The 68,005-nt window shown below is 32.3% G+C and overlaps 1 protein-coding gene and 3 long non-coding RNA genes across 7 annotated transcripts; 3 read left to right on the top strand and 1 right to left on the bottom strand.

The window, feature by feature from the left end:
* Positions 1-27,808: 27,808 nt before the first annotated feature.
* On the top strand, positions 27,809-29,878 carry LOC130899854 (uncharacterized). The gene is made up of 3 exons (XR_009060110.1): positions 27,809-28,075; positions 29,614-29,791; positions 29,855-29,878. It is a non-coding gene; the product is annotated as an uncharacterized LOC130899854 (long non-coding RNA).
* On the bottom strand, positions 29,526-43,985 carry LOC130899851 (uncharacterized). 4 transcript variants are annotated; one of them, XR_009060108.1, is made up of 5 exons: positions 43,093-43,985; positions 40,254-40,445; positions 37,475-37,807; positions 35,486-35,677; positions 29,526-31,932 (listed from the first exon to the last, which is right to left on the bottom strand). It is a non-coding gene; the product is annotated as an uncharacterized LOC130899851 (long non-coding RNA). The 4 variants fall into 4 exon arrangements; XR_009060106.1 differs by lacking the exons at positions 29,526-31,932; positions 35,486-35,677 and adding exons at positions 35,817-36,366; positions 38,719-38,887 and having other exon boundaries at positions 37,530-37,807; XR_009060105.1 differs by lacking the exon at positions 29,526-31,932 and having other exon boundaries at positions 32,418-35,677; positions 37,530-37,807.
* An 8,835-nt stretch (positions 43,986-52,820) lies between these two features.
* LOC130899850 (uncharacterized) lies at positions 52,821-54,341 on the top strand. The gene is made up of 3 exons (XM_057810003.1): positions 52,821-52,972; positions 53,029-53,191; positions 53,249-54,341. The coding sequence occupies exons 1-3, from the start codon at positions 52,937-52,939 to the stop codon at positions 53,362-53,364; spliced, it is 315 nt and encodes a 104-aa protein (XP_057665986.1). The 5' UTR covers positions 52,821-52,936; the 3' UTR covers positions 53,365-54,341.
* Positions 54,342-55,789: 1,448 nt separating this feature from the next.
* On the top strand, positions 55,790-58,248 carry LOC130899855 (uncharacterized). Its single transcript, XR_009060111.1, has 2 exons — positions 55,790-56,365; positions 56,463-58,248. It is a non-coding gene; the product is annotated as an uncharacterized LOC130899855 (long non-coding RNA).
* Positions 58,249-68,005: the final 9,757 nt, after the last annotated feature.

Here is a 68,005-nt window from a genome sequence, read left to right on the forward strand (position 1 = left end):
GTAGGATATCAAATCGTAGAAAACAAAGTCCTGTAAGGCAGTAGCCTATACCTTCATTTTTCCTGAGTAAATGATACATATAATGATCTAAGGAGCACCGGTTAAAAGCTTTAGTAGCACCTTCTATCACAGGCTTATAAGGTGGTATCAAGACTGAACTTGGTCTAGGTATTTCTAATCGTAACCATTCTTTTATGCTGTATTCAATAAAATATTTATCTGTTTTTTCAGACACTACTTGGAATAAAGGAATACAATCACCATCAAGAGGGAATACCAGAGAATATAAAATAATATCTCCAGTTTCATGATTACACATTTTCACGTTTTCCATGTAACCTTTACTCACTGTTAAAACTAGAGGGTTGTCCAATTTTGTAAAAATTTCTTTCCATGTTTGTTTTTGTAAAGGTGAGCAATAAATTATGTGAAATTTACGAGCACATGTTTCAACGATAAATCCTCCAAATTCCACACTAGATAATAAAGAAAGCAAATCATCCAACATGTTCTTATCTTCAGCAGATTCTGTTTTTTTTTCAACATCTTGTCTCGATGTTGAAGGAATTTGATGATTTGTGTTTTTGAAGAAGTAATCTTTTAGTTTTCGTAATAAACCTGGTCTACTTTTTTGCACATTCAAATATAATGTTTTTATTGTTATTGTAAATTTTTCTTTACTTTTTATATCACTCCACACCTCATTTGTTTCGGGCTTCAACAATTGATTAGAATCAAAGATCTCATATTTGATTAAAGCCTTATATAAATCTAGTGTTGATACTGTCGTAGGTCGACCTACTCTCCTATTTTCTTGATTCATAATTGTGACAGAACTTTAATTCTGAAATAAAAAATAACAAATGTTTATAATTATAATCACCACATCAATTACATCCAACCTGATTAGAGATCCTTACGTGGATTTAATACTTTTGAATAAAGTTCTTTATTTACATCTTACTGTAAGTAACACGATACTCCCATAGTACAAGTGCAATGCATGTTCCTTTCATATTCTTTATATTAGAAGATGTGAATGCATACATTATAACCTATTCGTAAAAACGTTAAATAAAAAATCCGTGAATTTCCCACTGAGTTAACGTATAGGACTCGTTCAGCTTATAATATACACTTACAAAACAATAAAAACATTTTTCAAATAATCAAATCGACAGTTGAAAAACGAAATCGCTTAAATTTTGTCCTTCTCCAAGAGTGGACAAGTATATATGCACGATCCGCGTTTTTCTGTAAACGCAAATCAAAAATACTCGATCATGTTTCAACCTGCAAACGTGACCGGAATCTCGAATTGTTCGATGACTTCTGCTAGCTTCGACCGTTGCACGCAAGATCTGCACAGATAGTGGTACATACTGAAATATTGTTTGGCATTACAAAATTCTAATTCTGGATATTTTAAAATTTACTTAAGTGACTATATCTACCTGTGCATCATTCAAGAAGAACTGTTTATAACTGTATTCGAATCATGATTCTAAAATTCAGCACGACATATAAATAAGAGGTTATTTGAAAACATGGTAAAGCAGTCTGCAGGTTTTTCAATTATAAAATGTTATTTTATGTTTTTCAAAACATTTGTGTCCGTCTGTGAAATTTAATTTAGATAACGGAGAGTTAAACTATTTACAGTTGAAATATTAGTTTAAATAAAGTAAAAGACATTAAAACTAATAACACTCAATCGAGTGCAGAAAATTTGTCTGCCTTCCGAAACAAACGAATCTAAAAATTGAAAGTTGAAATGGTTCATAATTTTACAAAAACAATTTGAGTAGATAGCCAAAGATTTGAGTGTTACATGCATATCATTTTTGTATCATACTGTTCTAGAGAAAGTTCGAGATTTTATGCAGCTGTACCAGCTCTCACACCCATACACCGCATGAACACCACTGTTTGAAATAAATCTGCACTTCTGTGATTGATGTATTGTGTGAAAAAACATGTAAGATTATTTTAATTTTCGTGGTTGATTGTAAAATTATTAACGTGAATTATTTACAGGAGTAGTCAGATGCTACTGTTGGCTGCAAGGATATGTAAAAGCTCTTTGGATTCAATCATGGGAAAAATACCAACTATACCTAGGAATACTAAGCTCGAGGTTTTAAAGAATTTGAATATTTTTAATAATGATGGCTCTTTGAGAAAAGAAGCACATCCAATTTGGAAAGAAGCGGAAGCTAAGTTGAAACCACTCCAAAAAAAATCAATATATCTAGACGTATTCCATAATAGGAATAAAATCAAAGATGATCTCTTTAAACACTTCAGCAAAAAAAATACTTGTCAAATTAAAACTAGCGCATCGAAAAAATCTACATTCACGTCTACCGATAAAAGTAAAGATAATAAAGAGGTTTGCGGAGGCAGAGTATGTTTTGTAGACGATAAGAATGAAAATGAAATGACGAAGCTGAATGCCCTTATTAATCTGCATCAATCTTTGAAAGCTTCGGAATCGGACATCTCTTGTGATGCAAATCTAACTGATATAAAAGAGTTGGATGACAAATCTACAGATGAATTTATTCTGCAAACTATTGTTAAGAATCCAAATCCACAAAATTTTCAACATCTTCACTTTACTATCACACTCGACGATGGTGATTGGAGACTGATAAAACCAGTTAATGGCCAATTACCTAAATTTGAATGGACGTCAGTTATTGCTGGAAACATCTACGATAATACCAAAATAAAATGTGCTTATATTTTTAAAGTTGGTAAGGTTTACAGAACTATGCCAGACAAATATATTGATTTTCACGCTTACTGCAAGCAAGATGATTGTCAAACGTATATGTACGGTGTGTGTAAACAAAAGCCAGCTAAAGATGAAGATGGCATCCAGTTTGAAATTTCTACATACGATACTACAGCTTTGTTGCATCATAGCAAAAGACCCTTCATTAGTACACGCAGAAGAAAGGCTGGTGAAAAATTGGTCTATATGAGAGCTAAACATTTCAAGGATGAAATGGTAAATGATATGATGAGTTTTTCTGATAAAGAAGAGCGCCCGGATATACCTACAGCTGCTAATTTGAGAACTGTCAAAGCTGAAGGATTACGAAACTATTTACGTACTTCTGGGCCGACAGACCCGATCAAATGCCTCATATACATGATGGATGAATTCCAATTCATAAAGGAAGTCTACCCAAAACCATTTAGAGCTTCTTACTGGTTTGACAATCAGATTACTTTATGGAATGAGCTTGCACCACTGGATCTAGATATAAAACTTGATGCTACCGATAGTTTGGTTAAAAAAGTTACCATCAATGAAGAGTCTAGTGCTTACGTATATTTATATCAACTGATGACAACTGTGGACGGATGTTACGCCCCGTTACTTCAAATGATTAGCTCAAGGCACGATGCTAATGTTATTAATCAATGGTTGAATGAATGGAAAAGCCGCGTGGCATTTTTACCCAGAGGATGTGTATGCGATGACGGATTAGCGTTATTGTATGCATTGTGTGAAACTCTGAATGATTGCACATACAAGTACTACTTATCAGAAAGTTTACTGATTTTGCAAGGTGAAAAAGACATTCCACCTTTGAAGTGTCACATAGGTTTAGACAGAGCGCATGTTATAAAAACACCGACAACTTGGAAAGCTGTTAAGGAGAAGAACGATAAGACTTTCACCGACTTCATAACTAGATCAGTAGCACTGGCTTCTATATGTGAAACATTACAAAATGTAAGAGAAGTATTACTAGGAACTTTTATTGTTTACGAAAGCATAACGATGGAAGATAAAACAATCTGTGATGAAAAATATGAATGGTTCATGAACAAGTTTGAAACCTTTGGCACAGGGTCGAAAAAAGACGCACACGATGAAGAGACAAAAGAAAAAATTTCAAAAAAAAAGAAGATGAAAAGAAAAATGAAGATATTCCAATAGAGCTGTGCAATTCTGATGCTCAAATAAAATTACACATGGATAGCAACATCGTTAAAGATTACGTAAAATCTATATATGATGAGGCTCTTCGGTTGGTCAAGTTAGATGAAACAGAAGTTACTGATCAAAACAAGAATGATTTCTGCTGCCCAGAAGTGATAAATAATCTCTTTTTTTTGTACAGCCAGTTTCCGGCGTGGACAAACGTGATGCGAACATATTTTGGAAGTTCGGATAAGGTTGCTACATCAGCAGATGTTGAAGCATATTTTAAGGATTTGCGCAACACGTACAATCTTAAAAGTATTCTTGCAGCTCATACATTCGTCATGTATCACGGCCGCATTATTGATGCTCAAATTAAATTAGCTAGGTGTAAGCTAATGGAGATTTTAAATCAAGCAGACAAGAGGACAATTGAACAAGAAGTTTCGAAGCTGAATTCCGAGATTTCTTTGCTAGTTTACGATATTGAACAGGCTACAAGCAATAACATGTGTGAAGAAAACATGCCTAAAGAAGGCATGAAAAAAACCATCTCAATTGAAGTGGATAACGCACAAACACATAGTGAAATACAAGAAGCAAGTGCTGATAGTAAGTTTGAAGAGCTCACAGAACAAAAAATGTCAACAAAAGTACACAGCGCAGAAGCAGATAAGCAAGTAAATAAGGCTGCATTGAAAAACGATTTAAAAGATAAACGCACTATTTTCAATCTTAACCGTAGCACAAATGAAGGCAAGTTTCATGCTTATTTGAGAAATGGACATCTCGACGAGCCTGTGCTAATAAATAATCGTGAAGTGATATTTGGAAATACTTGTGGTTATGATAGAGCTATTTCAATACTTATTTTGGCTTATGAAAACAATCCTCTTTTCAAAGATTTCCTTGATGACAAAATAAAAGATAACGGATTATTTTTTAAAAGCATTGCTGGTTACTCAAATAGATCGATGAACATGCAGCAATTCTATGAAAATCGAGATCTACTTCTTTTACATTTTCAGAAGGACAAAGCGCTATCTTACTACAATTGCGAAAGCTCCGTGAATACACTTTTATCTGCATTATTGCGAAACCAATTTTCATGCGGTGAAATTGTTCGGTGTAATGTTTGCAACCACAGAAGATTGGACAAATTTCGCATTTTAGTTGTTAATGATGCGCACGCAACAAATTTCATAAGATGTGGTACAGATAACATTATACATAGATGCATAATGTATCTTTTCAATGGAGAAGCTTTGAATTGTAGGGGTTGCCGTCGTAACGAACAAACTGCTTTCGGCATACCCACTTTAGGTTTTTTTTTAGCAATCGATATTAGTAAAGTTTTTGAGGATTACAATCTGTCAACTAGGCATGTACCTGTTCAGTTACTAATACAGGAAGTTAAACTCATATTGGCTGGGTTTGTCGTGCTTAAACCTGCAGTTAGAGGCGGTATAGCGCATTATATTGCTTATTGTTACGATCGAGGCACAGGCGTTTATGAAGTCATAGACGATACAAAGCTGGAATCGTCATTTATAAAAACATTGCCAGATGACTTAAAAATATGTACAATGATTTATGTGATTTCGGAAAATTAAATTTCGTACAGAAATATCTTGCTAGAGACTCTGTAAGTTGTAAATTGCAAGTTCTTGTCGACGAATGCAATTAATCTTGAATAATTTCAATAAGTAGATAAAAACTATTTGGACAACAATTAGCGCTGCTTTTCACTTAATTCGAGAAATTAAACTTATGGGTTTCACAATATAGAATTTTTTGAAACTTTTCAAATCTCACATGTCGGTATAATTCGAAGAATGCGATTGTAAAATTTATTATAAATCTTCATGCATATATTACGTTAAGGACGTTCAACTGAAGCAGATATTTTTTTATTGCTTCTATGAACAAACGTGTATAACCATACTGGTCGCTAAAATTTTTGTACTATAAATGTTCAAGCGTGTACATTCAATATATATGATAAGATTTCGTGATTTGAGGAATAAATTGCAATTCCTTTGTGAACATATACTTTGTGATCAGATAACAAATCAAAAACTTCAGAAAAAGGTAATTCATAGAAATCCAAATTACACAAATCTACTTTTTTTCAATTACAGTTGAATTATACAAGTTTTTTGGTTTGCATCTTTAAACTCTTGTGATCCTGAAACAAAATCTCATTTCAATATAAATTCTTTTATCAACGACATTCTACATTGAAATATGTTCATTGACTTACTTGAGAATTGTCAAATCCACTTTGTATCAATAATTGAGCTATGCTGACTTTGTTGAATGAATTAAATCTCATTTTGAAAAATTTCTACTTCCCAATTCATAAAATGCTGTTGGATATTGACTTTCAAAGAATACGCTAATCTCAAAAAATAATGTGCTATGTGATCTTTTCTCCTTGCCTCTAGATTTGCATCAGTCTGATTGGCCAATAGCATTGACAGGTTTTGAGCAGATAAAAAAATTCTTTTTTTTTCGGTGTGCTTACGAATACTGTTTTGAGTTCAGCTGTTTTTGGAATGCTGAGCAACTGTAACTTCCAGCAATTGAAGGCACTACAATACGTATTCAAATAGTTGCTGTTCACGCCAGAATTAATTCAAAACTCATGAAAACTGGCAACGCTGTCCGACCAACCGACTACTGAGCGAATGGAAGAAATGAGATATATAATAAGTTCTGTTGTTAAAGCTATGTAAAAAATTTTCTTACAAATAAATGTTAATGTGAACGTGTTAATAATAACTATAATACAAAAAATGGTCCTTCGAGCCGGATTATAAACAAAACCAGTGAAAATTCGCAATAAACAATATATTATTAACAACTATAACCCAAAAACAATTTACCACGTGCTGCAAGCAACTATCAACGAGTGCAAAGTGATCGACCAAACAAGTAGTCGATACAATATCACGGCGACCAGACATCAACTCAACTGGCCGACTAGTTCAATTGCAAGAATCAGGCAGTTCGACCGAAATCAGAGTGAGTTTGTTCCAAATTATTTATTTCCGAATTTTTCTTTCCATTTGCGATTTCAAAGCTTCTCTGTTTGTGCTTGAACAATTTGACAATATAAAATGGCAGAACTTGGCAAACTAATAAAGAAAAGAGGTGTAATTAAAGCTCAGTTAACTATTTTCACAAAAGCGGTAAATGAATTTGCAACTATATCTAATTTAAGCCAAACAGAAGTTACAAAATTAAAAGATAGGTTACGTGATGCCGAAAATTATCTTGACGAATTCAAATCATATCAATTAGAAATAGAGTTACAGGATGATATAAATTTAGATGAGCAATTAATCGAACGAGAGAGATTTGAAAATTCATATTATGATGCAATCGCTGTTGCTAAAAACATTTTACAAAGCTACAATAATCACGATAATGATACAAATCTTAGCGTGATTTCAGACAAAGCTTGTTGTAAAAACGAGGGTATAAAGCTTCCGGATATATCACTTCCTAAATTCAGTGGAAACTTTGAAGATTGGTTAGAATTCAGGGACACATATAAATGCCTTATTCATGATAGTAAAAAATTAGATAATATTCAAAAATTTTATTACTTGCGAAGTGCACTAGGAGGAACAGCAGCGGCGTCCATTTCCAAAATCAAATATACGGCCGACAATTATGAAGTGGCATGGGCCACAATTTCAAAAAGATTTGACAATACTAAAAAATTAATATATGAACATATTAGAGCTATTTTTTCATTAGAAAATATACAAAAACCGACAGCTGAAAAACTACAAAATTTAGCTGACGATATTCACAAACATTTGGGATCTATTGAACAATTGGGGCAAAATATAACTAATTGGGATCCTCTACTAATTTTTTGGATTACTAATAAATTAGATACTAGCTCAAACCTTGAATGGGAAAGGGAAAATAGAGATCAGGAAGAATTGCCAAAGTTAGATAAATTCCTACAATTTTTACAAAAACGTTCCAATTTTCTTAATATGTTAGAATCAAAGAACAGTCTCAGTTTAAATAAATCAGATTCAAAATTTAGTAATGAGGAAAATAAATTCAATAAACAAAGTAGAGTAAGGTCATTGACCTCAAGTACATATACATGCTCCTATTGCAAGAAAGAGCATTCAATATATCGTTGTGCAGAGTTTCTCGGATTAACAATAACACAAAAAAAAGATTTTGTCAAAAAATCAAATCTTTGCCATAACTGTTTGCGTTCGGGTCACTCTGTCAAACAGTGTAAATTAGGGCCTTGCAAAGTGTGTAAAGCTTGGCACAATACAATTTTGCATGAAAAACTCGAGATAGCGGACAACGCGAGCTCAAGTTCCGCAGCACTAAGCAGTGGCGTAGTGGTACCAGCGGCGGGGCAGGTGCTATTATCTACCGCCTGTTTACTCATTTCAGACAATTTCAATAATTTTCACAAAGCAAGAGCGTTATTAGATTGTGGTTCTCAAACTTCCTTTATAACGGAGGATTTGCAAAAGCGTTTGAATATTGCGACACATAAAACAGATCTTTCAATTTTCGGAATTTCAAACAATATTTCAAAGGTCAGTAAAAGGTGTAAGGTTTCATTTAAATCTATACATACCAATTTTAAAGCGCATGGCAATTGTTATATTCTAAAAGAGATTACAAGTGTGATGCCGTGTTGTCGAATCAACACGCAATCTTGGGCGATTCCAGGTGATCTAAAGCTAGCTGATCCACAATTCAATATTCCCGGACCAGTAGACATGCTCATTGGCGCGGACCTATTTTGGACAATTTTAAGCAATAACAAAATTTCGTTAGGAAAAAATATGCCGCTATTAATTGATACAGTGCTAGGTTGGGTTGTATCTGGGCAAATAAGTACTAACAACGTTGAAAAGGCTTCTTGTAATTTAAGTATAAACCAGGAATTATTAAATTCAATAGCCAAATTTTGGGAAATCGAGGAAATATCTAGCACGCGACAACTTTCTCCAGATGAACAATTTTGCGAGGACAATTTCATCAAAACTACTACCAGAGACGCGAACGGACGTTTTACAGTCACTATACCTTTGAAGCAACAACCTTCTAGTTTAGGTGAGTCGAAAGCTCAAGCCGAAAAACGTTTCTATGCATTAGAACGAAAATTCAGGAGAGATCCAATGCTGCACAGCAGATATATACAATTTATGAACGAGTATAAAGAGCTAGGCCATATGACAATTTGTAACGGCAATGATTCAAGCTTCGAATATTTCATGCCGCATCACGGAGTTTTGAGAGAAGAGAGTTTGACCACAAAACTACGGGTAGTTTTCGATGCATCAGCGCCCTCTAGCAACGGTCTATCCTTCAACAATATTCAAGTCATTGGACCCGTTTTACAAGACGATTTACTATCAATAGTCTTAAGGTTTAGGAAATATAACTATGTAGTTTCGGCAGACATAGTTAAAATGTACCGGCAAATTTCAATAACGCCCGAGCAAAGGCATTTGCAAAAAATTGTATGGCGCGAAAATCCGAGTGATAACCTGGAAGTCTACCAGCTAAATACCGTTACATACGGGCAAGCCTCTGCCAGTTATCTTGCAATACGCTGTTTAGCTAAACTCGCTGAGGATATTCAAGAAATGAACCCGGAAATAGCCGAAATCATTAAGCACGATTTTTATGTAGATGACCTGTTAACAGGTGCACCTACACTTGAGCATGCGCAATACATATGTAAAGCGATAAGTGACACTCTTAAATCGGGATGTTTCGCACTCCGAAAATGGTGCTCTAACGACACCAACGCGCTCAAAAATATAAGTTCAAATGATTTAAAATCCGATATACTAGAATTTGCGCATGATGGCAAAACAAAAACATTAGGCTTGATATGGGTTTGCAATAACGATAAGCTTCAATATAAAATTCATACCAATCCTATAGGTACAAAGGTCACAAAACGCACAATTTTATCTACTATATCAAAAATATTCGACATCCTTGGTTTACTAAGCCCATGTACTATTATCGCAAAAATGATAATGCAAAAATTATGGGAAAATAAATTAGCTTGGGATGACGCTATTCCAAAAGCTATATCTGAAAATTGGGTAAGGTTGGAGAAGGAGCTTCTTATTTTGAACGATCTTGAGTTAAACAGACAAGCTATTTGCAAGAATGCTGTTGAATTACAACTGCATGGTTTCGCTGACGCTTCGGAAAAGGCTTACGGAGCCTGTGTTTATTTGAGAAGTATTGATTCCGATCAAAAGGTTCATGTATCCCTGTTATGCGCCAAAGCAAAGGTGGCACCTATAAAAACAATACCAATCCCGCGGTTGGAATTATGCGCAGCATTGCTTCTAGCCCGCCTAACAGATAAAGCTAAAACTGCTTTGAAAATTCAATTCAAATCTTTCACACTTTGGTCGGACTCAACTATAACTCTAGCTTGGGTACGCACAAGCCCGAATCTGCTAAAAACATTCACGGCCCATAGAGTGGCAGAAATTCAGTCTCTCACTAAACACGCCGATTGGAGGCACATCCCCACCCACGATAATCCAGCAGATATTGCTTCAAGGGGAATATATCCTAGTCAAATTTTAAACTCTGATTTGTGGTGGCGCGGCCCTACTTGGCTAGCTAAGGACCCAAGTTTTTGGCCCAATGACAAGCTGGAGGTGGTTCATGATTTACCTGAACTTAAATCCAGTCTTCTGACCAATGTTGCGCCCCCTACTCTGAGTTTTCCCTTTGAACGTTTCTTAAATTTCTCAAGAATGCAACGAACAATGGCATACATTTTACGATTTAAGGATAATTGTCTTCAGAGAAATCGCAGAAGAGGCGGTTCTCTTACAGTACAGGAGTTAAGTGATTCTCTAAAATGTCTCATTCGAATTTGTCAATCTCAATCGTATTCTACCGAAATTGAAACATTGAAAAATAACAAGCCTTTGAGCTCCCATAGTAATCTATTAAGTCTTAGTCCCTTTCTAGAACCCGATGGTTTGCTACGCGTAGGAGGGCGACTAAAACATTCAAATTACTCCTTTGACAAAAGGCATCCAATTTTGATCAATTCAAAGCATCATTTTTCAAAGCTACTATTTTTACAAGAACATGAACGCCTATTGCATGGCGGCCCTCAGCTGCTCTTAAGCACTATAAGAGAAAATTACTGGGTTATATCCGGTAGAAATCTTGCACGAAAGACTGTTAAGAATTGTGTGAAATGCTTCAAATTCAATGCTAAAACCATACAGCCAATTATGGCCAACTTACCGCGCGATAGAACTAATCCTTCTAGTGCATTTTCAATAGTGGGAGTTGATTACGCGGGGCCATTTATGATTAACGATAAGAAAGGTAGAGGTTGTCGTTTAAGTAAATGTTATATTGGCGTATTTATTTGTTTATCAACTAAAGCAGTCCATTTGGAATTGATTTCTAGCCTTTCTTCAGAATCATTTATTCAAGCGCTATATCGTTTTGTCTCTAGACGAGGCAAACCATCAAAAATATTGTCCGACAATGGAACAAGCTTCGTCGGGGCACAGCGAGAGCTAAAGGATTTTCTAAAACATGGCAGCAACACTATAATCGAGAAATGTAGCTCTCAGAATATAGAGTGGAGGTTTATACCACCCTACTCTCCTCATTTCGGAGGTTTGTGGGAAGCAGCTGTCAAAAGCGTAAAGCATCATTTAAGGCGCGTTTTAACCCAAGTTCATTTATCATTTGAAGAATTTGCCACAGTTCTCGCACAGATCGAGGCGATTTTGAATTCGCGTCCTTTATGCCCACTGAGCTCTGATCCCAACGATTTTGGACCTCTTACCCCAGCTCACTTCTTGATTGGAAGACCAATAATTGCAGCACCTGATCAAGATGTCACCGACATAAAAATGAATCGACTTTCCAGATTTCAGCTCGTACAACAATTAGCACAGCACTTCTGGAACAGATGGAAATCTGAGTACATTGCGGAGCTCCAAAGACGCACCAAATGGAAGTCCAACCAAGGCCATCTAGTAGAAGATTCTCTCGTTTTAGTGAAAGGCGAGAACACTATGCCCACTCAGTGGTTATTAGGTAGAATCAGCAAGCTCCATAGAGGCCCTGACGGTATCGCTAGGGTCGCTTCTATAAGAACTCCCTCTGGAGAAATCATCAAAAGAAGCTTTCAAAAAATCTGCCCCCTTCCAGTTGACCTTTGAAAGCCATCCTTATGCTTTCAACGCGGGGAGTATGTTCACGCCAGAATTAATTCAAAACTCATGAAAACTGGCAACGCTGTCCGACCAACCGACTACTGAGCGAATGGAAGAAATGAGATATATAATAAGTTCTGTTGTTAAAGCTATGTAAAAAATTTTCTTACAAATAAATGTTAATGTGAACGTGTTAATAATAACTATAATACAGTTGCATTTAAAATCAAATTCATATAAAAATATAATTCAAAACATACCTTTCTGCCTTTCAATTGCATAGTTTTGGAAGTCAACAAACAGCAAGTCACCATTTGGTGGCCCTTGATATGTATTCAAATTATGAGGATAAATCTCTCAAAGAGGATGTATGTATCTCTGCCTTACTGTAAAGCTCTCATAGCGAGTGCCACTTGTTACTTTTTTTTCACAACTTGTATAATCTTTGATGAAAATACTACAAGTTTAATTAATATTTCACAAAACACCACTACCTCGTCTCCAAGAAAATTTCATCATTATGTTTGTAACAAGCTTTTGTTTACATTCACATCAGCAGCATCAACTATATGATATGAATTCGCGCAGAGCCGCCAACCTCAAAACGAGTATATTGTACACTGGCCGGATATTTAATAAGCGCATAAAAGCACGTAAAAATTGATTATTTATTCTTAGCGCTACGATTAATGCTATTCGAAAACGAAAAATACCAATCGAAAGAGAAAATTACGAGCATTCGATTGGTCTACGAAAAGTAATAAAAACTCCACTCCTTGTTTAAAAAAAAATTGATTCCACACTGCTGCCAGCAACTACTATGTTATTTAATTTTTCATGAACAAAAGGGAGAGAAAATTTTTTACAATGATATTCGTGAAGAGCATTGAAAACCCTTGAGGCTAGTATTTTTTGTTGCTATATTTTTAACTTATGGTTGCTAAATCCACGGAGCCAGAAAATTGTGAGAATTTGAAAGACACGCGAGCTGCATATCAAATATCATTAAGAAAGAGTTTTTAACTAAACGAAACGGAAATATCAGAAATAAAAGGAGAGAACATCTGATTTTGAAATTGATACCTCTGAGAAAGTTTCAATCAGAAATATGGTCTCGAAACGTTTCCATATTTAGAACACACTCCAGAAAGACTTTCTGATGATTTAGAAATTGATTAATCTTTGCTTGTTGAATTAGCTTATGTAATTCCAGGTAAGTCAAATCATTAAAAAAGCTTCTCGGACACTATTATTATTTGAGAGCAGATAGATCATTTATCGGCTGATTGTGGATCCTAACCTAGAACCAGATTTTGATGACAGTATTTGAAAGGCGGGCGCGTCCAATATTTGGTGGAAATTTCAAATTTAAAACATTTTTTACAAGAACTTTAAATTTTCATTTAGTAGGATACTATCATATGATTACGACCGACATCATGATCGTATTAATAGTTTCCAAAAAATCCTAAAGGGATACATCTAACAAATTATGGAATTAGAGTTCGACAGTTTCAAAATAAAAACATTTTGATTCTTTTTTTGGCATAGAAAATTGTGCTATTACCCACAAAGACAAAACCATTTTGTTGAAACATTCGTTTGAAAGAATAAGATATTCGTTTTCTGGTCAAATATGAGAAAAACTAAGACCACACAAATAGATTTATTTCAAAAATTATTAGCATTCGAATATGAAAAAAGTCCTTACGATCCGACACTACGATACTACACTAATTTCTAGAAGCTTGAAATATTAGAAGGATTTATTATACATGGCAAGATACTTTAACTACATGTTTTATTGAAGTTAACGGAAAATCATCTATTAATTTTGAAATTTCAAATTAATGCGTAGAGCAGCGATGATTTTTCCATGGTAGATCATGTTAAAATTGAATCAGAAAAATAGATATTGTTCAGTAGATTGACAGAGGAATATTTTGATTTCCTTCTGACTTTGTTTTGTATTTCGTTACTATTCTAATACAATTTCTCACTGATGATTGTGATACTTGAATTCCGTAGACTCTTTTGCTACTTCTATTTTTTGTGATTTACTGACGAGCTAGAATTGTGAGAAAAATAATAGGTGTAATCAAGTATGGCGAATCATCTATTAACTTATAAATTTCAAGTTAATGCATAGAGCAACGATAATTCTTCTAAAAGGATTACTTACGCAGTATAGATAAAGTGTGTCGAACGAGAAAGAAAATGAATATTGTCGGCACCGTAACGTAGGGACGTTTTTTCCTATACCAACGGTCTATACAGGAGTATTACATATACAGTCGAACTCCGATAATTCGAACACCGATAATTCGAACACCGATAATTCGAATTCCTCGTTAATTCGAACTTTTGCGTCGGTCCCTTGACATTCCTATACTAACACATGTAAAAAAACCTCGATAATTCGAACTTTTGAAGTTCGAATTATCAAAAAAATTCGTATTTTCTGTGTTAAAATTACCGAAAAATTCGAATTTTTGGCGTTTAAATAATTGAAAAGTTCGAATTTTTGATGTTCGATTAATTGAAAAATTCGAATTTTTCTTGTATAAATTATGTATGTACATATGTATTAAAAAATTCGAACTGTTAGTGTTGAAAAAAATTGAAAAATTCGAATCTTCAGATTCTAGGTAAGACGACGATATTTTGTAAGTGTGAAATATGGGTGAACTGCAGACGGCGGCTGGTTTTTCCCAAAAACCGGCGCGACGATTTTATTACTGGTAGAGCTAAGAAAGCATTCCTAAATAGTTTTCTAGTTCGAACTGCAATTAGAGGACGAATGTATGAAACGACTGAAAAGAGAATAAGAGCTGCTGGGTTTTCCCCAAAAACCGGTGCGACGATTTTATTATTGATGGTACAGTTTGAAGGTGCAATTAAAAACGACGAGTTCACGGGACGGATTTAATTGCACCTTCAAACTGTAGAGAAAGAGAGAGGGAGCGAATTGGAGAGAGACAAAGTAGAGTAAAGAGCAAACGTGGTGACTGATTTTTTCTGAAACAAGGGCGCCAGAGTTTTATTGATACCTGACGACTTTTAAGAAGGTGCGTATTTAGATGGTGAGAAGAGATGCTCTCGCGCCGCTGATGGCTACCACCACCCTCTTATAAAGCAAAGTTAAAACTGTCAGAGCCGACATTCTCAATTGGTTTTCCATTGAGTGCGTTTCGGAGCCAGTTTCTAAAAGTTTTGCTTCGTGTTGCCGTTTACGTTTATTTCATGATGTGTGATTCTGCTAAAAGAATGTACAAAACTCTGACTTTAGCAGAAAAAGTTGCTGTCATAAGAGAAGTTGAAAAGGGCGTGAAGAAGAAGTCGAAGATAGCCGAAGAGTTCCAGATTCCTCGCAATACTCTTTCGACTTTTCTGAAGAATAAAGAGAAGATTATCAGTGACTTTTCTCAATCATCTCAAAGTAGAAAGAGGTGCAGAGGACCAGAAAATGAAGGCGTGGAAGGATATGTCAAGAAATGGTTCAAGCAAGCTCGTGATAAGAAAGTTCCAGTGAGTGGTCCAATTATTCAAGCAAAAGCTCAACAATTTGCTAGCAGTTTGAATTGTCACAACTTCAAAGCTAGCAATGGTTGGCTGCGCAATTTTAAGGATCGCAATGACATCGTGATGAAGGCTGTCTGCGGCGAGAAGGCGGACGTCGATATGTCAAAAGCGGAAGAGTGGATGCAAACGACGCTGCAAGAAAAAATCAAAGAAGTGGAGCCTAGGAACATTTTCAACGTTGACGAGACTGCTCTTTTCTACGAGTGCACGCCAAACAAGACTTTCGCCTTCAAGGGAGAAGATTGCAGCAGTGGGAAGTTGAGTAAACTGCGCATAACTGTTCTTGTAGGAGCCAACGTGGACGGCAGTGAAAAGCTTCCGCTGCTTGTTATTGGAAAATCTGCTAATCCACGTTGTTTCAAAAACGTCAAAACGAAGCCATGCGAGTATCAAGCTAACAAGAAAGCTTGGATGACTCAAGATATTTTTGAAAATTGGCTCCTTAAGTTGGACAAGAAATTCTACAGAGAGAAGAGAAAAGTGCTGATGTTCGTGGATAACTGCAGTGCCCACAATTCCATTCCGGATTTAGAAAACATCGAAGTGATGTTTTTCCCGCCAAACATGACGTCCGTTCTTCAACCGATGGATCAAGGAATCATCAACTCTTTCAAGATTCACTACAGGTCAATTCTAGTGCGCGAGGTGTTGGACGAGCAAGTTACACTCAGCAAAAACCAAGTGAAGGTCAACATTCTGCAAGCCTTGAGGATGTGTGCAGATGCCTGGCGACAAGTAAGCGCAACGACGATCAAAAATGGATTTAGGAAGGCAGGATTCATCCGTGGCGAAGAAACTTCAATCAAGTTCGAGGAAAGCATCCTGGAAGAGGCAAAGCTGGACCAAGATTTCATCAACATCGACCAAAATGTAGCCATTTGCGGCGAACTATCTGATTTTGAAATTTTGAACGAGGTCCAAGGATCTACGGCTGTGGAGTTATCAGACGACGAAGAAGAAAATCAAGAGCAGCTTTCATCCTCAGTAGCTCCAACTCCCAATGAAGCGCTGGAATTTTTAGCAAAATTGAGGGAATTTGCAGAGTCGCGACAAGACGTTGATGAAGATATTTTCGCAGCGATCAGCAAAATCACTCGATTTGCTTCAAAGGAAAAAATCGTCAGCATGAAGCAATCTAGCATAGCTGATTTCTTTACAAAAAAATAAACGTATACAAATTATTATTTTAAATAAATAAATAAATAAATAAACATGTTATATACCCATAACATATTTATTTATTTATTTATTTATAAAATGGAAAGATGCATCGAAATGCATACATATATGTATGTAAATGTGCACAACTCCGATAATTCGAACACCTCGATAATTCGAACTTTTGCTACGGTCCCTTGCAGTTCGAATTATTGGAGTTCGACTGTATAACTGATTCATCAATAACACATTTCAATTGTGGTTAGGTTCAATCGTTTCTCGCCTTTTCGGCTGCTATTTTATAGTCTATCAACAAAATGGAAGTACTAGATCTATGACAAAGGCATTATGTAATGTTTACACAATGCTATAATTCAAAATTTTTGGTTTTGGCACATTAATTTACAATTTATCACAAATGTGCTTGCTACTGCTGCTGCTTCTGTTAGTCTATTATTTATACTTCTGTTCCTTCATGTAGTCTTAACCTTAATAATTGACGAAAGACACGCGAACGATTGGAACAAATAACAAAATCAACAATAGTTTTTCTATATTATGGAAGCTGACAACGTTTAGAAAACAAGAAATTTAGGTCAGCTGATTTTATATGTGTCGTCCTTCTTGCTCTTTCAGTTGGTGTTTGGGCTACCTGGCTGGCGATAGCGTTTATTAATACTCATCCTACCTGTTTAGATAATAATACTGAATTTTTAAATAATTATTGAACGCGTAATTTTAAAATTTTTGTCTTTAGATAGGTCTCACAGACACACATTTTTTGCGTCATTAACGTTTCAAAAATTATATTTTTGTCCGCACGTTTTATTATCGAGTATTCCAGTAGATATTAGTAGAACTATTGCGAAAGACGTGACTCAAACAATGAGATCGCATGTAAGGTTGTTTCTTCGGGATTAAATAGTCAAACATCAGGAGATTCTGAACTGAGTTTAAATAGTGAAATAATACCAGAACATGTTGCTTAAAATTCAAATAGCCAGTGCATGTCAGGACATCCTAATTATTGTTTCAACAGTGCGGTACTTTCAGAAGATGTTGCTCCAAGTTTAGATAGTCAGTCAACATTAGATGTTGCTATCAGCTCGACTTGTGATTCAAGTATCAACGAAACTAATGTTTTTCATGATATTTCTGACATAACATTGAAGTTCCACAACTTAATAATGTTTGTTTTTACTGCAATAAAGATCGTAAACAGAATAAAGGTGAACAACAAATTCTTCATTCGTCTAATGATAAAAAACTTTTCCAAAAAATCATTGAGTGAATGGAGAAACTCAATCATGAAGAGTTGTTATAGAAAATTACTCATTTTGAACCCGCAAATAAAAAAATATTCATCATTTGTGTGAATTAAATTATTCAAATTAGTATAATAAATTAGTTTCAGACATTCCACACACTTCTTAACAAAAAAATCGTAATATCAATAAAAAAAATTTGAAATAGGAAGTTTTTGAAAAAATTGTGTATTGTTGTCATCTCTATGTGATATATAGAACTATGAGCAGAAACTTCAGCCTCAGACTGAAATTAGTTTAATAACTAATAATTTTCTCGAGAAAAAAATTCAAAAATATTTTAAGAAAATAATATTAGGGTAATATCAAGGCAAAAGAAAAAAATATTATTCCCAAAGATCAGGGCCGAGCCGTGCAGTTTTTCATGGCACCAGGACGGCACTGACACGGGGCGGCAAAAGGCAAAATATGTCTAAAAAAAATAACAGAACCCTATCATGAAATATTTAGTCGCAAAGCGCAAAGTGTCTTTCTTTGATAGGGGCATTTCTCCGAAATATTGTTTTCTTATTATTACAACAATACCAAAATAGTGAGTTGAGCGTTCGGGCGGCGTAAGAAAGATAATAAATAGTTGATAATAGGTAAGAATAAGCCGCTTGCCTCAAAAATGACAGAATATATTAATAGATTACTTGAATAAAGGAATCGCGACTTTTCTTTTGGCTTTTGATTCTTAGACTCTTTGCCGACATTGAGAATGTGGGATTTTTTTATTTTTCTAATGCCGTGTTTTCGTGTTTATCTAAGTTTGCGTAGCATTTTTTTCATTTTTTTAATTTAAGTTGATTAGTTGAAATCCAAAGAGCAAAGAGTAAAGATTGCGATATTACGAATTAGGGAAAGAGATCAGTGTCTATTTGATTTATTTTTATTCAGTGATTGTGAATGGACTGAGCGGTAGGTTTTAATTATTTTATATTAGACAATTTGCCAAAATTTTTAATCATATTTCAATTATTTAGATGTCTGATGATCGAAAGAATCATTCTTGCCCAGGCTTGGCCCAAGACTGGGCAACCCAGCCTTGGCCAGTCAAGGGAGACCCAGGCTTGGCCCAAGACTGGGCAGCCTGGCCATGGCCAGTCAATGGGAACCCATGGGCTATTAATTCTATTCTGTGTACCATTTTTGAGTAAGGTAAATGACCCAAATAGTAGCAAGAACCTCATTTCATTAGTGATACTTTAATTGATTTTGGTATTTATTTCATGAATTAAATTATTAATCTCTATTATAATTATCTAATTTCTAACTTTATAGATTTGTAGATATATAGATCATAAAAATTTATAATTTTGATTCCGAAAGAATATGTATTCAAAGAAGGAAAAAGTGCCACTAAAGGATTCTTTTAACTTATTTAAGTTTTGAAATTAATTTTTTTACTAATAAAATTATGGAGAGCTGATATAGATGGTATGAAATCTACTTGATCAATCGAGCAGTGTATAAAAGATTTCACGGCGACATGGCGTGATTATAGAGTATTTTTGTTTAACCGTCAGTCGCCAGCCATATTTGTTTACATCACATTTCAGGTTAATCTGAACTTCAGTTATTAAGCATTCAACAAGTTATTAAGAAATTCAGTGAATATTTTCGTTTCCAAGTAACATTTTTTTATTATTTATAATTAGTGATCATGTCTGATAATTACCTTAGAGTTCAAAGGTGGCGTGCATTAAATAAAACAGAAAAAGTTTTAAATAAAAAAACTAATTTAGTCGTTGATGAACAAGGTATAAATCCAAGTGTAAATACTAGCTGTGAAAGTGATGTTAACAATGTTACTGGAACAGATTCGAATAATCTGCAAGAAATTAACTATTTAGAGAATAATAATAACAGTGATTCTATTCAGAGCAGTGATAGTATTCAGAGCAGTGATAGTATTCAGAGCAGTGATAGTATTCAGAGCAGTGATAGTGACTCCATAAATAGTAGTAGTGATAGTTTAGAAAATGATAATGATGACCAACCTCCAGGTGATGCTACACATGATTCTTCCCAGTATAATAGTGAAAAAGGGATAACAAAACAGACATTAAGTCAAAAACTTCGTTGTTGGACATTAAATAATCTGAATATATTGACATTAAATGTAGTGACTGAATTATTGAATATACTGCGAGAAGAAGGGCATGAGGAGTTGCCTAAAACTTCTCAGCAGTTGCTGAAAACGAAACATTGTCGTCCAATGAACTCATTTTTAAGCAAACGTGAAACCAATGGGAGTTATATTTATATTGGGATAAAAAATGTACTGCAAAAAATAATATTTCCTGATACATATACGGAAAATACTATAGCAGTTCAGCTTCACATTGATGGGATTTCCATTTATCACAATTCTTTGATTCAAGTGTGGCCAATTCTTTTAAAAGTTTACCATTGCAATTATGAAACTAAGCCTTTAACGGTCGCACTGTATTGTGGTGATTCCAAACCTTACTCTGCTAAAAATTACCTCAAGGATCTGGTGAAAGAAGCAAATCAATACATTTCAAACGGAATCGTTTTAAATGAAAAAAAAATACTCTTTCAAAATATTTTGTGTTATTGCTGACTCTCCGGCAAGATCTCTCATTAAAGCAATTAAAAATCCAGGTGGCTTTTTTGCATGTGAAAGGTGTACTGTCGAAGGAATAACCAAATGTCATAAGCGTGTTTATCCTAATACTAATTGTGACTTACGAACTAAAGAGTCATTTATAAATAAGCAGCCAGAACATCATCTAACGAAATTTAAGACAAAGTTGTCAAAATTGAAAGAGTTTAATCCTGTCAATGACATTGTCCTTGATTCAATGCATCTACTTTACCTCGGAGTAATGAAAAGTTTACTTGAAAAATTCTTAGTTGTGAAAAAACATAAAGCTCGGCTAAAAAAACCTGAAGTCGAAATTTTGAAGAAGATACTACAATCTATTGCATCAGATATTCCGGCTGAGTTCGAGAGAAAACTGTATGACCTTCACCAAGTATCAAAATGGAAAGCTACTCAGTTTCGATTTATCTTGCTTTACATTGGACCAATCGATTTCAAAGATGTATTTAGACATTTTTCATTATTATATATCGCTTGCAGAATTTTAAATGATGATTTGAATGCTGTTAAATACTGTGATTACGCTCGAGATCAACTTAAACTATTTTTCACTTTGTTACCATCTGAATATGGAGAAGATGCTCAAGTTTTAAATATGCACAATTTATTACACATACCAGACGATGTTCAACACTTCCAAGTTCCTCTAAGCGAGATATCAGCGTTCTGGGGTGAAAATTACATTGGTTTGTTTAAACATTTGGTAAAATCACCTTATAAACCACTGACTCAGATTGCAAATCGCCTGGATGAATTAGAATCAGCTGACCAAGTTAAAATAATAAAAAAAACACTATGTGTAATTGCACTTATGGAACTGTCATTGAAATTATTAATTGTAGTGAAAAGCAATATGTAATAGTTAACAGGGTTGAATTACGTGGTATTACTCTTACTTGTAAACATCCTGATAATATAATTCAATTGAAAAATGATAAAATATTTGTCATTAATAAAATATTAATAAATGAGCAAGAAAATTATCCAAGTCAAGAAAATATTGATAATTTATATATATGTGGCAAAGTAGAAAGTGAAAGAAAAGAAGTAATTGACTCCCAACATCATCAATTGATGTAGGTTTAATTGAAATTATTTCTTGGCAAAAAAAACTGTTGTTAAAACTTTCTTATGTTAAACATAAATGTATATTGTTAAATATGAATAATTCTAAATTTGCAATAACATTATTACATATTTAAGTTTATTGGTAAAGTAATCAATAAAATAATTCTGTTTTATTTTTTATTATTGTAAAATACTTAAATTATTAATTTTTTTCATCATTGTAAAATTCCTAGAAGCTGTGAAAAGTATTGATATACGCAGTGTATTATGTGTAAATGCTAATATATATATATATATATATATATATATATATATATATATATATATATATATATATATATGTATATATAGATCCAGCGGTCAAATTGGCGTCGGTACCAGGAATCCTGCCATATATATCCAGTATATTTGCAAAATATATTCAACGGACAGGTTAGCAGCTTGATAATTTGGCAACGTTGAAATAGATATATTTGAGTTTATTAAATAACTTTCATTCTGCAGATTTGATGGCCGTATATGAATGTTATACTTGTAACGGAGGTAGTGGCATCTTAAAAAATATATTTAGAATCAACGTATTGGTTACGCCAAAGTGTATGGTGATTTAAATGCATTTTGCTTTCTTGGTCTTAATTTACATATATCCATTTCTATGAGTTGTTTGAGCATAATTTGATTATTATTTATTCGAACGTATCGCTACATGTCGCAAGTATGTTTGGGACGAACCAAAAAATTAACCATTTTAGTTTAAAATTGTGATCATATTCAGAGATCCGTATTGAAGCTTATAAGCAAAAGGTGCCAATTCAAATCTAATTTTTTACTGACTATTCGAAGCAACATTCAAAACTCTCCGAACATTTAAGAGCTGATTAAAAAACTAAAAAACTGGACATTATTTCAGAGTCACCAATATGGTAGATCACAGAAACCCTTCTGTTGTCGATGTCTCAGAATAAACGTTTTTTGGAAATTTCTCTATTCCATTTTTGTGATCTATGATAAGCAACCTGCATCCAGAATTGCTTATTTTTATTTTTTTATTTTATAAAAATATTGAATAGCTGAACAAATTTTTTGGCTGATTTTGATAATACTAAGAAAAAAATAACTATTAAAGAGTCTCCTCGGGCTATTACAAGCGGGCTAAACACAGACAGACGAAAAAGGACCCAAACAAACAATATTGATGATAGTTATCCAACTGCAAATCTTCGTTATGCTTAAAAAATCGTAGGAAGAAGAATTTTCATTGGTTTATTGATCTTAAAGATGAAAGAAGAATCCGTGATGCTAATGCAAAGATGGGTAGTTCTTTAATAATGATATGCGAGACCACATCCAGATTGAGTGATTTCAAAAGAGATGGGAATGCCATAGAGCATGCTTGGGATAAAATGGATAAAATACCATTGGCGAGCATGATCCTCGACCTGAATATTAGCTGTTGTTGAAACATTCCTTTTCATTAAATCCCTTGAAGAATTCCTTTGTTTTATTCTTTTATTTCAGCACTTTATCTAATTTTCATTATTCAAAGAGATGAGAAACGATTTTATGATTTTTGGTATTCAACAGTTAACAAATATATTCTCTTGTACCATAAAATTTTGTTTCAGCTTTTAAAATCTGATTAAATAAATATTCTTAACTCTATCAATATCTTCAACTTTTGAACAGCTGTTCATTTTCAATTTTTTTGAATGTATTTGAATACAAATTTAGCATGTTTTGAAATTGATTACAATTGTTCAATAACGTCTTATTAGAACAAAGTTGATTTTTTCACATGAGACATTTTGTATCTTAGATTTCAATTTGTTGCTATTTGCCATCGTAACAAGAAATATTTTTTCATATTCCATATACGGTATTCCACTAGTTCCTCGTGAAAGTCGTATGCAGGTCACCATTTTCTGTACTTTGAAACGCACAACCCAAATATTCTGTCGTAGATAAAGGTTTTTAGGCCCACTCCAACTTAAAGATTTGATAAAACTCGAACCTCGTTTTGAAAAGTATATACATGTACAGAAGAACAACAAACTCTCTACAACAGTTTCACATTTTTGAGTCATCCTGTATTTCATTCTGCCAAATTTGAACAATGTGGCTCTTCTTTTAGATTGAATTGGCCCATAACTTATACCGAAACCTAAAAACTCTGAACTGTATAGTTTTTGTACTATTTAAATGTTGTTTATGAAACTTCCACCTATGAACCATTTGATTAGGGCCCTTAATGATACTTGCTGTGTCTAGCTGATTTTCATAATATGCTGATATAAATGCATCAAGCTATTCGACGCCATTTAAAGAAGAAAAATGGAGTTTCACTTTCGAAAAAGGATAACTCCTTCTTTGAAATTGATAAGCCTTAAGAAGTAGCGGTAAACGACTTGAAACTCTATCCATTTGCCGATTTTTCAATAAAATAGGGTCCTATTACGAATCCACTTGGAATGCTCCCATCTACGTTTACAGACCACCTAGTCTGACTGCGAAATGAAAATTTGTTGTAGAACAAATAATGTAAATTTGTGACTGTTCGCATATCTACTTTCATGAATTGTCCACTCGTTACCGAGTAACACAGCTGCTATTTTTTGCAAGAAGTTCTCTCCTCAGAATAATTTTATCGTGTCTTTGTAATTGCAATAAGCTGTAACTGATTCTTTGGGACTCTCATATTGGTGGGAATTTTATCCAAGCAAAGGGTAACATCGTAATTTTCAGTCTGGTTTAGGGGTACCAGACGAGAGAGTATTATGCCATCCTGATGAGATCATAACAAGGTCGAAACTAGTCGGTGGCTATACCTCTCTCCTTGCAATTGCGAAACATTGAGATGTCTGTCTCGATTGTCGGTCGATCGGCATCACGCTCTTCGTTGTGGATGTAATTCAATGTTCGGCGTGGTATTAGCCAGGAAAGTGCAAAATGACTTACAGACAAATCTAAATGATTAACGAGTAATGTCAAACTAATAATACATTGTTTTTAAATCTCACGGTATTTCCACACTTGTAATCTCCTTTTTAATAAATAAAAGTTCAGAAATGCATTTTCAATATAAAAACGATTCCTTCTTTTCCATTGATAATTTGAAGTCGTCAATACTATATATTATAAGAGGGATAAGTACTGGAGACGATAGTTGACGTTTCCGTCTCTTGTGACTGAAAACATATTTTCGCTGAATTTTTAGCATTTGTAAAAAATATACTTCGACACTAACTTAGCACGAATGATGCATGTAGAATTTCACTTTTCAAAAACATACCTTGCTGTTGGAAATAACAAAAAATAGTTGCCTACACACACTTGATGAGTACTTTAATGAAACAAATTCAAAACATTCTGAGTAAGATAGAATCACTGGTGGTCGTGGAGCAGTCTGAAAATTAGCATCAATATTCAATTAACAGTTTCGGACTGGAGAATTGACTGTATTTCTAAAAAATTTTGAGAAATTGGCTCAGTACATCAACAATATTATTATTATTTCTATCATTACCAATCTTGTTGAAATAACATTTGGTTTTAGTTTCAATATCGGATCCATCTCTTACTTCAGAATCCGAATATGTTCCTTCGTCCACCGTATCAGATATGTCAACGTTTGAGTCCTCGCTGCTACAAGCAGCACCAGTTGAAACAAAATATGAACCACAGGATGCAAACAATATATTAGGAACTCTTGAGATGAATATTTCAAATAATATGAAAATTGATGTTTCAAGTGATGAAATCGCTGGTGATTTTTTGCTGGTGACTTTCTTGCGGAAAGTACTAAATTAATGTCTGAACAATCTTTGAATGCAATTTTGGGCAGTTATGTTTCTCTTGTCTCAGTGTTTGTTGACATTCCTTAGCATACTTAAATTACCTGATGTCGAAGTTATCTTTTCAAAAAACATCACAAATTCATATTATTGTTGTAATAAGAAATGAGAGCAGAATTCATAATTAATATAAAACAAAAAGTATTACTTAAAAGCAATAATTTTAATCAAGAAATGAAGTTATCAGACATCCTTCAAACTGTTTTGATAGATATAAGGATTGCCATATACTGGTCTTTATTGTATTAATGATTCACTCATTATTCAAAGCGATTCATATTGAATCATGGAGAGTTTGATGTTATGATATTGAGAATTCACTTTTACCTAACTGAACCGAATCATTGTTTTGTTGATTCATTGAGTATCTAATTATTACATTTTATGTCATAGATAATGTAACACGCTCACGGCCACCTGGTCAGGTTACGTTAGCTTCGGTTTGCAAAATAGAATTTTCTCAATTTTTCACATTGACTTGTTCAAAAATGGATAATCAACATTTTTGTTCATTTTATTACTTGAAGAAAAAAGATATTAACAATTATTCGTGAATAAGCGTTTACATGAACATCCAAAACCATTATTTTCTGATATTCTCATATCTTCTATAAACACTTGAGAGATTTTTATTGGAATTAGATGATTTTTAGAATTATCGACATATTACTTATAACGTTTTGATACGTTGCCTCAGTTGATGAAAAAACAGAATATTATCAAGAGCAACATTGGTGCGACGGAAAATTTGATTTATACTAGTAACTGATATGATTACAACGATAATATTTCATTTTAAGATGAACCGTTGAATTGGCAACGTTGTGCGGATGCCTGAGTGCAAATAATATAGATATACAGAAGCCAGAGTGTCCGCTAAATGGTCAATATATACACGGATGCCAATCTGACCGTTCATTTAATCCTACATATACAAATAAGCGATACCAGAGCCATACAACAGAAACTCTGTGAACTTTAATTTAAAATCCATTCAAATATGGTGTAAATTGCACTCCGGCCCATTTTTACCTTATGTGATAGCTGATGAAATTCCAAGTCGAATGCACCATCTTTTTTCGATTTGCAAATTGGCATCTGTATATTGGATTCCACTTTACCGCTGATGCCACCTTAACCGCAATTTTAACATGGGGGGATTCCACTTCACGCCGCTAATGTATATATATATATATATATATATATATATATATATATATATATATATATATATATATATATAACATATACTGAGACAACAGAAAGTGTAGCAATTATCTATAGCAGTTATCTGGACTTTTCTTTTGTTCCTGTGCGCAGTCAGTTTAGTGATTTGTAATCTTAAGTTGTGAGTGAATCAGTTGTAAGGGTAACGTGCTGCAGTCAACATTTTTAATTTCTGGCGGATTATTAAATTAATTTTTTTTTGTCTGTAATTTTGTCAATGAAATGGCAGAAACTGAGAAAACGCGGTTGTTGAATTTGATGGGGTGATAAACAATAAAAAGGTGGTAGATCTGGTACCAATCAATTGGGTTATTGAGAAAGATAGTGTGCTTGTGGCCACCAAAAAAAGACGAAGATAAAATCAATACGTTGGTTGAACTTGAAGTCGGACCTAACGACACATGGATAAAGTATCCAATTAAGATTATTAGCAAAGCTAGTGAGTATTTCGTACATCAATCTCTTTATTTATATTATTACTATTATTCGAGGTTAAATTAATATCTTGTAATTAACCTCTCCCGAGGTTAATTTAACTTCATTTTTTTTCACCGATGTTATCAAATTTGTCTAAAAATAATAAGAATGGTGCTCAGTATAGTAGTAATTGAAGAGCTTAGTGGATGAACATGTTAAGTGACATTTTTGAGGAAATCGAGATTTTCATGTGGATGAACATGTTATTCTCTCCTTTAAATATAGCATGTTTCCCCTTTTCGCTAACCCTTCCACTAAAGCTATTTTCAGTTGATGAAGTTGTTATGTGCACAGGTCGATGCCAAGTTGGTAATGAAAAAACATGTTATGGGTACAAGACATCTTCTTCCACTTTAAAAGTTACGACCTTGAGTATCATGACATGTTCTTCCACTAACGAACATGAGGTCTTAGTTGCATGGATAACCTCTAGGTAGTTTATAAATATCTTCTCTAATGTGTAACGTGTTTCTTGATAGTTTCTTTCTCAAAAAATAATATTCAGAAAATAGTTTTAATAACTACAATGGAATCAAGAGGAAAACGTATGGTTAGAGAAGCTCTTAAAAGATTGAAAAGTGATTCTTGTGACAACAGGAACTCAAGCGGTAAGTGCAAACAAATTAAATTTGATAAACAAAATTAAATATATGAAATTGTATGCAACAGGTTATACTTTGTGTTTATTAGTTAATAATAGAGTACATCCTCGCTTTTCCTAACTAGTAATATCAATCAATCGGTTTACAGTCGGATTAGCGGTAACGTAAATTAAAATAACATTAGTTTACAAATGAAGTTTTTATGAAAAGTGTTTTAGTTCTAACAAAACAACTACTTAAAATAGTGTAAGATTATCTTATTTAGATAGAAACATTTTTTAGAGAATAATCTTTGGTATTGTTCTTTTGCCAATATCGGATTCCCGCAAAATAACGTAGAAGGTACTTTTTTAACGTTTTCTTTTGAGAATATAGGGGAGCTTCCAGACAACAACACTTGTCGGCTTTTCGGTTTGTTTGAGGGTAGCAAGTTATTTACCTTTTTCTCACGGCATTTATATTTATTAGAATGAACAAATACAAATTTAAAGGTCCGGAACTTTTAGAAGAGACCGAATAAAAATAAAATTAAAAGCATTATCAGAAAATGGGTGGCATGTGTTCTACGAAAACAATAGTTCATATTACATGGTTATCATAGTACATGTTAGTATTATTCTAATAAAATAAAAAATAAATAAATAAAATTCTAACAAATTTAAAAAATAAATTCTTTCGCCTTACAGCTCTTTTTAGAGTTGGCAGGGGAAAAATTGATCACATTCAAAAATCAATAAAGGCTGGTTATAGTATCCCACCTCCCGACCAGCGAGGCAAACATACAAATCGGCCTCACAAGATAGCTGCACAAATTTCAGAATACATTGAAAGTCATATTAGAAGTTTCCCTTGCGAAGAATCACATTATTCGAGGAATAAAAACATTCACAAAAAGTACTTGTCTCCTTTGCTTTCAATAAAAAAATGTATCAACTTTATTTAGCAGAGGTCCATAATGATGGAAAGCCTGACAATTTCAAAGTCGCCGAGTGCACTTACCGTCATATCTTTTCTTCCAAATTTAATTTATCTTTTGGTCATCCAAGAAGCGACACATGCAGCACCTGTGAAATGGGACAAGTCAATGAAAATCATGCTGCAAGCTATCGAGAAGCATTTGATTTGCAAAGATTTGACAGAGAATCATCCAAACTGAGAAGGGATGTTGCTAACCTTACAGTCGATTTACAGCAGACGATGCCTCTCCCTAAGCTCAGTGTGAGCAAGGCGTTCTATTTGAGGCAGATGTGGTTCTATAATCTCGGTGTGCACATCATTACTCACTCAAAGGATTATGCTCAATTCTTTACGTGGACTGAAAACGTTGCTTGTTTATAAATTGTTTATTTCTTTAATTAATAAAATTAAAGCTAAAAAAATATTCATAAAAAATTTCACCTGTAGTGTTTCATGTTTTCTATACATATTTTTTTTTGATTTTTATAATAATTTATCAATGAAAAAAAATTTTTAAATTTCTAGATGTCGGCTAACTTCATTTTCATAAATTAGAATATATTAAACAAAGTAATCATTATTTCTAGATCGAAATATTTCAAATGGTGTCAGCCGGATGTACAAAATACGATAAGGATGTTACGAAAATAATGGAAAAACTAATGAAAAGAGAAGTTCAACTGGAATACAGTGGATCTGGAAAGAAAATTAAAGGTGTAGGGAAAATAAGTTTTAAGGAAACTGAAACTTACAAAATAATGGAAAGTAAGTTAATATTTAATTAAAATATTAAATATAAATTAAATGTTATTATTTATATCGTTTCAGAATTTTTGCTGGCAAAGTACAGGGTTTCAAATGAGAAAATAGCAGTGTTAACCGCTGTTAGTGCTTATTTATCCGGAGCTAGAGACAGAGAAGGAGGACGCGCTCAGCGCAACAAAGCAAATTAATGTTTATTTATTTCTTCATTTAAAATTATTTAATGTATAAGTTATAAGTATGTATAAGCATATTAAAAAAAGTGTTATTGTCAATATATGTAAACCATTATTAATCCTAGTTTTCAATTAATTATTAATTTAATATAAATTAATTAATTATTAATTTAATTTCTTTTAATATAAATTAATTAATTATTAATTTAATTTAATATAAATTAATTAATTATTAATTAATTATCAATTAATTTTAAGCTTTAATTTTAATCCAGGTTTCAGCCCTGGCAACCAAGGATGGCCCAGTCCTGGCAAACAAGCCTGGGCCAGGCTTGAAAGCCAGGCCTGGGCCATCATTATCATCCCAGACTTCTGGGCCAAGCCTGGCCCAGAGTTACACATAGTTGGGCCAAAGCTGTGCCAGGCCTGGGCCCGTGGTACTTTTCTCTATGGGATGGCGAAAGGTGATCTGGTCGAATTATTTGACATTTCCCGCCAAAATGTAATGGATATGACTGAAGTATCACAAAAAGATAAAGACTTTCTCATGTCTCAAAGAGAAGATCGCATGAGTTCATCAATGAGTGGTGTTGATAAGGTTTTTGTCGCTAAAGCTAAAACGAAAACTTTAAAAAAAGAAAAACAAGAGTTATACAAAAGCAAAACACTTCCAATCTATAGCTGAGATTAATAAGACAGTAGCAGTTGAATTCTCATCTGCGTCATCATCCAAAGATGAAAAAAACAGTGAGTTTTTGGCTCCAGTAACACAAAAACAACGAGCGATTCCTAAATTAAAACCTCTAGATCAAACACTCACGTCTACGTGGGATCGGGAACAGCTTTCTGTTCAGCAAGCAAGTACATCATTCATAGCAACAGCAAAGAGTCTTGGTCATGACGTTTCTAATATTTCTGTGTCCCCATCTACTGTGTATCGAGCTCGGACAATTAACAGAACCAAAATGGCAGAGAAAATTTAAGAGTCACTTTTTGAAAATCCTCCACCTTTGGTATTACATTGGGATAGTAAACTGCTACCCTGAGTAGCCCACGGAAGTGTCAAGACTCTGGAAGATATATTAGCAGTTCTAGTGACTGGAAAAAACTTTGAGCATTTGCTTGGTGTACCGGTTGCTCCAAACGGAACGGGGGAGCAGTTAGCTGAAACAGTCATCCATGAAGTAGACCGATTTGGACTACGTGACAAGATCATTGGTATATCTTTCGACACAACCGCATCAAATTGGTTAGGTTGATCCAAGGGGCATGTACAAGAATTGAAAAAGAGTTAAATCACACACTGTTATGGTTAGCTTGCCGTCACCACACCCATGAACTTATGTTAAAAGGAGTGTTTGAGGAGTGTTATCGCACGCCTTCAAGTGGTCCAGACGTGTAGATTTTCAAGAAGTTCCAAAGTCAATGGAATTCATTTGATAAGATGTCATACACAACAAAATTGGATGAGAATAGTTACTTAGAAGGCCCTCTAGAAGAACAAAGACAGAAGATGATAAGTTACATAGAAAAGGTCCTAAAAACGGGCCGTCGTCCTAGAGAAGACTACAAGGAATTGTTAGAATTATCACTTCTCTACTTAGGGGGTTGGTGTAAGAAAAAGTTCAGTTTTAGATTCCCAGGAGCTTGGCACCAAGCAAGGTGGATGTCAAAAGCAATGTATGCACTTAATTGCCCTCTTCACTAAACAGTTGAATTTTCCTCAACGAGAATTGAACGGAATGACAAGAGTTGCACACTTAGTTAGCCTTATATATGTACGTTTTTGGCATGAGGCAATTGTAAGTAGATATGCTTCAAAGAATGATTTGGATATGATTCAGCTTCTCAAAGCTTATCCTAATGAAGGCGTCCAAAAAAGGACACTCACTGTCGCTAAGAGGCATCTGTGGTATTCTTCCGAAACTAACGTGAGACTGGCTTTTGTGGATGAACGTATTCCTAAGACTATAAAGGAAAAAATGTTATTGAATTTATACCAAAAACCTGCAAAGAAAAAATAAACAAAAAGATTAGAAAGCAAAACCTTTGATTTTGAAGGGAAGGACATCAGTGACTTTGTTACTAAAAAAACAAAACTTTTCTTTGAAATGTTTGGAATTACTGATATCACAGAAGCCTGTATGGAACCTCTACGAAGTCGTGTTGATGCCCTTAGGGTTGTTAATGATACTGCAGAGAGAGGTATTGCATTAATAAAACAGTTCAATGAATCAAGCAAGAGACGAACAACAAAAACAATTCTTATTGAGGATCGTCGAAAATCACAGAAAAGCCGTCACTAAACGAACTAAAAAGGCTATTGCATCGTACATAGTTGAATAATTGATACAATATGTGATTTTTTTACTAAAGGACTATCTTATTGTTTATATCAATCATTATCTTGAGCTTGTGATTTATAATTTCAGCAATAAAATCAATCGGGAAAACTAACGAGAAAAGGATCATGCGCATAGAAAAGAGGTTGAAGAAAAGCCAGTAGAAAAACCTTCAGTAATCAAAGTATTAAATAATTTGAAAGTGCCTATCCTATATATATACATTGCAGAAACTCGATAAACTGTAGATAAAGTATGGAATAGAGAAAATAAGATTTATAAAAATGATTATATTTTGACAAAGTGTACAATTAAAGAACTTACAGAAGAAAGTAAAAGAAAATTGAAAAATATACAAATAAGTATATGTAACGTTCCAATAGTAATGGAAACGAAAGAAGAAATAACGCAGATCCTAGAAAGATATCACAATGACCCGAGTTACGTCAATGAACATTGTTTATTAAGCTTTATTGTATAACGCCGACGAGGCACTTTGTAAAACATATAAATATTGTAAACCTGTAATAATATGTAGATTCTGTTTTGTCAATGTATTGAATAAACGTTTCTCAACGTGTAATTCGTTTTTAAAAACGCCTTCTCGAAGTTCAGTAACGTAATTGGCGCAGTCAGTAGGATATTTCGGAAATTTAACGTATCGCACGGGAAATTTTTCGTTTCAACGATTAACCGAAATATTCGAATTTGTGTTCGGAAACTGTGAATTCGAGTGCATATCGAAGAACTGCAGATAGTTCGAGTGGACATCGAGCAATTCCAGCGGTTCCAGTGGACGACACCAGTGAAGAACTTCAGAAGAGCTAGAAAACGAGGACCACGATTTTCCTGGGCTAAGAACTAACATCGTTCCAACCTTTAGGACCCCTAGAATATGATAGCTTTAGTTTTAACGTAAGTGCTCATTATTATTTCCTTTTTCACATCCAATAATTTAGTAGTTATATAAATATATAATTGTTAGTATATTTTGATGAGCGAATTGGAAGTAGAAAACATAAGTATATTATTTGAAAGCATTTTAAGTTTTCGACCAAGCGAGGATAAAAATTTTGAAAAAAGTTCTAGTGAAAATAGTTTAGAAAATATAGATTTAAAAATGACTACATCAGGTACGAACTACCAACTACTTAAATTATATTTAGATTCAATTGAATAAACGTTTCTCAACGTGTAATTCGTTTTTAAAAACGCCTTCTCGAAGTTCAGTAACGTAATTCCCGATTTTTGGAGGACATTCAGGACATAACAGACTATTATTTACTACCTTGAGAATGTAAATTTTATTTTCTTCACGTTTTTATATATTTGTTAATAAATCGGCATTGAATTATACAATTATACAATTATTCCTATCTCCAATAAGATCTAGACACATTTGCTAGATAGAGACGATTTTTACAAATGAATATTTTCCCGGCGTAGGTAGGTAGGTACTTTTCTATCCTACTAGACTAGAAATTTACCTCATATCTCGCCTCACTAATCCAATGTCGACTAGGTACGCTAATAAGGCGGCATATTTTATTCTTGCACCCGGGCGACGGATACCCTACGCGTTGCGATGAAAGTAGATTTGTGAAGCCAATAAAAAAACTAAAGTCTTTAATTTTGCTAAATCGCCAAAGAAAAATAAATTGATTTAGGGAATAAAATTGTTGAGTTGTGATTCTATTCAGTAGAATGTTGGGGATTTCCTTCACTCATAAGGTTCATATCGAGAAAGTTTTGACATTCCCACTTATTCCAATGTGTCATCCGGATGGATCAATTTGTAAAACTAACAAATCACAGTTAGCTAAGCTGTTGAGCAAAAAATGTCATCTTTTGATGTTTGTCTTGTTGATGTTTTCTTTTTGTTGCATCTAATGAAAGATGTACATATGACGGTATATCTAAAAAATTAGTACTATCTCCCATAAGAAATTTATTCGGATTGACATTATCTTCGACCAATATTTTTTGCCGTCTATCAAAGATTGTGAGCGTTCACGCCGAGAAGAATCAACTTGTCCAGTATATATTGGTCCAAATCAAGTTCGGCCACATAATTTTGGAGCAGAACTCAAAAATATCCAATTCAAAGAAGGTCTTGTTAACTTTTTCATTTATCACTGGGATACTGAAGAAATGTTATAACTTTTATTGTTAATAAAACAATTTACGGAAGTTCTAATAAATGTCATTCTTAAAACATTGTAAATAACATAGTTATATTAAAATTACTGAAGAATCATTATCATGTGAAAAACAAGAAGAAGCTGATTCTAGAATTATTTTCCACATTTGTCAAATTGGTTTAGATGCAGAATTTGTTATATGCTGTTCAGACTCTGATATTTAAATTACACTTCTGGGAAATATGGATCATTTAAACGCATCTTTCAAAAATTTGGAAAAATATTGGTGTAGGCAATCATCAGCGATACATCAACGTAAATGAACTGTACCGAATCCTTGGTGTCTCTTTATAGAAAGCTATACCATTTTTCCAGGTGCTTACTGGATGTAAGTACACGCCAGCATTTTTTAGAAAAGGTAAAGTTGGGCCTTTTAAATGTTAGAAAAATCAAATTTTATTTTCAATAAATTCAATAAATTTTAAAACGTTAATGACGCATTTTTCAATTTTCTTCTCTCTAATTGAACTTTATTCCAATTTTATTTCTGTTCCAATGTTTGAATTTCTTATATATAAATTTGTTCTGAATAGAACGAATGTAAGTAACGTACTTTTGAAATTATTTTCTGTCTCATTCTTGATCATATTCTACAACTCTCTCTCTTTCTCTCTGACTACTAGCATCATACGGCAATACTTTACATGAGTTTTTAATTTTTTTGGCAAATTATCTTTAGACTATTTTATCTTCAAAGAATACAATATAAAAAATACGGACATTCTGAAATGTTTTGAATTTTTGATTCTAAGCAATAAAAAATTCGCACACTGAAAATGCCTGGCAATAAAAAATGTATGTCTGGGAGACCTATCTAAAGACAGAAATTTTAAAATTACGCGTTCAATAATTAATAAAAAATTCAGGATTATTACTTGTACAGGTAGGATGCGCATTAAAAAACGTAACTGCTACTGCTAGCCAGGTAGCCCAGACTCGAAAGAGTAAGAAGAACGACATATCAAAAAAGCAACTGACCTGGAATTCTCTCTCAAAAACGTTACTAGCTCCTATACTACTACTCTTCAACTGAGTATAGAAAAATCATTTTCCTGTCAAATAATGAATACAATAATTTGAACAAGTGGCATCCTATCATTATTATTTGTGTTTCCATTAATGAATTGTAGTTGACATTCAAAAGATGGAGCATTTCAATATTGGAAAGACCTAAAAAAAACACTTTCTTTATTTATGCTCAGCTACTAAGCCTTTTGATGTGTTTAAAAAAATATTTATTTAAAAATGTTGTCCTGTTCATTAAACAATTACCTCAAAGTTTGTATGGGAAGAAAAATGTATATGGTAATCACATATTTTATTACCTTCACTTTCTACAATATGCAATAGTTAAATACAGGGTACACACGTAAATATGTTAACCTTTGAAATAGAGTAGCAGCATTTTGGTTATATAATATCGTCGACAGACCAGCAAATGCCAAATGTAGTTCCAAAGAATATAAAAAAATTGTATATTTTAAACGAGATATCCCCTACAATATTTGACAATTTTCAATTATTTTTTTATTGCCAGATAAAGGCAAATATATATTGACCATCGATGTGAGGAAAGTAGGAAAATGTTTTTATTACAACCGTTGCGTTGGTATCAACATGCTGAGAAAATAAAATGAGTCACTTTGTTTATACTGGTTTTATAATGATGTAATATTGGTTTTATTTTATTAAATTATCCTTTTCTATGTTAGGCTAAGAACTCATAGACTACAATATGTAAATACTCATTTTGTTTACATTTCTTTGTTTCTAACATAATGGAGCGCCTCCTCTTCATCTCAGAGGTGTTCTTTGGCTAGGGATGGCCAACCCGCTGCCTGCCTGGGAGAGTTTGGGGGCTTAGAAATTTATGAAACATTAAAAAAAAATTATTATTGTACCAATAGTCTATTCTGGAATGCCTGAAAACGCGGAATCGCAACAAAAGTAAAAATAATAATCTAATCTAAAAAAACATATACGAGCAAATAGTATTGTTTTCACTTTTGAGAAATCTGAAAATACAAGCATTTCTGCTGATTTACAAAAGCTTAGTGAAAATTCGAGAAACAAATATCTCACTAAATGACTAAATAGGGAAATTATTAAATACTACAAGTTATTTTATAATAATAATTAATTCTGTTTAAAATGTTAACTCCCAAGTTTTTGGTATTTATTTATATTAATACTAATATAATTTTATGTGTGGCTCGCCAAAATATCAACACAATAACTTATTGTATTATTTGTATACAGATTGGCTTTTTTTTCTATTTTCTTTAAAAAAATACGTGGCCCTTAAGATCATTTGGGATGGTCACTCCTAGGAGAGATAGATTCAAATATATTAAAAAAATGTGAAGATCTGAATAGAATTGAATATAAAAACATAACCTATAAAAATGCTTATATTTGCAGACGATATAATGTTATAGTAAATTTTAAAAATATAATCCAAAAATTAATGGATGTCTGATCCTTAGAAATAAGAAAAATGGCAAAACTAAAGTTGAAATAATAAATGTAAATCAAAAGAAATCAAATCTGAAGCTAAAAATCAAATCTGAAGCTAAAACTTCTGGGAGAATAACGACATAAGGATACCTTAGTATGGTACAAACAGAAGACAGAAAACCAGCTAAAAGAACAAATAAATTTACAACAGTACAAACTCTAACCTACACAGCAGAATATATGATAATAAAGAGAAAACATATCTTAACCCAATGATAATTAAACATTCGAAAGAAAATTAATTAGGATAAAACAAAGAATATAGAAATTGAAAAATAATTAAACAAAAATCAATAAAAATTGAGACAAGATACAGCTGAATTGATATGTATATATTATAAGAATGAAGACATGTACACTACACCATTGAAAACTGAGAAAAAACTATGGTGAATAGAGCTAATGAAAGAACTAAGAATAAAAATATGAGATCACAGGAAATATACTAACCTACAAACCTACAAACGGTACAAATTTACATAGTGAATCCATTTTTTGCTCTCACCTATCGTGATAAGGACTTTTCTAATCCGTTTTAACCATTTGTTAAGCCAACCGGTCAATTCTTTTTCAGTTTCCTTGTGATATGAAGTTCTGGGAGGAAATGAACTTGATTTTTACATAGTGAATCCATTTTTTGCTCCTATCTATCGTTTTAATGACTTCTCCAGTCCATTTTAACCATTTCTTAAGTCAGTCGGTCAATTCCTTTTCATTGTTCTTGTATTTTGGAGTCTGGAAGGAAATTAATCGAAGGAAACCAACTCTCGACCTCAGAGCGCACTAGAAGAAAATTGGCTCAACATCACAAAAGAAACCATATCGAACTTGATTCAGCTAATGTCTAATCATATGAGAAATATTATTATAGAAATTACCCAATATTGAAAATTAAGTGATAAATTAGATAATAGTTAATACGCCATCATTGTTACGATAATAAACGAGTTAATTTGTATTATTAGTAAGAACATTTAATTTTTTTTATTTGATGCCTATTTGAAGTCAAATATTACCAAAGAAACTATTTTTATGTCAAATGCAGACGAAGCTACTTCCTATTTCACAAAGGTGTGAGCACTACAATAAATATATTTTTAGTGGAACTGTGATTTTTGAAAGTAATGAAAAGACTAACAATTTTTCTAAGAATCATAAGAATAAACCCATCTAAAACTTCAAATATTAGGTTAAATTTAGAACAGTACGATATCATGATATCTTTATTGAATTGAAAATTGGGTAATAAACTTTTTCTTGCAGATACAAGTAATGCCGATAACACCACAGGATTAAGTAATATGGAAAAGTTGTTTATTTCAAAATATATTGAGACCTGGCTCATGAAATAGAAGAACATATTATTATAAAATTTCCGAAAGCCTGAGTATCTTCGTTCAATCTATCAAGCTGAGTTTATAAATCATTTTATTAATAAAAAATAAAAAATTATGGATCTTTAAGCATGAGGTGTTCAGACGAAGTTATCTAAAATCAAACGAGATGGCAGAAAAAAAGCAGAATTTGAGGGAAAATACCAAACATTCTGATTTATACATTAATTCTAAAAATACAATCAATTATCATTCAACCACGCTTCAAGCTTGTTTTGGGGAGAAACTTCAAATTTCTTCCCACTCACCTCTCAAACTTTTCAAATAGAAATCAAACATAACATGAAAATAAAAACTCACATCTTTACAAGAGTCAAGATGATCACAAATGCTCGGTTTTGGTTAGGTTCCCAGTGTAAAAAAGATCTTTTATTTGGCCCACAAATAAAAATCTAGGCAAGTTAGGTCTGAAGATCTGGATGGCCAAATAAATAAACTTGTCCTATCCACCTATCAGGGTACGTTTGATCTAAAAAATGCACAACTTATATGGAATAATATGCCGGGCAATCATCAGATTGTAAGAACATGTCACTACAAATGACTAAGTAAGGGCATATTTTCTAAAATTCGTTTTTTCACAAGTTTAAATATTTTTCTTAATTAACTATCTCATTCAAAAAACTGGCCCAATTATTTGTCCGCCTAGAAACCCACGCCACTCATTTACAGACCAACGACCCTGATGATGGATTTCCCACATCCAACGGGGATTCGTTTTGAACCAGTAGTGTTGTTAATTGTTAGATTTATTACCTAGTTTATTTAATGATACATTTTCATTGTTAGTAATATTAGCTTCACTTTTAGATAGCGCCATTCATCGGCAATTCTAAGATTATTATAAGAACAGTTTAAATGACTGCAGGTAAGCCAATGTAAGAACTTTCCATACATTCTAATTTTGCTTTTATAAAGATTATAATAAGAATGAGTATTAGTTTTATATAAGACTGATAGGTCTGTTACTTTATTTTCTATGAAAAAGTATCATTTTCCTTCGATTTTAAGAGTTTCGTAATAATTGCTCTGATTTTTCTTTCAGCCCACAACATTAGATATACCATACAAAGCTCAGTTGAGAGATATTTAATACTGATTTGAACATATTACCTCTGGGATCACTGAAAATACCTTCTTAATATATATTCACCCATGTATCTAAAAGTATGACATCGAATCAACAAAGATATATTCATAAAGATTGTATAATCTAATACATAAAATTCTCGTGTGGTATTTGTTGCCAAACTCCTCCGAAATGACTGGACCGATTTTCGTGATTTTTTTTGTGAATATAATGTAAGTCCAAGAATCGGCCAACATCTATTTTTCATATCTCTATATGTTAAGGGTTTGTCGGGTCAGCTAATATTTATTATAATAATTAGATAGAAGGGTGAATGCTCAATACATTCTTGTATAAAGAAGTATATTACATTTATGTAATTTTGATGACCTATATATTTTGTAAAATATGTATTAGAATGGTCAAAAACTTGAATTGATGTTTCCCAAAAATGGGTCATAACATGAATTTGAATATAATAACAGAACCAATTTTTGAAAATATTTTCTAGTTTACAAATTTATGATAAAATTCAACTAATTTGTTTTTTGTGCCATACTTAAAAAACCGACTCGACAATTTCATCTTAGATGAGAACTTTAGTTCCTTAAAATGGAGTTTTGAATTAAAGTAAAGGTAAAATAACATCTAATATCTGTTATTAGCAGTTGACAGAAAAGTTTCTGGACATTCCACATTTTCATAAAAATACTCCCCAAAAAATCGAAGAATACTTGGTAAAAATAATAAAATGTATTACACTCACCATTTGTACTGAAGCTATACAAATAATTATTTGCAGCTTTCTTACTACATATTGAATAAAAGGAGATTAGTAAGATTATCAAGTCATATCGATCCATCCAAAGAGCAAATACTCATTGCGATTAATCTTGTTTTCTACTATTTGCATTTTAACATTTTAGTTGGCAAATCAGTTTCAAGTTACTACTTCAACCTAAAAACAAGAAAACACTTCTTCAGTTGAGTGACACAAAATGTATAGTTTGCTTATTACTGGGTATTGTGATAAAGCAAGAAAATTTTTTTCTTTAGTAATAATTCAATTTCCACTCCTGTCAGCATTCAGTTGAAGTTAGAGGCCTTTTCCTGTTCTCTTTCTTCCCCCAAAATAAAAAAATTATACATTACATTTAATAATTCAACAGAAAAACATTTTCACACATATGTTTTTTGGAAAAGATCACTTTTTCTATTATATTTTTTTCACATTCAAAATTTTGTATTACTCCTCGATATTTGTTACATGACAGTTTTAATAATTCATATGGAATGTAATAATGTATCAATATTTCTGGCCTACAAGAATGAGGCTCGTGTGATTTAAATAGTTCCAAAATATAGTGTTAAATTATAGAAAAAATCAGCTTTTCCCCCACAAAAATTCACAAAAATACGAATCTAACATATTTCGATATGTTACTAATTCGTACTTGTACCTTCTCTTTGCTCTTTATGTATGTGCTCCAGTTTCCGTATTAACAGTGACCTGATTAACAGTGAAGTGTATAAAATTCATCTTCTACTTTTGTAGTTTTGGTATTGGAATTCCACACATCAGACATAATAGTAGTTCCGGGTTCTAAGTACTGGCCAATAATATAAAGCCACACTTTTTTTCTCCTGAAAGGCATAGCAAACAAAAACATTTCCCATCCTCTTGACAAATTCCCACAAACACCTAGTGATGCGTCCTCGATTGTATATCGTTTGTGAATAAACAGGACTCATCAATTTATATGGTTTTTTTGGGTTCTTGCAACAATTCCCTAAAATAATTTTTCCAGTCGGTTACTCATCATTACTCGACCCCAATTCTTCTCGGGCAACTTTCGTACCCTATTTCTCTTATGGCCATGCATGTATCAATAATGCTAGGGTTTCATAATAATGAACTGCGTTCCAACCAAGTCCACATTCTCATAAGTTTCTCAAATTGGCAACTTCTCTTCTTGTACACCCACCGAACTTAATTATTACTATAAATAGTACCCATCACTTGTTTCTGCTGTTTCCTTTTGAAATAATAAATTTTTTCAAATTCTGCTGTTTCCTTTTGGAATAATACAATTTTTTTAAAAATTCTACTGCATTTTTCCGACACGGTCTTTTTAATGAAAAAGTGTATAACTAATATTTTCAAATTGACTATCAGAACCACTCTATGATAATACTGAGAGAATATTAGTCGATAACAGATAAAATACCATTTCAAAATCCAATCACACACGTTTGTAAATATTACGTCACCTAATAGATTCACACAATAAACATCAGCTACAACAACATGTAATAAGGAAAGCCTAAATAAATACAATTGATGCTAATACCACATCTATTAAGGAATTCGAAAATCTCTCATATTCATCAAATCATTCCACAAGAAATATTCAATACTCAGAAAAATTTCAAATGTAATTTTAAATCAACAAAAACAGAAAAGAGAACATCAGCTTAATGAGATCTATATACCATTACTATCAATCACTTTACTGAAAATGTAAGTGATATATGTATGTTATAATTTATTAACCATGCTAAAGAATAATATTATAGAGTACAACATAACTATTGTGAATACAACAATACATTATACTACCCTCATATGTCTTCACTATACTGAATAAATAAATAGCCAACTTTATATTGCTCTTCTCTTTTGTGTTTTTTTATATTTCACCCATTTATTCATTTTGGTGGACATTAAATATAATATAAAATTAGTTGAAAATAAGTTGATAATTATATTGAACTATAAAGTTTACTTTTGTTTAAATTCATCAAACTATCAATTTTCACAAGAAGCAGAGATAACATTTATAACACTGTTACATTAACCGTTTAAAGGCAATGATTCACTTAATTAATATGTTCATTATTTTTGCAATTCGAGTACCTACTTACATTATTTCATAAAATGTAAGCATGTTTTCTAGAAGCAATATTGAGGTATTATAAGCTAGCAGAAAAGTATTGATTACATTATTAAAATATAATAATATGAAAAGGTATTCATGGTGTTTTAATGATCACAACTGTTGCAATTAAAAAATGTGCTAGTTTGGTTATATACACTATGCCACTCACTTCCCTGATTGCCTTAACAACAGACAGTAGAACAAGCTGAGAACAGCTGCTAATAGAACCTTTTTCATTTCATATATCAATTGGATGTAGATTATTTTCCATCAGTTATATAAACAGATTTAAATTGATAATACAATATGGGCTAATCTAATACAACTCCAGAAAAAAATGTTTTTATTCCTCAATTTTTCATTTTATTTATTAGGAGTTATTTGAAGGTTCACAATAAACGAATGTTTGGAATTAATTTGTTAAACAAAAAAAACTGATTTACAATACACCTTCAAGTTAGCATCCCTATCACAATTAATAACAATTTTTTTGTCACTATTGAACAATAAATATCCAATTATAATTGTTAATTTATAAATTATTTTAATTTTCTCTTTGATAGCCTATTTTTCATTTAATTCTCAATTTTATTAGCAAAAACCAACTAACCTAACATATCATCATTTTACTCACATCATGAGGATACTAAATATAGGAAGGTTTACCTGTTTTATTCTGGTTCTCCGCATATGTTCTGAATCTTCTTCCTACTACCTTTCACTAATTCATAATGTTGGTGTTATTTGGATGCTAATATTTTTAAACTCTGTGGCTTTCTTCAGCTTCATAATTTTAACAATTTTTACTTTGAAAGTACCAACTTCATTCCTGTATTTTGAATACAAGTCAATCAACTGTTTCATGTTGTTTCGTTGTTTAGTGTACAATTTCTTTTTTTTATATGTTTTATTAAAACTATATTTATTTACTAGTAGTTTTATTTATTAGCACTTTCATTATCAGGTTTTCAAGCTACCATGTTTTTATCACTGTGCTATCTTCTTCTTTTTTCTATCTCTCGACAGGACTAGGGATATTCGATATAAATCGATGCATCGAAAATATTACACATTTTTTTAAGCATGTTTTTAGAGATATTCATTCATACCATGGAGTGTAGAGAAGGAGTAACATCTCTTATGGACGGTACGTTTAAAATATGGTCTGAATTCTGTAGGGATAATACGTGGCGCTGATTGTACTATGGGATTGAGATCTGAAGTTAAACACTTACTGTATAAGAAATTATCAAAGTTGTGACTGACGTTTGATTATATTCATGTGAAAAGCTGTGCAATCCTTAATATCTTATTAGATTTTTATTTTTTATTAAGAACTTGATATATTTCTGTACCTGCTTGCATAAGCTAATTACCAATGATATTTTAACAAAACTATAATTATTATATTTGTTGCGGATAGAGTTCAATATTTTATTTCTATGAACCAAAATGTTTTATTTTCAATTATTTTATTATTCTTATTGATATTTTTATATGACTATAACTATTATATTAGTTGCTAATGAAGTTCAATATTTTATTTTTATGAACCGAAATATTTTTTTTAATTATTCTATTATTTTTATTGATCTAATTATATCGCTATAATTATTATATTAGTTACGGATAAAATTCAATATTTTATTTTAATCAACCAAAATGTTTTTTTTACACTATTTCATTATTGTTACATGATTCTACTTTTTTTTATATTAGAATAAATGTATTATCTAAATCAAATAAATAGCTAAATAATAAAGTTAATTTAACGAGATTCTGTTTTGTTAATCGTTTCATTATTTTAATACTACTAATTTCATTATCACGGTGCATTATTTAAAGCATTACTAAACAGTTATTTTCAAATCAGCGCGTAAAATTCAAGCGAATACCCTCTATAATCATTTTTTTTTTCAATAGAAAACCATGTAAAATTGTGTGAAAGTAAAGTTAAATTGAAGTAAGAAATTTTTCTAGAATAAAAATATATGCGAAATTTTACACAATGGTGTTTGTCGTACTACCCCGAACTCCGCAGAGTAGCACAATAGCTCTCCGATTGTTTATGTGCTTTCGACCAGCCGTATCGATACGCGCGACTCGATGAATGTCGTAGCGTAAAGAGCCGAGTAACAGCGACGCAAGTACAGGTCCTATAACCTGCTTTGTTGATGCCCGCAAATATTTTATTTAACAACTTTTTTGATACTATTTTAATGATTAAACATTAAAACGTTAAAAGACACATCTACAAGACAAAGAAATGCTGTCAAGAAGAAGTGGTAAATTTATGGAACACAGCAAAACAAAAGTATCCAAAGAAAGAAGATTTGGTGAAACATATTCAGCATGAGATTGATCAGCTTCTAAGAGAAGCAGCGAAAAAAAAGGTCTCAAAGGTTAGATACCTCTATTTATTTATTTATGCTATAAATTTAATTTTAATTCATCTAAATGTTCTTGATTTTAGGTATTTTAGGTCCTTTAGCTATTTTAGAGACCTAAAATCAAGAAAATTTAGATGCATTGATATATCAAAAGGTCTAAGAAATAAGAAATAGGAGAAATTTAATTTTATGTACAATATATTTCAAGATTGCTGAGGAGAAAAAAAAATTGTGTGTGTCAGCTCCGACGCACGACTGGAGTTTACTCCTTAAGTTCGTTAGTCTAACCAGACGCAAAAAGAGTTTATTTAACTTAAAAAAGATTGGTTGATTGCCAGAATATTTTGGGCTTCCTTCATTAATTTTTTTTAATCTGTAAGCTCGCTGTCTCTCGGCTGGAGTTTTTGGAGGTTTAGATTTTTTCCTTGTCAAAAAATATAAAAAAAAATTAGAAAATTTATAAATGAATAATTATAAAAATTTTAACCGACTTGATAAAAAATTGATAAAAAAAGGTTTTTATAAACATTTTTTTAAAATATTATTAATTTTTTATTTAAAATATAATATTATCTTAATAATTAACAAAAATGGTTATAAAAAGATAATTATGTCTCTAAATCTTTTACATACAATAATAAATAGTACATGAAAATTATTTAAATAAGCTAAAAAATAACTTTTCGAAAGAAAATTATATAAAAACATTATTATAATGAAAAAATATTGTCGATTTTTCTAATAATATTATCGAATTATTGACTACAGTTGTTAATATTTAAAAATTATTTATAAAATAAATCATAATAACGTGGAAGAATTTATAGACATCGACAAAAAAATTAATTTTTGGTTAGGTTAGAAATTTTCTATTTTATGTGGATGCGCTCGATAATTCATATAGGGTTGATTATCTAATTTTATGTGTTGTTTTCAAATATATATTTATATGAACTACATCGATAATTATTAAAATATTTAATAAATACAAATTGCACATGCTCATACATATAATACATGAATTATAATGTACCTTGCAACTACGTGTTTGTTAGATGTTCCGGCAATATCATCTACACCTCTTTCTGCCATAGTTATTTGAAAATACTTTCAGTTCACTTTAGCGGAACACAATGATAATAAAACTTCACAATGACAGCAATATAAGTATGTTGACACTGACAAATTAAAAAGTTGCGCATCATAGGGTGCGCACCAAAAACGTAACGAGGTCATTCATCGATAGATTTTACTCCTCACATTTTTCTCATACCGGGCCCCTTATATATGCAAATCGATTCTTAAGGAGTAAACTCCAATAATTAGAATAGAGTATATTTATGATTCTCAGTATTTCTTATTATTTGTTCCATCATTTCAGAGATTATTAAATACCGATAAATCGAGGGATTTAAGGTCAAAAAACATTCATATTCACTGTTGTGTATTATATAATTGGTAAAACTGAATAGAAAGGATTTTCTAATTAAACAGAAAAATATCACATATCATAAATAATTTCATAAAAACATATTTACGAACGCAAACCGTGAATAAACATTTTTTTTTTCTGTGCTACAAACTAAAAATTCTCTTCATTATTCATTCATGTTTTCAGGATATATACTTAAATTGTCATATTTCGAAATTTCAAATTTTCTATGGATCGTTTTTCAGTCCCATTATTTCCTTTTCATCCTCCATTGATGTGGTAGATGTGACCCACTCGCATCGCCGGGTGAAATACCACAGCATCGGATAGAGGCAACGTGAATTGGACTAAGGGTTTTCAATTTCGTCGCTGTGCCGATGCGTCCGGTTTCCAATGTGGGAAAACTTTGAAAAATAGATGGAAGTTGGTATTGCGTCCTTAGGAGTAAGTAATTGTATTGTTTTGCCAATTTTCCAAAATTGTTGGTCATATACATAGCCTCGTTTTTTGTTTCTTATTTTCTGTGCTGCGAAATACTCAAAATGTATTATTTTTAATCAAATTCATTTTAGGGCTTCGAATCTTTCCGAAATTCCCGATTCCAGAGTTTTTCAGTTCAGTCTTATTATCTCGTAAACGTAAAACTCAAAGTACCCGCTTATTTCAACATATTTAAAATTTTCATGAGACATTCGTACTGTTGATTGTTGTACAGCTTATATATATATATATATATATATATATATATATATATATATATATATATATATATATATATATATATTCAAAATTGATTGATACTACCGGGACTTCAGAACTACTTACAATTTTATTTCATAAATTTATCATATCTTCGAAATTGGTCATGATATTTTATTGCCGATATCTATTTTATATGACTTAATATTTTCTTCAGTTCCATCTCTATTTAACAACAAATGAAAAAATATCTATGAACGTCTTAGCGAACTAAATCTGATCATTTCACATTTCACTCTTCGTAAACACTTATTTTGATCGAATTTCTGTGCCTACAAGTCATCATGATATTCGTCATCAGTTTGAGGTATCGATTAGACTAAAATCATGGGGTACGTGAAATTAATATCAATACTCTATCGCTCATATATATTAACTGTCATTAATATAATACCCAGATTTCATTTTTCATTTTAACAAATACATATTTTAGTCTAATCAATACCCCAGATTGATGATGAATGTTATGATAACCGGTAGGTACTTGGGATCTAAGCATTAACTCTCTTAAATTTAGATCAATTATTCCATTTCCGGAAGAATGGGGCACATCTTAAGTTATTTCTTTATGTTCTAGATTCCAAAATTTAATCAATAAAACTTTTGAGTGAACTGAAGAATGGGTTTTTTTTCTCTTCACTTTTATCAATTGAAAATTTCCTGTTTTAATTCATATTTTGTATCGCTCCATGAAGTACGTAATTTTATTTCCTTCTGAAATTGGAACCGTTGGACTTGCTTTAGGCTCCCATCTTATTGTTGTCATTGTCCCAATATTCTCGGTAATCTACGTAGTCGATATAGTATGTAGTCGTTCTTTCACAAATATATCATTTACTCCAAAATTTCTCTATTTTATTAAACCAAAACTAATTAGTTGAGGGTCTCAAATCATCATTGACATTTAAATAAATTGTAAGGAGTCCTTTTCTTTTCAGTCTCATTTCCTGGGCGATAAACTCAAAACTTCTTCTATATTCACGTTGAACGTTTCTATCGGGAATAAGGATTGGTGATTCGTGTAGGATGATGTAACAAAAGCAATATGGGTAATTGATACTTGGTATTATGTTTTACACTTCTCTCTCATTGATCTTAGAGCCTTTTGAAAAGGCTAAAAATGAAATTCAGCGTAAAATAAAAAATAGTAGTTAATTTATATGAGCGAAAGGGATTGTTGATAGAAATTTCACGCACCCCACGACTCATTTTATAGTCTGATCAGAAGAACTCTATGGATGAGATAGTTTTGTGAGGCTTAATACCTGGGGTTTCACCGATTATACCTGCTTTTCATCCATCACCTGCACTACATCTTTCCTCTCGATCAAACATTCAGCTGAATAATTTTTCTCTTCACTTTTACCAAATCATAATTTTCTGATTAAATTCATGTTTTGTGTCCTTTAAATTATTCTTTATATCCGGTGCGATCTCATCTTCAAACTAATAAAATCCATATTTGACATTTCGATATTTTCCATCTCTCAGTTCAGTTGCATTTGCTCTGTGAAAAACCTATTAAATAATTGTAGCAAAATATTATTATTAGTGTGTTTGTCAGTTGAAACTAAGAAATATAAATAAAATTATATTATTCTATTTCCCTTCATTTCAATCCAAGAAAATTTAAATGAAGTTTTCAACATAAATGAGATTAAAGACGATATAATAAAATGATTTTGTTTTATTTGAACCTCTTCCTTTCAATTCCTATTTTAAAAATTGCTTCATAGGTGGCGGCCGCATATCTTAACTTTAAGGTAAGGGCTTGTTGCAAACTGGAGACATTTTTTTCTTAATTTGTGTTGTTACTAGCAAAGACTAGAAAGATATTTTATTTGTGTGATAAATAAAATTGAAATATATTGTTTTATTTAATTCCTTCCATTCTATTCCTATTTTATAGCTTTCGTCAACATTAAGGTAAGAACTTGATGCAACGAAATGTAGCATATGATGAACTCATCACTGATGTTAGCCTTTTCAGAAAAAAATAACTACTTTGTCTTGGTGGCACTTTTTTTTCCTCGGCGATCTGCCTAGCAAAGACTGGGAAGATATTTATTTGACTTGTGTATTAAACTTGAATTATATTGTTTTATTTATTCCCTTCCATTCAATTCCCGGCAATAGCTTTCGTTAACTTTAAGGTAAGAACTTGTTGTAGCAAATTGTAGCGAATGATTGATACATAAATTAAACGCCATTCTGTACAAAAAACAACTAAGTACTTTGAGTTGGTGACACTTTTTTTTTCTCAACGATTCGCCTCGTGTTGTAGTACTAGCAAAAAACTTGTGAAATAAAATAAAAATATATTGTTTTATTTAATTCCTTCCATTCTATTCCTATTTTTATAGCTTTCGTCAACTTTAAGGTAAGAACTTGTTGCAACAAATTGTAACTATCGACTTTGTGACTAATTTTTTTTCACATTCAAAAACTGTAAAGATATTTCACATGTATAATTTTCCTATTCCTATTTTAGATATGAGACCAATTGAGAAAAATAGCAATTAGAAAATGAACAAACAAACTTATTAAAATAGGTTTAATTTTTCTTTCAATTATCAGATTGACTTGAGAGTTGAGTGCTTTAATGTTTTTAATTTTATCTTTCCATTTAATCAGGGTTTCCTTCAATTTTCTCTGTGAAAACCAACTACTAACTACTAATTTTTAGCGTGAAGTTACTAAAGTGTTGTGTTTAATTTGAACGTAAGTGTTTACTTGAACAATTTTATGGACAAAAGATTAACTAGGAAATGGATTAAATCTTATTAGCTTTATTCGAAAAGTTATTGAATGAGTTGTATTAATTTTTATTTGTTTTAGCGTCCTGGAAGTTGTGTAATGGCTAAGGAGGCGGCAGGAGTTGAAGTGAAGTGTTGTTATACTTATGTTGTTATTTCATGATGTAATTTTTTTAGTTTTATTGTAAGAGCTAGGAAATTGACTTTAATGATTTGTAAATATGTTTATAGTTAGTTGATTAAATGTAAGCTTAGGTTAGGTCCGCTCCTGGGAGCTGTAAGACCTTGTAGTTGGTGGAGTGGCTCAGTAACTTGCTACTCTTTCGACCTCTAGGACGGGAGAGTAGAAGCGAAGCTAACAAACAGCTCACTGTTGAAATAAATTGTGATAAAAAATACGTTGAGACTTTTTAATTTATTCCCAATCTGTCAAATATTTGTTTTGGTTTTATTATTTGGTTTTTCACACAGAAAATATGGAAACTCTGAAAAATATTTTTTTAGTAGTGGGGAATTGTTGAGACTTTTCAGGAATTTGGTTGTAGAAAATAAATAAAATGGTACACGAGGTTGCGCCTCAATTGAAACTCGTAATTATTCCATCTATTAACTACACTTTATTTAACACAACATATTTTGCAATTTAATATTGAGTTGATACAAAAATTAGTTTGAATAAATAGAATGCTAGTTGGATGAATCTGAATGAAATCAGTGTGGTGTTGTTTGTACGGCGTCGTGCTTTGTGTCTTATGTTGCTTTTATTTTCCTTATTGGTTCCATATAATTCCGGTTTATTTTGAAAATTGAAAGATTTGTCAAAATTTATTTTATTGATATAGAAAGATGAATTTTGTTGACTAAATAGTTGAGATTCAAAAACATAGTTATGTGTTGTTTTTGAGAAAAAATTTGTTTTTTATTTTCTTGAATTTTTGGTCGAAAATCACCTAACCTAATTTATAAATGAACTTGTATATAATTTTTTGATATTTATATTTTTCTACGTTTAGAATATTTTCTCTAGACTTGGACATGTTGTTTTTAGTCTTGGATTGTTTTTAGCATCTCTTTAGCAAATAAAATTCTTAGATTTTCTGTAGTCTTTAGAATTTTTAGATATTCTTTAGTCGTTAGAATTTATAGATTATCTTTAGCAGTTCGTATTTTTAGATTGTCTGTAGCAGTTAGAATTCTCTTTAGAAATAAGAATTTTAGATTCTCTTTAGCAGTTTTAGATTTTATTTTAGTGTTAGAATTTAAACCCAAACTAACCAAACCTCGCCTGTTTAATAAAAATAAAAATGAGTTTTTTTCCCTCACATCTTTTAAGCAGATTCTTTTTAGAAATGAGAATTTTTGGATAAATCTTTAGCAGTTTCAGTATTTTTAAATTCCAAGAGTCTTAGATTTTAAAACCTAACCTAACCTCGCCGTTTAAACATTTTTTAATTCTTTTTAATGAAAATTTTCTCTCCCACCTTTAGAAATGAGAATTTTTGATTTTCTTTAGCAGTTCTTAGTATTTTTAGATTCTAATTTAAAAACCTAACCTCGCCGGTTTGATAAAAATAAAAAATCAACCTAATCCTAGGTTAGGTTAGGTTAGGTTCGTGGCCGGAGAGGTCGAGTCGAGGAGGCAGGAAGTGAGTCGGCCCGAATCCTCGACGCGAGTTCCCCGGGATGGGGTTTAGTCTACCCGACACGATGCGTCCTAATGGCTCATAGGGTGTCTCCGAAAGGAGTAGTCGGTCCTGAGTCGCTCAACTTTTTGTAAGAGGACCAACCTTCTCGGACAGGTGATGAATAAGGAACAAATGCGTTCCCCAATAATTGCCCGCTGACCATAAAGACATAGAGGAGTTTACCTCGAGAAAAGAATCCGTAATCCTACGTTGTGAGCTACTGTGGCTACGGGATGAATGGCTGCGCGGAGTCAGTCTTGAACGTGTGCCTGGCGACCTCCCAGAGTATCTAGCCTTAGCGGGGTAAGGGCGCACTGCTCCCCCGGACATCCACACGTCCCCACTCGTGGGATTTAATATGGAACCAAGAAATCAAATTAAACTTAAGAAGAAGGAGGAGAAGAGGAGATCGGTGGAAGAAGAAGGAGGAAGAGGAAGAAGAGAGGAGAAAATTCGAATGGGAATTAATCGAGCGACAAAGAAATAGTAAAAAAGTCAATAGGAGCTCGGAGAAAATCGTACAGTCAACAATAATAGAGGAAGAAGAGGGGGAGGAAAAATCAATAGAAGAAGAAAGTGGCGAGGGAACGCTTTTGACGAAAATAATATTCGGGGAATCGGGGAAAAAAAGGGAAAGAGAGGAAAGTAGAGTAGAGGGAGAAACAGAAACTAAAAAAGAAAAGAAAGAGAAGGAAAAAAGGACAATGGAGGGGGAGGGAGTAGATGAACAACGTATGTCTGACTATAGAAATAGGGAAAACCGTGTGTTAGAGAGAGAGCAGCGAGACAATGTGTAAGAGAGAGAGAGAGAGAGAGACTTCGTTTTTGCGCATGCGTAAAGTTATATATTCGTTGCGATGATAACAGCGGGAGCGCTGATATACCAGGTCGGTTAAAAGTCTTTGGGTTTTAAAAAATTATATATACCATTATTATTCCCCAAGCAGCACAGTGTCGTTATAATGACGTCAATTATTGGACATTATTAGTCGGCGACGTCGTAGACCAATAAGCGACGTCCATATGACGTGACATTTCAGATGTCATTTTGACGTCGTCTAGAGACGTCTTTCGTACGTTTGTTTTCGGTCGTTTTAAGTGCTTTTTAATCAACTATAAAAAAAATTAGAACGAAAGTTTATTACAAAAACTAAGCCCTATACGTGCTTTATAAAAAATTGTACATTTTAAATTGTTGTTTACCTAAAATTTGGATATAAATATAAATTCATTAATTAGCAATGAAAATACTAAACTGACGTTTTAAGTGGAAATGCAATTTGAATTTAAAGATGAAGTGAGAATGTTGTAATTAACAATTATTTAACTATTTTATTAGTAGGAAACAATTATTTTTAGCATCGATTCCTGTCGAGGCTGTCGACCAAGATTTAATTTTGGCGCGATTTTAATCGAAATGCCACGATACGATACGAGACGTGCAGGCGCATGCGTGCTGGACTGCTGGTGTGAACGCGTGTGCGCGTAATGGCGGACGGCAGCAAAAAGTTGTTTGGCGGTTTGGTGGGTGTTCTGTACCACTTAATATGTATTTTACAATTTAAATTATGTGATTCCAGTCGGCATATCTATCGACTTTTGGAGGGAGAGATTTTACTGGACATACAAACCGCATTTTAAATTTTTTGTTCATTTATTCTCTTGCAACTAATTGGAATTTTTGTGGCAAACGAGGTGAGAAAAAGGCTTTTAAAAACTTAAACGTAAAGGATGTGATTATTGGTAAGTGTTTTCACTTGTAGGTGCATACTTATTATTAATCTGAAACAACATTTTTAGGTGCTGTAAGAAAAAGCTCCCCTCTAGTCAGTCAGAAAGAAATAGAAGATACCATCAAGGTGTGGTTGAAACATGCACCAGAGAAATTGAAAAAGCAGCAGCATGGCAACCCGTAAGAAAAAAAGTGTTGTTAGTCAAAGACAACTCTACAGAAGGATGGCAGAAGCAAATTTAGCACCTGTGAGTCAGAATTGTTATAATACATCTTTAATAGTTAATAATGATTCCAATGAATCATCAAATTCCGTTTTTTTTTGCTGGTTCAATGTGTGAAAGTGAAAATGACACCTGTTCCTCAAGAGATTTAGATTTTAATGTAAACTCGCCTAATGAAAATTTGCTCTTCAATGATGCGACGTTATACAACCATTTGACTTCCTATTCCAGTAACGTGCCCCCTAACGATTTATTTTCTAATGAACCGCCGCCTAGCGATTTGCATTCGAAATTGTCAAACTGGGCAGCTTCAAGGTACGTTCGACGTACAGTAGTTACTCATCTCTTGCATTATCTCCACCATTTAAAATCGTTAGTTCAGTCTCCGAATAAACCGTTACAACAGATTAATAGACGCTTAAAAGAAATTGAAATGACAGTGTACGAAAAACATGACTCTACTTCACCTGATGATGAACACTTCTGTAAATGTGAATTGTCCCATTTCTTAGGACCAACGCCAAATTTCTCTTGCAAGCAGTATAAAAAGCTTCATTATAAAGATTTTATTTTTTCTATTGCATCATATTCAGAAGCAAATTGTTTTTGTCTTACCTTAGAAGGACTGGTTTTCAAAATAGAAAATGTAGTGGATAATAATGGAGCAGTTTTTATATTAGGTAGGAGGTTTCAGGATTACCGTTCATTTTACAAATACCCTGTCGACTCAAAAGAATTTATCCAAAATTTATCAGAGTATATCGAGTTATTGCACTGCCACAAAGTTTTTTCGAAATGTATTGTTTTTCCTTTCAAGCAGGAATGGTTGTCATTTTCATTATTGCATCATTAGTAATTCCTTATTTCAACTTTTATGTTCTATAAGTGTAATAGTATGTAGTTTTTTAAGATTTTGTAATAAACGTATTAATTTGAACGCATTTTTTTATATTTTTGATCCTACTTATACGTCATTTGTCAAAAGTAAGTACGTCATTTTGACGTCTCACCAGCCGGACTAGGTACGTCATTAGTTGACGTCTGTAGGATGTGACATTAACCCGTCATAATCACGTCATTTTAGACGTCTTTTAGACGTCCCCATTGGTCGCCAATGGCCTATAATTGACGTCATAGTAACGACACTGTGCTGCTTGGGTCGCTAATCTTGTAACATAAAAGTATAACGTATAAATAAAAAGAGATTTTTTGTCAATGTAAGGTATCACGCACGTAATCGAGACAGATTCGTTGCGATGATATACCAGGTCGGTTAAAAGTCTTTGGGTTTTTAAAAATTATATATTCCGTTATTAATGTGATTGGAAATTAGTTTTTTGAGGATAGCAGAAGAGTGAAGATCATGTTAATCATTATATCAGCTGCAGTACTATGTCCAGTACTATGCGTTGTAGATCTTCTTAGCGGAAAATTAAAAAATGCATAATTATGTTCTAAACGTCTCTAATTCGTGAATCTTGAAGTCTTTATAATGATACATTTATTCAAGGGAAACACTCGGAGCTCTGATAATGTTTCAACACAAGTTGATACAAGCGCTCAAGGTATGTCAAACTTAGAACGCGCGAGTCAAACTGAAATTAACATCCAGATTATGCAACATGAGGAATCAGTGACTCGAAATGAGATTTCTCACTGCAATCAGTGGCTCATGGATCAAGATTACGATAATGAACCTCAACTGGCAGGTTAGTGTTTACCTTTTTTTTGTATGTGCGACATTTTCTTTATTTTTTCTTTTCCCTACAGGTGCTACAAAACGAAAAATTCAGCGACGATGAGAGATGAGAAGTTTCGGCAAGAAATTGATAATTTTGAAAAACAGCTCAAACCTAAAGAGTATACTCGATGAAGCATAGAAAAAATAAAAATTATCGAATTGTGTTCTAAAAATCCTGGAGCATCAAAATCGTTGATACCTCGAGCAAGCTCTAGACGTCCGCGCTTGGAGGAAGAGCAGTCTGAATTACTGAAAACTATTAGTGATTTAGCTATGTTTGGTGCATAGGCTGAGGAACAGAGTCGCAGTGAAATTGTTCCTAGTGTCCATAGTCTTTCAGAGCTGCTCACTGAAAAACTTATCGAGCTGGGATTTAATATTTCTCAAAGCGCCGCTTACATTCCACTGTTGCCTAGACGGGCAGATACGCGGTAGGCTAAGCGCCACGTAGTGACTGTACCGGTGAAGTTGTGTCGTCCTGAAGCAGACCATCTTAAGCGCACCAAGACCAATACTTTTCTGTAGCTTCCATAAGGTCACTAGAAACTGTAGCCTCAATACTTGGCCCTGATTCTATGTCTTTTTTATCCCAAGATGACAAAGCATGGGTCCCCATAGGATTGACAACAGCAAACAAACAGGCGCCTTTGCTAATGCACGATGAGTATAAAGTGTCGTTACCAGATCACGACTTTATAATTACTGCAAGACATAAATTGATCCCGAGTGTCTATGCTTTATGTGAAGTAAAACCGAATGAGATGGGGCGGCCAGAAGCCGTCTCATATAGTGGACCAACATATATAGCAATCCGAAGTGGTAAGCACTCGTCTTCGACTGCAACTAGTCAAGCTGAAGACTTGGACACTCTCTTAACTCTTCAGCCTTTTGGAAAATTAATGAAAAACGAAGACGATAGCCTGTCCTTATTATTTCGAACGATGGCGGTCCCGATGAGTACCCGCGATAACGGAAAGTAATTGCACATTCTATACAGCATTTCAAAAAAAATATGAAATATCTTGACTCCACGGTAAAACAATTAATGATGATTTAAAAAAGCAGAAGTTTTAACTGAAATATGGTACGCAATGTGCATTGATAGACACAAAGTTATTGCTAATTTCATCGACCCAAACGACGACATTTTTAATGTTCCAGATTTTCCAGCTGAAGAATGGTACACCGAGCATTTTAGAGAGAGTCAATATTTACTTCAGGTAAACAAAATTACCATTTTTCAAAAATATTTTTTTAACAAGCATCCATGCCGACAAATGCATCTTTATAAATAATCAAAAATAATTATTATTTTAGGTTGTAAAATGCGATGATCAGCAGTGCTGCAATCCGCGTCGGAGTACTTTACATGATCTTTTTTTATTACCTCCATATCCCATTGAAGTTAATGGACATCCGGCGTCAGACCTCAACATTCTCAACAATCATCAATTAATTAACCCAATCAGTTGGATACTCAACTTTAGAAATTATACTTTTTTGTTCAAGATCATCTAACGTTGACTTTAGTTTTTCATTAAAGGCTAATAGTACCTTCCTTTGTGTTTATATAACTGGTATTGCATCTTCTTTTAATCTAATTTCCACATAATCTGAAATCCATCCGAAGCCCTCAAAAATGTTTTTAAAATTTTTATTTACTCCATTTCTTGTTTTTGGCAGTATTATCAATTAACATCTTGGTTTGAACTATACTCACTCTAGATATCATGTTAAAATGTAAACAATCTCCTAACTCCAGTGAAGGCCCTGACTCTAAATTCAACATTTTTAAATTGACTTTTATAAAAACACTCAAGTGTTATGTGACCTAGAGGTTTTGATTTAAAATTTCAATAGGAAATTATTGTCATGGATGTTGAAATAATTTTAGATTTATCAACATTTAGATCATTAAAATATTTCAAAGGTACAACGCTAGATTCAGCTCCTGTTTCAAGCTTAAACATAATGTCAATTGTCAATATTGTTAACAGTAATAGGTTCATACCAGCTATTGTTTTTAATATTTGGCTTATGCTCATTAATAAAAATAGAATTCTCTATACCTGCATTGTCCCTACTTATAATATCTGAATTCTGAGTTTACATTGCCCAAAACCTGTACTTCTGATGTTAGTTTCTTAACCTCAGCTTCATCTTGTTCATTTGACCAATATTCTTCCTGCCTCCTGTTTTCTGGCTATTTGGAATTAGAATAATTACCTCGTTCTTACCACTTGTTTTGGTGCTGTTTGTCCTTGAAAAAACAAACCTTAGCAAAATGGCCTTTACCTTGACAAATTGCACAAGTTTGATTATAAGAGGGGCATTGTCTAGGTTGATGACTGAAAACACATCTTCCACATCAGCTTCTTGTGTATTTTCTGTACCACTTTTTAATAACTCAACATGTTTCATTGTAACTTCAATACTCCTACAATATTGAAGCATCTTGTCTAATGACATTGATGGTTCTCTTAATAAGTGTCTTTGAACCTATTTATCCAGAACACCCAGTGCTATTCTGTCTTTTATCATCCTCTTTGCATAGCTGCTTTTACACTGACCCTTTTCACATACAAACAGTTTGCTGCTCGAGTCTATATTTTGACCTTCTTTTTGCTGTATGCTGTTAAATTTAATTGTTTTCATACTTACATTTCTTTGGGTAATAAATGATCATCAAAACAAAATAACACATCATCTAGTTTTGAAGTTTTGGTTGTTTCAAATGTATTATAGATATACAAGAATATTCAACAGCTACTTTTATATTTTCCTCAGTAGTGCTTTTTCCTGAAGCTAACAAAAATATTTCAAATATTTGCTTCCATTTGGACCATCCATGTGGCTCCTGTACGTTAAACGCTTCCGGGGACTTGAAGTATTCCATTTTTTACTACACTTTTGATACATCCGTACGATTTTTTTATTTTTAACTTCTCGTTTTTTATTATATTTATTGAAGGGAAAATGGCTTCTGTCTAACTTTTATTTTTTATTCTTTTTAAGCTGTCGGCGATTTTCGACTACGTTTTTGACACCATGTTTCGTTGTTTATTGTTCAATTGCTTCTTTTATTAAAAATATATTTATTTACTAATAGTTTTATTTATTAGTACTTTCATTATCAGGTTTACTTAGTAACCTAGTAAACTTTACTAGCTACTATGTTTTTATCAATGTCCCCTCTTCTTCTTTTTTATCTTTTGACAGGATCAAAACTAAATAACTAAAAATGCATAAAACTTAAAAATATAGCCGATTTTAAATGTGTCAAGTACCTAAAGCAAGTTACCAAATCAAGTAGCTAAATTTAGTTACTTGTATGGTGAAAAGTGAAAACAACTTGAAATAGTACTTGCGCAAATACCTAATTTAGTAAACTGTTTAGTCAATTGAATAGAAACAATTTCTATTTACTTGAGTAAATAGTTTCTCCCACCACTGTTTTCCGGCAACTAAAACGCCGACTAAACGAGTGTAGACAGGTTGCTTCAGTCTAGTTTATTAGTACAGAGTGAGGGGATTATTTTTATTTGATTTGGTAGCGTGTTAAAATGTCTCGTTAGGGTGAAGCGACAACATTAAATTTTGTAGAAGAATATTGCGAAAGGCGATGCCTATGAGGCACAAGGGCTGCAATTTATAAAAATTAACAAGCCCGGGATTCGGCGTATAAAGAAATTGAGGAGATCATGGACATAAAAGGATTCGGAGTGCCTGAAATGAAAAACAAGATACGGGCGTTGAGGTCAACTTAGTCTCATGAAAAAAAGAAAATAAGGGATTTGATGAAGTCGGGAGCAGGATCGGAAGATATTTATATTCCCAATGTAAAATGTTTCAAGGAAATGGACGCATTTTTACGTAATGTAGAGGAAAATAAAAGACCTGGGTACAAGGATAATCTCCTTCTAAGTATATTGTAGCATATATATTAAAGTACAATCAAAAAATCATCCGCCGCTGCCATGAGACGACACCTTCACCCATAAGGTACTGGCAGATTCGGTTTCGTACTTCTCTTGCATGTCTTGAAGAATGATTACTTCCTAAAGTTCTTACAGACGGCAAATGTACATTAGTCTCATTTCTTCAAATACCTAATCTAATTTGGCCGCTTTGTATATCTTCTTCATCGACAGATCCATTTGAGCAGTGACGGATTAACCCTTAATCAAATTAAGCAATTGCCTAGGGCATCACGTCTGTGGGGGCACCAGAAGAAGCACAAAAATAAACCGTCCTTAGGGCATCATATCTCACTCTCATCTCACGTCACCAAAAACCTAACCAAAAAAAGTTTCTAAGACTAATTTGAAAATTCGCGCGTTTTAAGTTGTCATAGAGTCGGACTCTATGGTGGAGTCCGACCTAGGCCGTGTTCCGAGTCGAATCCTTGCTATGAGCGCTAAAACCGCTCATGCTGCTAACTTCATTTAAATGAATTACTACCGTATCACAGGTATGACACTCCATACAAAAAGCGCGATTTGACCTGTTATTGTAGTGGTAGACGTTCTGTACACGCGCGCATGTGTGGGTAAGGTTAGGGATGGTTACAATATTATCAGGCGTCAGGTAACATAATCAAAGAAAGAAATAAAACTAAACACACACCCTGGGATACACTAAACAGTACAAATAAAGTGATAATGACTCAATAAACCGCTAACGTACCTCTAAAGTCGCGGTTCTAGTACAAGTTTTCACAGAGACTGGAAATTTGTAAAAATGTCTGGCATACGGATAGGGGGACCCACAGGCATGGATTGCTTAGGGCATCAAGTAGTCTTAATCCGTCACTGCATTTGGGGTATAAATGTTATAAGAAGTTATTTGCAAATAGTTGTGTATTGCGCAACAGCGTTTCATAATTTTATCAACAGTTTCTGGTAAGCATGCTATAGGCTTCTCAAAAACACGAAATCTACTAACTATAATTCCGAAAGCATTCTCTACTATCCTTCTTGCCCGAGAAAGGTGATAATTAAAAATTTTCTGCTCTTCCGAAAGTGATACTTTTGAATATGGTTTCATCAAATACATTTTAGCGGAAATGCATCGTCACCAATAATGAAGCCAACAACATTTGGCAATAAACCATTCTCTAGGGTATAGGTGGGGAACCTGCGGCCTCCGTGCGGCTCTTTGCCACCTAGTACAAAATGGTAGAGTTCGTTTCAAACAACTATTGTACATCAACGCCATAACAGTTGCGCGAAAAATCCCGCCAAAGACAGTCATATTGTAACATGACGTCAGAATACTAGTCTGAAACGGATCCTAGCACGCATGAGCGAGGCTCTGGCCCACAGACCATCCGTTTCAGGCTTGGACACTCAATGTTGATTTTTTAAACAGTTTTCAGCGCCCCCAAGTTGCAATAAGAATGAACTAAACGAAAAAAAAAGCCGGCTTATCTGTGTGTGTGTGTTTTCTTTTTTCTTTTTTTATTTAGAAGGAATATTGGGAATTAAGAAATTGTAGAATTTTCAGGTAAGTGAAAAATTATTTATTCGGAGATTTCAGAATTCCAGTAATCAATTATGCTTTTCTCAGAGTATTGCCGAAATGTTGGTTTTATATCCAAATAAATAATTTTACACTTCACTACTGAAAAGTTCTTCAAGTAAAAAAGTTCAAAAAATTGAGATATGGAAATTTCTGTGGTGACTTCCTTCTACGTATCTATTTAACCGAGTAACGAAATACTCTCGAATGGATTTGCAAAATGGAAAGGCGCAAATTTATCTTGAAATCAAAAGTATTTACTCGGGACATAAATTAGCAAATTGCGTCACTTATTCTATTTATAATAACTCCAAAACGTGAATTTGGTTTAGATTTTTTGTACTAGCAGCGCTATCTATGCGCAGAAGCTCATACTGAGCTCATTTCAATATTACTATTTCTACCATTTCGTATGTCTCAGCTCTTGACTTTTTGTCACCTATTTACAAAACTGAAAGGAAGATGGCGTCCGTTATTTTCACACCAATTTATTTTTTTATTAAGACCAAAGTTGTGTGTCAGAGTGAAAAAACATATTTTTATTGAATAATGTGTCCATCATCACGGAAATATGAATGGAAACTTCTAAAAAATTGAATCCCATACTCTACGAACAGTGGTTGATGGTCGAATGCCCAATAGTGACATCTCTTATTGAATAGCTGGATTTCATAAATTTTGAGTATTAATTTCACTAGGAAACATTTTTTATTTAAGTGCCTACTTCTCTCTGTATCCGATAGAAAATTATATTAATATATAGGGTGCGCCAATTTTGTTAAAAAGTTGAGTATTAGGGGGTCGTTTTAATACGTATCAAAAACATTTTTTTATTATTTGTATTTGAGGTCCATATTTTGAAATTATCTTGAACGCTTTAAACATAATTTTTTGAAAATGAGATTAAAATTTTTTGACTCCTTTGAGAGGTGTATACAAATTTATATGAGAGGTAGGTAAATGAAAGAACCGTCTGTAAGTTATTGTAAGTTAAGGAAAAGAATTTACCTAAGCGACTTTCTTAATAAGATGCAATATCATCGTAGTCGATTAAATAGTAATTATTTGTTATTTTATATACAAAGTGAGCCCAAAATTGAAATTCTCATTATATTTCTTGTTTCGAATGTATCACACTGTAATTTATCTTCGTGTAAATTTTTTTTAGTATTCCCTATATGTTAAACTTATAAGAAAATTGCTAAAATTTATTGTAAACCGTAATTATTACCATTTCTTCAGAAAATGTGATCAATCCAGTATACTATACAGGAGCTCCCATCCAACTAAATAATATGTTTGATTTGTAAAGGAGTTGCAACATTCAGTATAGTTCGAGATAATTTCAAGATATGATTTTTAATGACATCAATTATTATTTGGTACACTGTGTGTAACTCTTTCAACATCTATATCAGGTTAAAAGACAAAAATAAATAACTAGTTTTATACACGAATTGGTAAAATCAATTTGATATCATGACATATCGTCTATTTGGTTTGATTGATCATTTTGGGGACATCCTGTAGATAAGTTTAGATTGTAACCGTGATTGATGTTTAAATAGCTACGAAAATGAATTTTTTTAAATCTCAAATACAGAACACTCACCTTATATATATAATCTACTTTGCAAAGCATTTACAAAAAATGTGTTTGTAAGAACGGAATTTTTTTTGGAAAACTACTAGAAAACATATATATGATTGATATTTTTCTAATATTATATTAGAAAATACAAATAGTTGAGAAAAACCTTGTATATCATAATTGGTAAAAAAATTTTGATAAAAATAATTTCAGAAATAAAATAATGTGGGCAATTATAATTTTCGGTTTTCGAAAATTATTTTTAAAAATTTATTTTACATAAAATTACAATAAGTTGAATGAATATAATTAATCTCTCAAGCGTATTAACTATAAACATTACTAAGTTGTTTGCAATAATTCATATTTATAATAAAATAAATGCTGATGAAGTGTTTACGATATTTAATACAATTGCGTTTTATAAAATGTCCTTCGAGAATTTTCTTCATGTAACTCCTCCATCCCTAAGAATGAAAAATGACGGAGGTATTTTTATTGTCCTGTTGTCTTCTCTCTTCTAATTCGATGGTTTCTTTCTTCTTTTCTTCAAATTTCTGTTTTCTTACAAATTTACTTTTATATTTACGAATTAACCAAAATGTTATGAAAATTACACAAATTATTATTATTATAGTAAACCAATCGATACATGGTTTGGCAAATTATAAATTTCATGAATTTGTTTTATATTTCTAGCAATTTTATTGATTTCGTATAATTTGTCAAAATCTATATTAGTTAAATTAGGAGATTTATAAATTTGATTATTTAAAAATTTGAAGTTTAATTTCGTTAATATTATCGATTTTCCTTTTTTGATTTATATATTAGTTGATAAGATTTCACTTTCTATTTGAATGCTAAAGTTCTTTGGAATTTTTATAATCGATGGATAACTTATTTTAAAATAACGGTCCGAAACACATTTAGAAATCACTGCAGATTCTGAATTTGGAATTGCTAAAAGTTCGTTATTTGTCACTTGTTCCAATAAAGTTTCTTGAAGATTTATTTCACTAACAACACAGTTTTCACCAGAGTGTACGTTTAACAGTTCAATAGTACAATTGTCTTTTAACTTAAATGTTTCTTTACAATAATATTTTTCTTCTAATGCTGGACATTCTTCTTTAATAAAATTGACTTCTTCTTGATTTCTGGCCAAGTAAGGTTGAGGAGGGATAAATATCGTATGATTTTGGATTATAAGGTATAAATGGAAAAATTCATAGGTTTTAGGTTTAAGGATTGGAACATGGGTAGCAAAAATTATTTTAGATTTGGAAAAGGTTACTTGTAAACCAAGAAAGAGATAATACGTTAAAATATTATTAAATTTTGGGATTTGTTTTTCATTATAAATAGTACTTAAATATTTCATCATTTCTAAAATTTCTTGACTTGATATAACAGAACTGTGAATCGTATTTAATTTAGAAAATGTTATTGCATTTTCAATATTATCAATTAATGTAATCAAACTTTGACAGTCCAGATTAATCTGTGAAATTGTACTGTGAAATGTTATAAAATAAGTCCAAGTTATTATTTTATTTTCAATCGAAATGTGAAATTTCTCTAAATTATCAGAAAGTTTTTGTTGATTATTCCATAGAGTCGTTATCGATTTATTATAATGATCAATTAATTTTTTGTGTAGCGATATTTGTAAATTTATTTCATGAATTATGTGTTTTTGATTTTGTTGTAAAACATTTATAGCATTATCGTATCTTTCTTCGTCGTCTGAATCTAGACTTCCAAAAAGCCATTTATCTATTTTTCCTACTGCATTTATTAATCCTCTTTTTAATCTTAAATGCGGATAAATATTTTTGACTACAATAATTCTTTATAATAATAACTAAAAACTTAATTCACTCTGTCGACCATGCTTTCGACACCACCTTCAGTCTGTCAACTCTGCTTCCCGCTCTCTTCTTCTTTTTTGTATATGAAACACATTTTTTAGGTTTGACCACAGAACTATATTGTTTATCAATATTAACAGGAAAACATTTTTCCTGGTGCCAAATACTTGTACGTTTGTCGGATAGTTTTGCCTTCTTTGTGACATTTACATTTATCGGTTGAATAGGAAAATTATTATAATTGTTATTATTATTATTATTATATCTTTCATTATTATAATTATTGTTGTTATTGATTATTGTTTTCATAGTTATTTCTGTTATAATTATTATCATAATATTGTCGGTAAAAAGAATTGTAATTACTATATTGGTTATTTTTATTATTTCTTATTTGGTTCATTTGAACTTTGTTATTTGTTGTCTTTCAGAAACTCACGTTACTCAAGATTTTACCTCAAATGAAATAGAGATTATAGGATATAACTCGGTAATTAGTTTTTCTACAAGTGCTCATACAGGAGGAACAATAATATACATAAAAAAAGGATATAGGTATAAAGAAATTCTTAATATAAGTGACAATAGAAATGTATGGATAACAGGAATTGAAATTGTCTTGGAAAAACAAAAATATTATCTATATTCTTTATATCACTCACCGAGCACAAGTGATGCAGAGTTCTTAAATAAACTTGATAACTTCATGGAAAACCTGAACCAGGATGCAATTATTATAATTTTGGGTGATTTCAATATAGATCTGGCAAGTAATCACTTTTATAGTATTAAACTTAATGATCTAATCGCAAAGCATGGTATCTACCAGCTGATTGATAAGTATACCCGAGTAACAAGGATATCATCCACAAAAATTGATCTTCTCACAAACCAAAAGAATATTAACTACGAAGTACTAACAACCCCTAAAATTACCGATCATTCAATTATTACAGTAGATCTTAAAAGTAAATATATTGAAAAACGTAAAGAAAAAAGTTATAGAAACTACAAATCTATGGATGTAATGGGATTCCAACTTAAACTTATGGACATGGCATGGCCTCAGTCACAAGACACAAACAAATTAGCTGAATGTTTAATCGATAATCTACTATGTGCACTAAATCAGTTTGCTCCAGAAAGAACAGTGGTATATACGGAAAAATTTGGAGATAAGAAGTGGTGGAATGAAGAGATAAGTAATGAAATTAAACTAAGAGATCATCTATATCAAAGAGCCATAGTAACAAAAGCTGATGAGGACTGGAACAATTATAGACAACAAAGAAACAGAGTTGTATCAATGATCAGAAATACGAAAACTAATTATTTCAATGATAAGATTGACTTGTTGAAGGACGACCCCACAGAAATGTGGAAAACAATAAAAAAACTTATAAATTCCAAAAACAAAGAGGGACCTAAACCCGAAATAATATTAGATAATAAACGAATCACAGGTAAAGAAATAAGTGAACAATTTAACATATTTTTCCTAGACAGTATTAAAGAAATAGTGAAAAATAATAATCAAAATGAAATTGTAAGTAATATAGAAGTTAAATGCGTAATGGAAAAATTTAAAATTTTAGAAATGGCAGATCTACGAAAAATAGTAAAAAAGATGAAAAATAAAGAAAGTAATACTGATGGTATCACGGTACAAATATTAAAATACGGGTTTGAAGCAACAGGAGACAAATTTCTTAAAATAATTAACAGCAGCATAGAGAAGGGAATTTTTCCAAGCTCTTGGAAGAACAGTATGGTCATTCCAGTTGAAAAAGTTAAGGGTACTATTAATTGTGAGGAGTTCAGGCCTATCAATATGGTACCACCATATGAAAAACTCCTTGAAATATGTGTTAATGATCAAATAGTGAAATATATTGAAGATAATAAAATCTTTACTGACTATCAGACAGGTTTTAGGCATAAAAATTCGTGTGAAAGCGCTTTACAAACTGTGATGTTTAATTGGAAAGAGGCATTGGAAGAGGGTCATCTTGTCGGTGTAGTTTTCTTAGATTTTAAGCGTGCCTTTGAGACAATCTCCAGGCAGCTACTATTACACAAAATGGAAAAATATGGGTTTGGATCATCCATTCTCAAGTGGTTTCAAGATTACTTAACTGATCGGACTTAAGTAACTAAGTATAATAATATTTCAACCGCTGCTCAAACCACTTATGGTGTACCACAGGGAACGGTGTTGGGACCCACTCTATTTATTCTATATATAAATGACATTGTTAAGGCTGTAAAAAAGTGTAGAATCCAGCTGTTTGCTGATAACACTATGATATATACTGTGGGTGATAATGTTGATGAAATAATACAAACACTAAATGAAGAATTCAGTAATTTATTTGAATGGTTGAATATCAACTCTCTCAGACTTAATATAAATAAAACTAAATTGATGATTCTGAAAAATAAAAATAAGGTATTGACTCTCAATGCAAACAGTGTAGTTAAAATAGACAATGAAATGGTTGAAAGGGTAGTACAGTATAAGTACCTAGGTTGTATATTAGACGAAAATTTATCGTTTTCTGAGCATTATAAATTTATAACAAATAAAATTGCTAAAAAAAGTAATGTATTAGGACGTACGTCACAAAACTTGAGTTGCTGGTCTAAGTTAACTATTTATAAAACTATCATTGCTCCACATTTTTATTTTTGTTCCACATTGTTATTTTTGATGAATAATACCCAGATAGATATTTTACAGAAAAAACAAAATAAGGCATTACGTATGATTTTGAACTGTGACAGATATACTAGAATAACTCATATGCTAAAAACAACAAATCTTTTAAGTGCAAGGCAAATTATAACTTATAACACTATGATATTTATTTACAAGATGTTGAATGATTTAGTACCTAAACACATACTCCAAAACTGTAAATTTGTAAGAGATATACATAAATATGATACACGGTCACAAAATAATTTTTATATAAATAGGGTATCTACTAATTTCAGCCAGAATAGCTTATTTTACAAAGGTTTAAAGCAATACAATAAACTGCCTGAAAGCGTCAGGCATTCGGGTAGTCTGTCGCAGTTCAAGAATTTGTACAAAACATTTATAAGAGAGTATATTGTTATATAAGTGGTAGCTATTTATCTGGAAGTACTGTATTTGATTTATTTATCTTCTTTCTGTGTGAATATGGAATTTTGTATATGTATATGTTCTAGCCAAGTGCTATTGATAAAGATTATTATTATTATTATTATTATTATTATTATTATTATTGTTATTATATTTGACTCTGGGCTCATAAAATTGGCCATAGAGTTTTTCAAAATTTTCGAACTCATCAACATAAGCCATAGCATCCTCTAGGGATAAAGGCTTTTTTAATTGCGTATGATGCCTGAATATCCTGCTACAAAGGTATTCAAAGCTGTTTTTTTCGCAATGGTTTATTTGACATTTTTTTTCAATTTCACCTAAATTTAAATTATTACTAATTCTTTGGATTGTTTGACTTTTCAGCAATTGAAGTCTATTTCCAAAGGCTATCAGACTCTCATTTTTAAATGGTCGTGTTCTTGTTAATTCCTGTAATATTCAATCTAAATCACGTCTGTCTGCAAAGCATTGTATGAAAGCTTCCTTTAGTTTAAACCAGGTATTTAGTTCAATCCTATTTCCTACCATCATTTCTGCTTTATCTATTAATTTTTCTTGGATACATTCAAAGACATGATTATTAATATCCTGATCATTATACATATACCGAATACGTCTCTATTAAATTCTCATATCTGTTAATAAATAAGTATTTCTGTTACCGACGTATGGTTTTATATTTTCCAATTTTAATTTAAATAATTCCCAATTTAGGGTTTTT

This window comes from Diorhabda carinulata, chromosome 12 (genome assembly GCF_026250575.1).
Source record: "Diorhabda carinulata isolate Delta chromosome 12, icDioCari1.1, whole genome shotgun sequence".
Classification (NCBI taxonomy): Eukaryota; Metazoa; Arthropoda; class Insecta; order Coleoptera; family Chrysomelidae; genus Diorhabda; species Diorhabda carinulata.

What these genes read in the sequence shown, in the direction of transcription:
- LOC130899850 (XM_057810003.1), top strand. Translation starts at nt 52,937, where the DNA reads ATGGCGGACGGCAGCAAAAAGTTGTTTGGCGGTTTG. An exon ending in AAAAGTTGTTTGGCGGTTTG is followed by an intron (nt 52,973 to 53,028) that starts GTGGGTGTTCTG and finishes ATGTGATTCCAG; the next exon opens with TCGGCATATCTATCGACTTT. An exon ending in CGTAAAGGATGTGATTATTG is followed by an intron (nt 53,192 to 53,248) that starts GTAAGTGTTTTC and finishes CAACATTTTTAG; the next exon opens with GTGCTGTAAGAAAAAGCTCC.